The 72,089-nt window shown below is 40.1% G+C and overlaps 1 protein-coding gene and 2 pseudogenes across 1 annotated transcript; 2 read left to right on the top strand and 1 right to left on the bottom strand.

The window, feature by feature from the left end:
• Positions 1-4,832: 4,832 nt before the first annotated feature.
• On the top strand, positions 4,833-7,764 carry LOC149811895 (putative arabinosyltransferase ARAD1). Its single transcript, XM_089992943.1, has 2 exons — positions 4,833-5,801; positions 6,975-7,764. The coding sequence occupies exons 1-2, from the start codon at positions 4,833-4,835 to the stop codon at positions 7,500-7,502; spliced, it is 1,497 nt and encodes a 498-aa protein (XP_089849069.1). The 3' UTR covers positions 7,503-7,764.
• A 26,132-nt stretch (positions 7,765-33,896) lies between these two features.
• LOC149811896 (thioredoxin-like 1-1, chloroplastic) lies at positions 33,897-59,640 on the bottom strand (annotated as a pseudogene).
• On the top strand, positions 57,894-58,185 carry LOC149811897 (NADH dehydrogenase [ubiquinone] 1 beta subcomplex subunit 7 pseudogene; annotated as a pseudogene).
• Positions 59,641-72,089: the final 12,449 nt, after the last annotated feature.

The following is a 72,089-nucleotide window of genomic DNA, read 5'->3' on the forward strand; positions in this document are numbered from 1 at the left end:
ACACACATTCTCAATTCCGCAACCACCTTATTTATCACGAGGCATTAAACAAGACATCGTTTGCGAACACTCCCCGCTCTATGCAAAGACGGCCACACCCACAATGGGGGTGAAACAATACTACAAAAATTAATGGTTTTCACCATTCACTACGTATACATATCTACGCATGCACCCCTATATCCTTGTAACTTGCATTGAACAACGACCACTCACACACGCCGCACAAGTTATGATTAATCCATGTACTTGTGGACTCGTTGGGATATTGGATCATGTACCGACACGCTTGCAGCCCCTTTGGCTGCAGCTCAGAGGTTTTGCTAACAAGGCTAGAAGCTCGGCGATGAAGGTGGAAAAATACATACAATATTTCTTCGGCCAACAAGCACAATACATTGAGTCACAATGAGTCAAAACTATAACGTTGTTGGGGTATTGGACCCTGTGCTGCCTAAGCACCTGCAGTCGCGTAGGCTGCAGCCCAAAGGCCCACTCTCAACTCTCTAGGGCTCGACAAAAGGAACATAAATATGTATATATATGGATATACATATATACACTAGCTGCCAACGCCAAAAGGGGATTGCAGCGAACCTGACAGCGAGGCGGCTGCATTCCGCAGATAGGCTGGAGTCTGTCCAAAACAGACCCACGCCAAGGTCTAACATATATATGTCGTGGGGCATCTCGCACGCACAACAGCAGCCCCGAAATGGACAACACTGCTGGAAGGGTAAAACAAAAGAAAACAGCATGTCATGTTGTCACACAATGCAGGAACCGACCGTATAAATGGACAACGACTATGTTGTCCTGGGGTGTGCTAAGCTTGAGCACAGTCTGGACTACGAGCCCAGACCCAGCTGGCTTCAGCCAGCACCAACGAGGTGGGGTGCAGGCCTACTGCCTGCACCCAGCTGCAGCCTAACAACTGCAAGGCTGCAACAAGAGTTGAAACTAAACTTGAAGCACAAAAAAGGCCTAACGCCCAACTAGATTGGGCCCAACCATGGCCTTTGACAAGTCTGGACCAGATTCAGTCCACACCATGTATGGCCCAGCAAAATCCCTCAAACCGGTTGCGCCACAAACTGGAAAAGAAGGTGAAGAAGACGCCTCAACCGAACAAGCTATGGACACAACTTTGACAGGTCTGGACCACATTCGGTCCAGACCGTGTCAAGGCAATCTGGGGTGTCCGACAACCACGAACCTAACTAGGGTTCGGCTATTAATGTGGTTTAATCACAATTTCCATTCTACTTAAATTTTTTTAATCAATTAAATTTGTAATTTGGATTTGAATTCTTTCAAAATTAGGTTTTAAGTTTAAGTGAAATGACTCTAAATGAAGCTTAAATTAGGCTCAAATGTAGGTGAATGTCTCTACTAAATTTTTTGGCTATATTTATTATTATTTTATATCTTTCTTTTTTTCTAACTGAATTTGGATTCTTCGTAAATAAATTTTAAAAAGAAAGGAATTTCACTAGGGTCGATGGAACCCTTGGGCGTGTAAGTGTATTTGTTATTTTTTTTAAGTATTTTGTAATACATAGTATAATACTAAGTACATAATAACATTATTAATTTATCTAAATTATTTAATTTTTTTTCTAAAAATATCATTTTCTTAAAAAATAAACTTCAAAAGCGATTTCCACAAGGGTCGACAAGAATCATTTTTATTTTGAGTATTTTATTTTATTTTTTGTAGATTAGATTTCAAACTCATGAAACTAAATTCAAATTTATTTAATTTACATTACATACGTAATAAATTATCATAAATACATCTGAAATCCTATTCAATTTTATTTTGATAAAATTTACCAGTTATTTTATTAAATTCTATCTTTTTTCTAAATTTGATTCTAAATGCGAATTTCGCTAAAATCAACTCAAATCAACTTTAATTTTTTATAAGATGTTTTTTATAATTCATCTTAGGCTAATTTATATTTTTATACTTCTTTCTTGTAAAATTCATCATTAATATTATTTTATTCATTAAAAATATCCTAAAAAAAATTATGGGTATTACCTTTAAATTCAATTTAAGATTCCAAATTCAATTTCAACAAAAATTTAAATTATTATACAATTCAAACTTGAATTGACATTCAATCAATTTTTAATTTAGATTCGAATCAAACTCAAATCTAATTATAATATTTGACACATATTTATTAAATTCGGGTTTAAATCCAAATCCGATCCAAATTCCAATTCCCAAATCGAATATCTAAATTGATAAAACTTCATAAATTGAAATCAAAATTTAATAAGACTTCAAATTGAATTGCGCACTTAATTCGAATATGGACTAATATTGAAATTCAAATTAAATTTTATTTAATTCAGCTTAAATCTTATTAAAAAATCAAAACCTTGATTCAGAATAAATTGTAACTTAAAATTTATTTTGAATCCTGATTAATGCTCGAATTATAATTTAATTTTTATCTTAATTTTAAATAATATTTTAACCTTAAATTCACTGTTATTTCTCATAAAATATCAAAAATTCGTGGGTTTTACATATTTCCCTCTTTAAAAAAAAAGTGTCCTTAAAATTTAACTAGAATTATTTATCGATATGATTCTGGATGTTTCGTTTTTATCATTTATATGTTTAATAACTGAAGAAAATTTAAAGGTATTATAGTCGAATTTTCAATCTTTAAAAAACCTACTTACATGTTAGAAAAGCATGAACCAAGGGTTGACCTTACTAGACCATGCTTACAAATCACATCTAGAGAGTCTGATCTGAAAAATTATATAAAAAAAGAAAAGTGTTTTTCAATTTTGGGTTTGTAACCCACAAATGTAGCCAATATCTTCCGTTTTAGATGGCTTGTATGTCCAAGTCTTTAAAATCAACACGATTTATTTAAAGCTAATCCACACGTTTAAGAAAGCCATGTCCTCTTACCCAGTCCTTCAGCTATGCTCAGGACACATTATTACCAGGAAAGTAACGTGGGTCCAGATCAATTGGGGAAATGATCGGGTTGATCCCTTTACATCTGGATCCCAGCAACCAAAATTGTGAGGCAACCAGACCCAAATCTGGGTCCATATCCGACCAACCATTCTGAGACTTGACTGGTTGAAATGGTCCAATAACTGCATTTTCAAGATTCCTATTGTATAGGAAATTTCTGTTGGACTTGTACCCAACCAGGTGATGAGGGATGAAGATGCATGTCGGTTTCATATTGATCTTGCTTATAAGCATTGTCTGCACCCTGATAGGCCTCGGGTTGGATCTAAGGCAGTCAGCAGTTCAAGAAAATATTAGCCTAAGCCCAAACCATGTAATTTTAAGGGGTGTTCAATTTACTATTTTTTACTCAAAATTACATATAAAATGCTTGTGTAAGGACCAGGTCTGGCATCTGAGGAAAAAAATCATGCCGCAAACCCAAGCAAGCGAATATTTTTAGGCGAACCTGAACCCGAACTGCATAATATTTTCTGGTCGATTTTTTTATGACCATATTCACAAATTCGGATTCAGATCTACGTCAGATACCCAACATGATTTGACCCATTGTAAGCCTCGGATGGGATGTCCAACTCCTTGATAGCACTGGGTCCAACCCGGCGTGAATCTTCTATGGACCATATTGATTAAATCCCCTTCTCTTTTTTTTTTTTGTAAGCATGCATGTAAAATAAGCAGGGAAAGATCTCATGCCATAGCTTAGCTCACTGAGCTCCAAACTGGATCCTGATTCAAGTGAGCGTCTGATCCAACCCGACCAACTTAAAAAGCATGTCCAACGCAGCCGAGTTTGGATTAGATGGGGGATCCGCTCCGTTAGCCGAACTCGTGCGCGGCGTGGATCACGCGAGAAAAATGCAGCCTTCAGTGCATAAGCCTTAATTACCCGTATTCCTGTCAACCCCTCCAATTTATTTTTCCAATAAAACTTAATGAACAAGCAAAAATATATACATAAAGAAAATAGCTAATAAAAATAAGGAAATTAAAAAAAACTCAAGGACAGAGGAGATATCTCGCCAACTATAACCAACTAATAAGAATGCCAAAGAGGAAATAGCAGGAAAATCGTGTCGCTTTATTATAATTTTTTTTTTGTAAGAAATAAATATGGGAACGCAAGTAAAACAGTAATGGAGAGTTCAGGCAACGATTTATTCAATAATGAAACAGAAAAAATACAAGATACCCAATGTAAAGGAGGAAATGATATAAGTGCACATCATGGGATCTCCATATTCCTGTTGATCCTCTAATTGCTCAGGTACCCTTTTGATCTCCCACTCTGTTTTTGCACCTTCTCTGTGAAGAGCCTTCTCAAATTCTCTAATTGGGTTTTAAACTTATCATTGCATGCTTTTTAATCGCACCGGCTGTGTTCAATCAAATTCATTCGAAAATGAATTAAATGCGGGCAACAATTACTGGTTTTGCTGCGTGCAGGCTTCCTTGTTACCTCTTTCTTTGTTGGGGTTTGGATCTTGGATTTTGGTTTAATTTCGTACGTTCCTTCTTTTGGAGGGGCAAAAAAATGATGGGTTGTTGATGTTAGTGATGAGAACGATGATTATTAGACATTTTGTTATGATGGGTAGTCATCAAAATTGATGCTTGTGGGACGTCGGTTATGGAAATGCTTGAAAATAAAGGGATATTATGACCTATTGAATGAATTTCCTTTTGTCACTCGGGACCAATGGAGTTTGAGTCATATGGATTGAGAATTCAATGGTCCTTTTCTGTTTTTCTTTTTTCTTATTTTCTAATTTGGGTATAAGGAATTCATTTTCCGTCATTAATAAAGACAACAGTAAACATGGGATCAGTCTGTGAAACCAGAAAGTTACTGTTCTGCACCTTCACTGTTTCTGTGTTTTTGTTCCTCTCCTGTCTGTTTCTTCTGAAATCCAGTAATTCACGTGTACCCGACTCAGTTTTCATGTTATTTCTGGTCAATAACACACCGGTTTTTACGTCTCAACCCCAACTTCCTCCAACTTTATCTCCAGACAATAACACACCAGTCTTTACATCTCAACCCCCACTTCCTCCAACCCTTTTGGTCAGGCAGAATGCTCCCAGCAGCGGTGAAAAGCAGTTGTCCAGCAGCATCACTCATGCTTCTCATTCTGTTACATGTGGGCCTAACCAGGGATTAACAAAGGTCTTTATGTATGATTTGCCACCTGAGTTTCATTTTGGTTTGCTCGGTTGGAAATCACAACACGGGGAAACATGGCCAGACATCCGTGATAAGATTCCAACATATCCGGGTGGGCTGAATCTTCAGCACAGTGTGGAATATTGGCTTACATTGGATCTGTTGTCTTCAAGTAGTCGAAGCAGTGCATCTAGTCCTTGTACAGCAATTAGAGTCGATAATTCAAGCGATGCAGATGTGATTTTTGTGCCATTCTTCTCGTCGCTTAGTTACAACCGGCACTCAAAGATACACAAGAAAGAAAGAGTTAGTAAGAACAGGATGTTGCAGGACAAATTGGTGGAATTTTTGATGGGCAGGCAGGAGTGGAAGAGGCTAGGTGGGAGGGATCATCTGATCATCGTGCATCATCCGAATAGCATGTTGGAAGCCAGGAAAAAGCTTGGAGCAGCCATATTTGTTGTTGCTGATTTTGGGAGGTTTCCTGTCCATATCGCAAACCTTGACAAGGACATTGTGGCACCTTATAGGCATGTTGTCAGGACTGTTGCTCCTGGTGATTCTCTCCCATTCAAAAAGCGAAGCACGCTGTTGTTTTTTCAGGGTGCAATTTACAGGAAGGATGTGAGTGGTTTTCTCTATTTGCTTTGCTTAATCATTCTATTGATCAACTTCATTGATCAGTTTGTCTGTTTGCTATTCTTTTGACGTTGATTAGTCAACTCTGTATTTCCCAGTTGAAATTTGAATGATTAATTGAATTTCTCTTTCTCGTGCTACTTTTTGAAGAAATTTGGTTTGTGAAAATGTATGCTAGGAAATTGAATCTCAGCTAATCCCTTTGGTTCTGTCTCAGAATGAAAGACCAAATCTCTGAAGTGAAATCAAACTGAGTCCTCAGATGCCCATAAATTAATGACGGGCACATTTGTTTTGGTAGGTGAGGAGCAATCACAACTGCAAATCCAAAAGCTATATTTGTTGGTCACAAGGTTCGTCTTGTGACCAACTTTCACATGATTCAAGGGAGAATCATTCTCAAGGAAGAATCACAATCACAACTTGCACTTTCTCATATTTCACTAAACATGCGAAAGTTTTGTGATTGTGATTTGCGATCACAGGAAGCTGAGAAAATTCAAGAATCATAGGGTGCTACAAACATGAAATCTTGAGTTCAATCTCCAATCACAATAGCAACTTGCTAATACAGTTCAATGACTGGGCCAGTGCCGAATCACTTTCAAACACAATTGTATGGGTTGGAATGAGTCAAAGCGTGCAGAAAGGGTTTTGTTGACTTGAGTAGCTGAGGCCGTATTAGAACTTATTAATCTGTGTGGACCAGCATATTCTACCTTCTTTAGTTGTTGAGACTGGCACCAGGTTTTCAGAATAAATTAGCACATGATAAATTTTGGTGGGATGTTCTGATAAACAGAGATGATAAAAGTCAATCAATATGACACTATGATTCTCTAAGAATTTTGTTTGTTGGTGAGGTTCTCTGATGAGAATGTCGATCCTTCTAGAATATATAAAGAAAATGGATATTCTCATGATCATGATACTATTACGTACGGCTGTTGTTTTGGCTTTAAGTATCAACATTATTCTGCAATAGTGAGAATAGTATTTCATCAAATGGCCACTCGTCATTGTTCTTTCATCCATCTCATGCCTGGCATCTGATTCCCTTAATCTCTTTGAGATTAGCTAGCATTCTGTGCTTTTATTACTTAGAAGTTTCTGTTTCCATGATCATACTAAACAAAATCTGACTGCTTTCTGTTTCAGGGAGGAATAATCCGTCAAGAACTCTACCATCTACTCCAAAGTGAGAAGGATGTCCACTTTACTTCTGGAAGTGCTCAAGGGAATGGAATCAAGAAAGCTGGTCAGGGAATGACCTCTTCCAAATTTTGCTTGAATATCGCAGGTGATACCCCTTCATCCAACCGCCTTTTCGATGCAATTGTGAGTCACTGTATCCCGGTGATCATTAGTGATGATATTGAACTCCCGTTCGAGGACATCCTTGATTACTCTGAATTCTGTATATTTATACAAGCATCAGATGCTGTCAAGCCAGGGTTTATACTGAATCTACTCAGGGGAATTGGACCAGAAGAGTGGACCAAAATGTGGAAAAGGTTAAAGGAAGTCACACGTCACTTTGAGTATCAGTCCCCATCACAACCTGGAGATGCTGTTCAAACGATCTGGGGTGAAGTTGGTAGGAAAATCTCAACAGTTGGTAGGAAAATCTCAGCAGTCCGTTTGAAATATCACAGGAGTAAAAGATTCTCTAGGCATCATGAATAAAGGGCATATGGTGGTCAAAAGGGCAGCAATCCCCTGAAGATTGTAGAGCATATACACTTTTTTTTATTACATGGAGAAACCCTGTTCCTGGTGGCAGGTAGATCATAGATCTACCATGCAGGGGGTAAAATTCCAAGTCTAAGACCTCTCCCTGGGCCTATGCATAATTTACTTGTCTAATGTATTGTCATGGGAAAACGATTGTAGTTATTATGGCCATTGACCGATATAATATGTAACCATTACAGATTACCTGGCTTCATTACACATCCTTTGGTGTTATAATCCAAATAATGGCTCAAAATTTAGCAAATCATTGACCATGAACTGCTGTCTGTGCTAAAGGAACTCTAGACTTTTGAATTCTGTTTTCTGTGAACATCAGAATTGCATAGAGAATGTCCAATCACGAAGATCAACTTGCTTGATCTCATCTCCTTGGAAATTTCTGATTCCTGCGATTGTAACACTGATCTAAGGTCAACTTAACATATGTTTGTTGGGCTGAGAGAGGCAGAAGGATGCTACAAGAGGATAAAGAACTCCATATGTACAATGATTTGATCTGGTCCCTAAGATTGTTGGAATTTGAAGGAAACTTTCAGAAGGAAAAAGCAAAAAAACAAATCCAAACAGTATGGGAAGGTTTACAAGGAAAATGAGAAAAAATCAAGGGGGATTGCGCATTTGAATATCCATGGCCTTTTCTGTAAATGAAATCTCCATGAATGCCTAATATATATATATATATATATATATATATATATATATATATATATATATATATATATATATATATATATATATATATATATATATATATATGAAACAGAGTAGACTATGAGAAATCACTTCTGTTAATTGAACTGTATTTCATAAGAGAAAAGCTGCTTCAAGCAGTTATTACTGAAACTAGCTGAAGAAGAATCTACCCTCATTATGCACAAACAAAAGAATAATTGATGTAAACACTCGAGCAATGCCAAAGAATTTCACTAGGACAAACAAGACTTAACTTGCCAATGCAATCTAGCATTTTTCGTTACATTGAGAAACACACATGAACTTGGTAAACTGTGGGTGGAGGCAACAATCATCACCGAGTCTCTTTCATTTGTTTCCTTGGATCTGACAGCAGTGCGAGACACTAGCAATTTAAACGTTATCTTATAACATCCCTGTACATATATCTCTATAAGAAGTCTGTAAAATAATTAAATTTAGAAAAGGTAGCCAACCCAACAGAAGACCTGCAGGACTTCTATCATCTGACTGAGAGACCACTAAGCTTCTGTAGGTCTCTGTGGTGCTTGAAGATAACTTCTTTGCTTTGTTGATTTTTGCTTGCTGTGTGGTAAATTACCAAAAAGATCAGCACCTATTGTGAATGGGATCAGACCCTCTTCGAACTCTTCTTTTGCTTGATTGGTTAGGATCAAATGCCAAAGGAGCAGGACCTGTTCTCTTTGTGTTGAGCATATTATTGTGATCAACCTTTTCAGCTTGCAAGATCCTCGCAGTTGTAACTAATACTTCATTCAGCCGGAGGGCAAGGTTTCTGCTTGTCAAACCATATGCATTTCCTAGTTGAAGGCCAAAGAATCCGAGGCAGATAAAGAGGATGAGCAGGCCGTTGGTAAAGGAAACCATGGTTTCTGATGAGAGCACAGGATGCATTAACCAATTGTGGATAGCTTATTCTCAATGAGGCTCATCCTATAGATTTAAGCTTGCTATCTCTACTACATTGATTCAAAAGCGTACAGCTCAAGGCCCAAAAAAGACCCAGAGAATGTTGGATTCGGCCAGCAATCATCAGCCAGCAATTTAAGCAAATTTCTAAGGCCGGGCTCTTTTAGAACGATCTGACACACATGAATAAAGAGATTGGAACACCATCCTAGAGAAGTTAAGAATCTTTACACTGATTCTGTTGTTTGTTTCTTTAATATTCTATATAAACAAAGACCGTCTTCCTCCTCTTGGGGAATGTCCTGGGCCAGCCATGTCACCTCTTTATATATATACATATATATATATATATATATATACATATATATATATATATACATATATATATATATACATATACATATATATATACATATATATATATATATATATATATATATATATATATATATATATGCTTAACTGTATTTTTAAGTGCGAGCTTTTCCATGTTGCTTGTGTAGGTTAGGTTATGCTTACACCATGGTCCAGGGGTTTGCGAATCAGGCTGGTTTGGAGCTTGCTGACAACAGTGCAGCTGGGTTGGCCTCTTCTGTTTTTTTTAGCAGAAAATAAAAGAACGAGCCATTTTAATTAAAAAGAGTGGATGAAGAAAAATAAAGTTGCACTCCATCATCCAAATCTCTTTTAACAATTCACTCATAAATATACAACTAATATCCAGTGATATGGTGATATTTCTAATATCTTATTTTCTGGAAAAATAAACTAAGAAAAGACGTTCAGTTTTGATTTTTTTTTTCCCTTATCGCTATCATATCTTACCTGCAATCTATTTTTTTTTTGATAGGCAAGCTGGGGTTAGGCAAACCCCCACCAGTTACACAGCATACTATTGGGTTTTGAACTTGCAACTTCCCAACACATGGTGACGTGCACTAACGGCTCCTACCAAACAAGCGGAGCTCCCGTTGGTTTACCAGCTACTTGAAAACAGGTAGTTGGGTACTTTGAATAGTCGTAATTTGAAAGAAAGTACAATTTCTATTTTATTAAAAGAATGAAAAAGCAAAAAAAAAAAAAGGCTAAGCATTGTTGTCTCACAATAGAAGAAAACCAATAAAAGATTCCTAAATTTGGTGGAGGACCAACCAAATTTCCTGCTTTTTCCTAGTGAGGGTTATTTTTGTCATTTTGAAAAGGTTAAGGGAGAGACCATCTTTATTTGATTAATATATATATATATATATATATATATATATATATATATATATATATATATATATATATATATATATATATATATATATATGTTTTTTTTTCTGGTAGGGTACTTGACCCACTGTTGTGGTGGTGTTGAATGAGCCATCCACAGGCCATAATGGGGCATTGGGTTTTGATTGCTTCCTACTATTGCAAGGAACCCAGAGAGTGCTGTGCAGGGGAACCAAGGCACACGCTTTATACCAAATTTGATGATCTCTCTTACTTTAGAATTCTCTGCTTTGATCCTAGTAGCTCTTGAATCAATGCACACAAAAAACATCAATCCTTAGTTTTTTGTGCTGAATGCGTTCTCTTTATGCTTTTCTTTATTTGCTCATGCTTGTATTCACTTTCTTTTTGTTCCTCTCTCTCATTGGTGTTTTTTTCTCGGTCTAATTCTATGCCGTTCAAACAAAACCTCCTACAAGCTTCTCCACATCACCATTCAAAATCCTCTTCACCCTTTTTCTCGTTTATCTAGACCTCTCCTTTGTTTCCTTTAAATCCTTTCTTTCCGTTCTTTCGTTTTTTTTGTCACAAAGAATCATGAAAAGATCTTTTAAAGCATAAATCACGAGTCTGGATCAAGTGCAATCACATGGCACAAAATTTGGGCATTAAGCACTTGATTGCCCTCCATCAGGCCTTGGCCCCACAACTGACAGGCCCTGTCCCCAAATGGAGGGTGATCAGGTGCTTAATGCACAAATATCTGTGCAATCATATTGCACCTGATCTTTTCACATAAATCACTACCAAGATTTAGTATATCAATATTCTCTCTCTCTCTCTGCCTCTTTGGCAATTGTTCATGAACTATGAAATCTCGCAGTCTTTGGAAGACAATATAACTTTAAAATTCCTAGCATTATCCCACGCCACATCTCGTTGGTTAGGATTATGCTACAAGACATGCCTGTGACTGCTCAATATATTCATGGAGAGAGAGAGAGATTTGCTTAAGAAAAAAAGCAACATGATTCTAAGAGTTACCAATTCATCTCTTTATTATACCATGAAATCTTGATTACAAATTTATTGTAGCATGGAAGTGTTCAAATTGAGACGGCAAGAATCATGTGCGGTATCCTTTTTTATGTTTGAGTGCCTTCCATGCTACCCATTCACCCTTTGATTTTATACACCTGTGTCACGTGCAAAAATTCAAACTTACCACGATTTTGGATCTTGATTCTATGGATCCATTATGAAACATTCTTGTGGAAATTGACAAGGATGAAGGTCAAAAAAAGTTCTGTGGCTAGAGCAAAATAGCTTGAATCTATTAAAGAGAGTTGGTTATGAGATTTAAATCTTATAACAGAAGGCAGTGAGAATCTGTTGTAACCCTATTAGGGCAAGTTTAGGATGTCAAAGGAAAATCTCAGATCCCTGAATTTCAAAATTTCAACTATTGGCAGTAATGAACAGGCCTGGGGTGGTTGGATTTTCCACAAACAATCATGGACATGCTCTATTGCCTCCAACAATCTAACAATTGAGGGTCAAAATAAAAATAAAAAAGTTATTGACAAGCAACTTTGTTAATCATTCTAACGGTCTATCATAATGCTTCAAACAACTGTTAAAATTTTCTTCACAATAGGTTGGAACTAAAATCTTAGAGGCGTGCAACAATGACACTTTCTTAAAAGCAACAATTGTCTTACCAGGGTTGAATTCGAATGCAGTAGAGTTGGAAACAACCTCGCTTTTAAGATACAACCAAGCATATACATAACGTGCAATACCAGCTACTTCTAGCACTGAGTAGACTAACCACCACGACACGGCTACCCTTAACAACTTTGAAGAGAAAGCAAAGAAATGAAGAAAGTGAAAAGAGAGATAACATGAAGAAGAAGAGTAGGAAATCATAGACTTGTAGATGCCATGATATGAGGCATATGTATATATAGGCCTTAGCAAAACGATCCTTCAGACCATTTGCATGGACTCATAAAGACCAAACAGGTAGCATGCACTCATTAATGCTCAAGCAGATAGTATTCACCCATTTAAGGCCTTAAACGGCCACTCAAATGAGCTTCATCCACACACTATCATCTCAACATATCCAAGAATATTTAATGCTAGACATTAAGGTTAGGTGTCACTTCCTAGATAGGTCAAAAACAACCTTTGATTGCCCTAGTCAACTACCAAACCATTTGAAAAAAAAATAAAAGCTTTTTAAAAGGTTTTATGAGGTACAAAATTATCCAAAATAAGTGATAAAAAGATTGATCAAAGTCACACTAAAGACCAAAACCGAATCGAGCGAGCCAAATACAAATCCTAGTCCAAGGTTCAAAGTTTAAAGTTTAATTGACAATCCCCTTGAAAGTGTTGCCCTCTAAGTCAACTCTACACATTTTAAACAAATGTGTTTCTCAAAAATGTTCAATGTGAGACTAAACATTTTCCATAAACTAGACTTTCCTTCCAAAAACTATTTCCCAAAAAATAAGCAAAGACAAAGTTATTTGGCCAAAGTGCCTGGTTCAAAAAAGCTATAATTTTGAACCAACCAACAATAATCTTTAAGGTTGGTCAAAATTATAAAAAGCAGAACATGAAGTTCATGAAAGTCATATGCATAAATGGAGGTACTTTTTGGGTTTGAACCTTCACTTAGTGTGAACAAGATTTAAATAGTTTAAAAAACTAAGTAGCTAAGCTTTGAACTTAGTCTCATTATAGACTTTTGAGGCTCATTCACACAAGCATTTCTTTCAAGTAACCATATATGTTACCAATATATAGAGGTTGTACATATTAAGGGTTCTATGCTGGATCTCACTTCGTGAGTGCTCTAGAGATAACCTCATGAAAAAAGACCCAGCCTTTTACATTCATAGGTGAGTGTTAAAAATGAAAACATGTTTAAACTATTTGAACCAACTTGGCCTATAAATCTCATTAAGAGTCATGAGACGCATCCTCATATCATAGGTTTTTCAGCACTTACATCAAAATGAGACACAAAGATACTTTCTGTCTTCGTATATTTTTTAGTATTCACTTAATTGCTCCAATTACTCGTTCTTCTCATTGAAGTTGACCCGAGTCACTTGGTTGGGAATCTACCAAAATTTGACAAAGATTTAACATATTTCACTGGAATTACTCTTTACTTAAGTAAATTATTCACCGTTCAAGGTTAAATTGACAAGTCTCCCTTGCCCTCTAAATCAACTCTATACATTTTAAACCCAATATGTTTATAAAAAATGTTCAATGTGGGACTAAATATATTTCATAAAGTAGACTTTCTCTTCAAAATCTATTTCTAAAAAAGCTAGACAAAAAAAGAGTTATTTGGCCAAAGAGCTTTATTAAAAGCAATAAATCAGTCTTGTCTTTAATGGTTATATATGTACTTAATGTCTCATTCAATAAGTGGATATCAAATATTATGAAACTTCCAGGGGTTTATCAGACTTTACAGTTCCTATAAAATAAAACATTTGTTGGGGATACTACATATAATTTGGTGGTGATTAATAGCACTAGAATTAGTATTTTTTTTAAATTTAAAACCGCCCAATTATGCAAACAATTTTAATGCATAGGAGCAACCATAGGCAGAACCAGAAAGAACAAATGCAATGCAACAAAGAGACTCGCATCCCTATCTTGCCAGCTCCATTTTTTTCCTTTTTGTTTATTTTACTCTTATATACACATGACATGGTCTTTTTAGATAAAGTACATGATTTGGATTTGTTTCATAACACTCAAAACCCATATAAGCAGATAGACTATTAGGTAGAGTTGTTGATTGTTAAATGAGCCCAACGTGCCTAGCTTGGGTTGTTCAGGGTGCACCCTTGATGAGGCTCGACTCATGAGCTTGAGTTGAACCCAAGCTCATTACAAGTGGAGCTTTACAAGCCAATCATGAGTTAGCTCATTTCCTAAAAGCATTTTTTTTATGTTTTTAAAATTTTGATAATATACAATATATATATAATATATTATAATACAAGTACAAATCATACACAACACACACACACACACACACACACACATATATATATATATATATATATATATATATATATATATATAAACGCCCCCAAAATTTTAACCTTAATTATTGTTCAAATATTAAAATTTCGAGACCAAATTTTTTTGACAAGTATAAGTAAATCAGATCTTATAATAAGGAAACAATTTTCAATAGCGGTTAAAACTTTGGACCGGGTTACACTAAAGATAACAATCAAATCAAAATATACACGATATACATATTTTAAACTACATACAATATAAGACTAAAATATGAAGAGTTTTAATTTTATTTCAAATCAGAGTATAAAAATAATAGTTTAGTCTCTACATGATCAAGTACTTAAAATGAAAAGATAATATCTACCAAGTTTGCAAGGTAAGAGCGGACCCTCGAGGATGCAGCTCGACCAGTCCTTCACTCCAACTACTCATTATACTTTACCTGCATTACCTGTTCTCCATAAAACGAGGTCAGACTTGATAAAGTCTAGTAAAACAACCAAAACTCAAACTTAAAGAAAACATATCAAGCATTTAAAGGTCTTATGAGTCATCCATTTTAATCATTCGAATATAAAGCATATCAAACAACCCCCATGATATATTATTCATCAATCGTCAAGTGAGAGACAAGAGAACAATGTCTTATGAGTCATCCATTTTAAGCATTCGAATATAAAACATTTAAAAGCATTTCATCACTTATATTCTATTCAATCGTAACTCACATAATAAAGCATAATCTATATGCATTCAAGTCATACAAGTCATCATATATATATATATATATATATATATATATATATATATATATATATATATATATATATATATATATATATATATATATATATATATATATATATATATATATACATCTAAAACATTCAGATCATTGCATCATTTTCATATGCATTCATAATTGTTATAAATAATAAGTCAAATCATATTTGATCATTTCAATGTGAAACATACACACATATCTTCTAAGTAATTTAGTTAGATATTCATGATACACATCAATCATGATACATAAGTGTGATATATTTATTCAAACAATCATAATGCAATCATTTGCAATGAAACTATATAGGCGTGATGTATCATTCACCTAATAAGTCAAAACTAATCATTTATAGGTGTGATGTGTCATTCACCTATATGCTAATATAAGCGTCACAATTATAACCTCATATCAAGATCTAAAATCAATTAAAATCTGATTCTCATATATGAGTTCAATATATAATCATGCTATAATAGAAAAACCAAATCTATAAATTCATAACTGGCTATCTCAATCAACTCAAAAGATCATTACAATTCATCATAACATTTTATTTAATCATATAAATATTCATAAGATCCACGCCAGATCGCATGATCTGGGAAATGTACAACCTCACAAGGAGTTACCGCCCTAGACAGATGGTTTGCCTGATATTGAACAATGCACTTCTTTATAGGAATATACCGTCTTTGCGGGCTACCCGCTCTTGGACAATACACTTTCTCACAGAGACTTACCACTTTAGTTGTATTACTTGAGCTGGTCATGCACACCCTCACAGGGAATCCTTTGGGAACAATTCCTCAATGAGTATCATATCCAGTGAAAACTATTGTGATACATGCATCAATACAATTGACCACTCTCAAGGTCGATAACCATCAACACGGGCACAAACATGTATACAATCAGTATGCATCACATCATACATCACTTCATATAGTACTTAAATCATAAAATCACATATTTAACCAATAAGGTTTTATGAACCATAGTTCACTATTTAACTTAAACATTCATCGTATGCATTCATAATTTCATATCATGTGTCATTTAAGTCATATCATACAGAAGCAAATTATCTTACGCATCATATCATCGCCACAAGAAACATTGCATTTCGTAAATTGAACCTCAAAGCATGCGTAAACAAAATATGAGTTCTATGCATGCATACGTCATGCATATTTCATAATATGAAGCAATTAAACCTCAACATTCGTAACTCTTATGTAGTTTGAGTTATGTACATAGTTTTCAAGTCATATATCATTGTTTCACCACATGAATCAATATGCAAAGCAAACATTTCATGCATAATGTGTCACACACACACACACACACACACACATATATATATATATAGCATTCACATAAATCATGGTTTGTTCATGAGAGCACGAGACGTATCAGTCCATGCATAACGATATTTGCATAATCCTATCATGAACATGATTCTATCGATCATGCTTTCATGCATGATTACACAATTGTTATTTCATACTAGCATTTAATATGGTCATGTCAAATACATCAATTTATGCAACAATTCATTCACACAAATACATGCTCAAACATGTACTTGCAACAAGCACACTTCATATTCCACTATCTAAAATCATGACGAGCATGATCTCTGAACTATGATAAGAAAATCACTTCTATTCTCATACATTTAAATCATACTTAGCATGATCTTCGAACTATAATCACAACAGTCCTAGATATCTACAACTAAGTGGTGTGTGTGAGTAGGAAAGTGTTGTATATAATAAAAATAAATTTATTGAGTGATGCATTTGCACCACGTACTTACTACGAGCATTTACTCGATTTGCATTTCGCATTGCATTACATTCAATACACATTAGCTTATAGTTGTTTTGATAATTAGCATAAGTATCATATTTTTAATATATCATGCACTCAAATTGGTTAAACATATAGTAAACCATAGCACCCCTAGATATCCACAACTATGTGCGCTGTTGCGTATAACTTGTACTTGCAATTCAGCGAAGTATTTAGTACAACATTATGCTTACACAATTAGTGCCTAAACATGCTCTCTACAAGTTCAGTTAAGAAAACTTACTTTAATAATGTGAAGAACAACAAATCGAAACTAAAAGATCGAGGGGTTTCGAAATCTGCAAAGACCACTCAAGCAACGATGCACCGAACACTTAGTGCATGATCAAAATTGCCAAAAGCTCTAAAAATATAAAATTCTCAAGAATCCAGAAAGATAGGGTGGACCACCAATAAATATTAACTGCTGAGCAGAAAACACTATAAACACCAACATCTCCATCTCATTAAATTTGGTTACTGTAAAACATAGATTAAATATTTTAAATAGTACTTTTGATTAAAATGATCAGAATGCCCCTTTGGTTAAAAATTAAGATTTTTAACTTGCTAAATTCATCTAGTAAATTTCAAAATTCAATGATATCACACCAATATTTTACAAAACTCTTAAAAATATGTTTTTGATCAGAAGTAATATAATTGATTGTTAAATATCTGAAATAGTTTTAAAAATACCAATTTTACCCTTGTTCGGTATAAATGAGTAATTGAGCATGTAAACACCAATAAATGATATTTAAACAATAGAAACACATTTCTAACTCGAAGATAAAAATAAATTATTTATTTATTAATAATATCCAAAAATTACAAGTTTTACATTCTACCCCCCTTAAAAATAATTTTGTTCTCAAAATTTATATAATCATTCAAATAGGGGAGAGTATTCATTAGGTCATTGACCCTTCATACTCAAACCATCTGGCAAAGAAAAAATCACACAATAAATATGAGTCTTAGGCATATTTCTAAGTTCACATCAATAATATTTCAAATATCATATCAAACAGGTTTTTTACATTTAATATTGACACATTTCATATATGTGCATCAACAAGATTAACAAACGGATATCATACCTGCGAAGGTCATCTTACTCGCATCTCGTGGTCACTATTACCAAACTGCTTTGATACCATTTATAACGCCCTCAAAATTTTAACCTTAATTATTGTTTAAACCATTTTTTTTTATAAGTATGAGTAAATCAAATAAAAAATGGTTAAAACTTTGGGTAGGGTTACACTAAAGATAACAATCAAATCAAAATATACAGGATATACACATTTCAAACCACGTATAATATAAGACTGAAATATGAAGAGTTTTAATTTCATTTTAAATCAGAATATAAAATAATAATTCAGTCTTTACATGATCAAGTACTTAAAATGAAAAGATAATGTCTACCAAGATCTTGAGTGGACCTTGAAGGATGCAGCTCGACCAGTCCTTCACTCCAACTACTCATCATACTTTACCTGCATTACCTATCCCCCATAAAATGAGGCTAGACTCACTAAAGTCTGATAAAGCAACCCAAACTCAAACTTAAAGAAAATATATCAAGCATTTAAAGGTAAAGACATGATATATTATTCATCAATCGTTAAGTGATAGACAAAGAAACAACGTCCTATGAGTCATTTATTTTTAACATTCGGACATAAAGCATTTAAAAACATTTCATCACTTAATATTCTATTCAATCTTAGCTCACATAATAAAGCATAATTTATATGAATTCAAGTCATATAAGTCATCACATAAATATATATATATATATATATATATATATATATATATATATATATATATATATATATATATATATATATATATATATATATATATATATATACATCTAAGACATTCAGATCATTGCATATTTTTCATATGCATTCATAATTATTATAAATAATAAGTCAAATCACATTTGACCATTCCAGCGTGAAACACACACACATACCTTCTAAGTAATTTAGTTAGATATTCATGATATACATCAATCGTGATACATAAGTGTGATATATTCACTCAAATAATTATAATGCAATCATTTGCAATGAAACTATGTAGGTGTGATGTATCATTCACCTAATAAGTCAAAATTAGATATTTATAGGCGTGATGTGTCATTCACCTATACGCTAACATAAGCGTCACAATCATAACCTCATATCAAGATCTAAAATCAATAAGAATTTGATTCTCACATCTGAGTTCAGTATATAATCATGCTACAACAGAAGAGTTAAATCTATATATTCATAACTGGCTATCTCAATCAATTTAGAAGATCATCACAATTCATCATAACATTTCATTTAATCATATAAATATTCACAAGATCCATGTCAGATCACCTAGTCTGAAAAATGTACAACCTCATAAGGAGTTATCACCTTAGATGGATGGTCTGCCTGGTCTTGGACAATGCACTTATAGAAATATACAATCTTCGCGGGCTACCCACTATTGGAAAAAATCAATAACTTTTAGAAACAAAATATAGAAAGCCACAGAAAACATCTTCATCTTTGTATCATGAAATGAAATTACAACAAAACAAGGAGGCATGTAATTATGAAGAGGATAAATGCCAATACCTGGAAGATCCCAAGGCACAAACTTGTAGATGTCAAGCTCTGAAATAACATCAGATTTAATCAGCTTCTGATAGATCTTTCTTTTCAAGTAAAAACAAACCAACTCTATATCTATTGGATGAAATCAAAACCCTAGAAGAAATGATAATTTTGCCATAATTATATCAGCCCTCTCTGCTCACTCAATCAAGTGAAAGTGTATGTACACCTACAACCCTAAACCATCCAAAATCTTCTTGCACAAGAATAATTATAATGATTATAAATCCCTACAAATAAACTTTGTAATTGCCAATCTTTTATTATTAAACAATAAAATCCAATTTATTTATGCTTTTATGTATCATAAAATTATGAAAAATGGTCACACAACTCCTTTTTCTTCAAGACATCTAATTAACTCCTATTGACAAGACAAGAAATCCACTTATACTCGTCACTGAGACTTATAGACATTGACAAACAAGACTTCCTATTCACGAGAAATAAAAAGAACTTTATATCACATAAATAAAGCAATAAATTTGGCGACAATCAAACAAAGCACTAAAAAATCAACCCCATTCAAGCTAATGATGGAAAATGTGATTACTTCTAAAAAGACTCAAAAGGGTTTGATTTAGCGAATAGCTACACACTTTCAGTGAATGAACAAAGATCAGCCATGAACCTTAAAAGTGTACAAGCAAAACATAGTTGCACAAAAAAGACAAGAAAAAGGCCTGCTTAAAAGGTCATAACTCACAAGTAACACAACAACAAACACTTACTACTTCAAAATATGATATCTTTAAACAAAACTCTCTTAAACAACAAATACTCACTACTTAAGAGTGTGATTTATTAAAATAACACTTCCATCACCAATAAAATTTAGATTTTCACGATTTTGCATCGGTGCCAATGAAAATGTCAAAACAATAGAAGAAAAAAAAACCAAATAAGTGCTTCGAGAAGGCACACTTGAAAACTAATATGGTGAATTTAGTAACTGACGCATTTTTAAACCACAAACAGAGAAGAAAAAGGGGAAAAATTGAATCATTTTACTAGCCCTAATCTCAATGAAACATGAGTAAAAGAAAGCCAATGTTCATGCTCAAATAAAAAAAAGAGGAGATACATCAACTTGTTGAATTCAAATAGAAGAAAGTCGTGACTGAAACTAAAAATCAACAAACACAAATAAAAAAAGAAACAAGAGGTAGAGAACGTAAAATCGAGACTGCAGACATTGACCTCGAGATGAAACTCAAGACTCTGATCGAAAATGCAACTTAGACCAATCGCGTAAATGGTTCCAATTCACATAAAGCAAACGTTTTGATCAAAAAACCAAAATCGACAACAAAAAGGGATGATCTTAGCACTCTTAATCACATCAGACTCATCAATAGAAGGGGTAAAGAAACAAACACTCACAAGCTAACAAAGCAAGGCAAAAAACACAAACCCATGAAATGCCCCAAAAACATAAAAATAAAAAAATCGATATGCAAACCCTAAAATGATGGTTATCTAGAGAGAAGCACAAACAAAAGCAAATATTGCAAAAGTGATGAAAATAAAAAGTTAGGGTTTAGCTCTCTATACAAATGCACACTCGCTCTCTCTCTTACCTAAAGAGGACTCCAAAGAAGCAACATGAGCAAGACTCTATAATGTTAAACCCTCTCTCTTTTGCTCTTTTTTATACTTAGACAAGAGAGAGAGAGAGAGAGAGAATATAAAAAGGGCCCGTTGAGCCCTTTTTATAGATGTCACTTTATATAAGTGACATAATTGTCACCGTTATAGAGTAAAATCCTATAATAGCGGGAGCCAAATCTCTCCATTATTGATCTATAATGATGAGGTTCTCTGGCAGCTAGATATTGCCGCTAAAGATCAATAATGGCGAGATAGAAACCTCATATGAAGGTGATGAGCGCTTTTTGCGCAGACCCCTTGAGATTGGGAGATGATGTGAAAGGATACTATGCATAAGGTTAACCATGAATTTAACAATGATCTTGTAAAGAACATTACATAATGAGATATGGAGCATATGTGTAAGCTCAATTGCACTCTCTTGCATTGTAATAAAGATAATATTCATTTCATTAATATGTTTAACAATCTCCCCTTTCATGAAAAAATCTTGAACTTTAGTATATTCATACTTACAATATCTCGAATTTATAAGAAAAAAATTACCAAAAAATCATCTTGCTCAAGGGCTTTGTCACCTCCTATTTGAAATACTACCATGCGAACCTCCTCTGCGCTGAAACTGCTAATGCTAAATTCTTATCTTCATCCTTGCTCAAAATATCATAGCACAAGTCATCTCTAGTGAAAACACAATGGTTTCTCAATCTCGAGGTCATAATCGAAGCCATGAAGATTTTGGAATTGTAATCACCCTCTTTTAACCAAATCGTACGTGACTTTTGTCTCCAAAGACTCTCCTCTCTAAGAAGAACAAAGTTAAGTTGGTGCTTCATATTGATCTCTTTAGTGATAGTTGCTGAACAGGAATCAACCATTTGATTATACTTCTTTGACAAAGAGTATGATTTAAAAAAATTGAGACATCGATTTTGAAACCTTATAAAAACATGTCATAATTGGATTATTCAAAAGATTATTCCGATTAAACAAACCATGTTGATCACATTTATAAGGTCAGTTTTCAAAACAAATATTGAAATATCTAGAGTGGTTGGTTTCTCCTAATAGTAGGAGGGTGCGGACAATCTAAATTTTCTATTTTTGATAGTTTTTTGGAATTTAACCTTATAGATGTAATGGTTTGTTTAGTAGGAACAACTTTTGAATCATCTGAACCGTGCCTGTGGTCAAGTAAATGTATTTAGAAAAAAATTTATTGCCTACAATGATACTTGAACTGTTGACCTCCTTTAACAAAAACAACTCTGACCATTACACCATAAAGTTTACTTACTATTAGTTAATTTTTTTTTTAAATTATATATTTAGATTATGATAAGCCAATTAACCAAACAATTACTGGACCCACTATAATGCAATGAGTCTGTTTGGTTCCTTAATAGTTAAACCGATAAATATTTGAACACAAACTAAATACATTTTCATTTGACCCAATAGCCGATGTGGTTACAAATAGTTGACAAAAGTTTTACTAATTCAAGAATCAAGATTAATTAACTAATGCCACGATAGTAACTATGCATGTTTTATGGTTTTCATTTAGATCTAACAACTTAATCCACTTAATTTTGAGCCTATATAGAGTTGGGAAAAGTGGTAGTTGCCTACCACTTTTTGAGTGTATCGCGAACCTATCACCATTAAATAGGGGTTTCAAGTTCTTCATTTTAAATCTAACGTTGCATGTGTTCAGCATGGTTGATTTGCTAAAAAAAAATGACACTTGGATTATGTTTTTTGATAAAAAGTATGATTTTTAAAGCATTGATTATTTCTTAAATTATAGACCGCTGTTTTTAAATCTTATAAAAACCTAACAAACAATCTGTCATAATCAAAAGATTCAAAAGTTTATTCATATAAAAATTAAGCATTTAGATCATACTTGTAAATTGTTGGGTTGATTGACTTATCACAATCTAAATATATAAATTAATTTAAAAAACAACCCACCACAAAAAACCTTTATGGTACAGTGGTTAGAATCATTTTTGTTAGAATTGTTGTTTTTGTTAAAGAGATCAACTGTAAGTATCATTGTAAACAACAACAACAACAACACCTTCATCCCAAACAATTGAGGTCGGCGATATGAACCAAAAAGAAAATCATTTTGGGTCCTCCACATGAATCCTTCTCCTCCACTCATTTCTATCCAATGTCATGTCCTCAGTGAGGTTCAAAGCATTCATATCCTTTCTTATCATCTCCATCCAAGTCTTCTTAGGCATACCCCAACCTCTTTTAGCTAATAGATTTTCCCATTTCTCCATCCTTCTAACCGGAGCATCATTAGGCCTTCGCCGAATATGCCCAAACCGATTCTCACTCATCTTATTTTCAATGGATGCAACACCTACCTTATTACGTATTTCCTCATTCCGAATCTTATCTTTTAGTGTCTTTCCACACATCCATCGAAGCATACACATCTCAGTTACACTCATTTTTTGAAAATGATGTCTCTTGGCAACCCAACATTCCGTACCATATAGTAAATCGGGTCTAATTGTCGTCCTATAAAACTTTCCCTTCAATCGCAATGGCATTCTACGATCGCACAACACTCCAGTTGCACTTTTTCATTTCATCCACCCAACCTTAATCCTATGATTTACATCTCCATCAATTTCTCCATTTTTTTGAATGATAGATCCCAAATATTTGAAATAGTCATCCACCGCTATTTCTTGCTCACCAAGCTTCACTACACTCTCATCACTACTTCGTTGCTTACTAAACCGACATTCCATATATTCTGTCTTACTCTTACTCAACGTAAAATATCTTGCTTCCAAAGTCTGTCTCCATAATTCTAACTTAGCATTAACCTCAGCTCTAGACTCATCAATCAAAACAATATCATCAGCAAACAACATACACCATGACACATTTTCTTGAATTGATCTCGTAAGTTCATCTATCACTATAGCAAAAAGGAAAGGGCTTAATGCAGATCCTTGATGTAACCCAACTGCTATAGGAAAATTGCTTGTCACCCCTCCATAAGTGCGGACATTGATTACTACTCCTTCGTATATATCTTTAATTATACTAATGTACTTGAGAGAGATACCTTTCTTCATCATTATCCATCAGAGAACATCCCTAGGTACTCTATCGTATGCCTTCTCTAAATCAATAAAAACCATATGCAAATTTTTGTTCCCCTCTCTATATTTCTCAATAAGTTGTCTAAGAAGATGTATAGCTTCCATAGTTGATCTTCCAAGCGTAAAACCAAATTGATTCTCTGATATCATGGCAACCTTCCTCAACCTATACTCAATCACCCTCTCCCAAAGTTTCATAGTATGACTCATGAGTTTTATACCATGATAATTTTTGCAATCTTGTATATCACCATTATTCTTATAGAGAGGCACCAAAGTACTCTTCCTCCACTCATTAGGCATCTTATTTGTCCGCCAAATCTTGTTAAAAAGATTTGCCAACCATACTAAACCTTTCTCACCCAAGCATTTTCAAGCCTCGATAGGTATACCATCCGGGCCAACTACCTTTCTGGATTGCATTTTCTTCAAAGCCTCTGCAATTTCTTTCTTTTGAATCTTGTGCATGAAGTCACGATTTATCTCATGAAAAGGAATGGAGAAGTCTCCAAGATCCTGGGCATGCCTTCCATTAAATAGCTTGTCAAAATAATCTTTCTATCTCTCCTTAATCTCCTAATCTTTAACTAAAACCCTTTGCGTTGCATCTTTGATACATCTAACCATACCCAGATCCCTCGATTTCATATCTCTCATCTTTGCAAGCCTATAAATATCTTTTTCACCCTCCTTGGTATCCAACTTGTCATAGACCTCCTTATATACCTTATCCCTCGCGTTTCGAACTACTTTTTTAGCTTCCTTCTTTGCTACCATATACTTCTCCAAATTCTCATTATCACGACTCTTACTTAGATTTCTATAACACTCTCTTTTAACCTTAATAGCTAATTTGACATCTTCGTTCCACCATGATGTATCCTTACCTAGCGGTGCACTGCCTTTAGACTCACCCAAAACCTCCTTCGCCACATTTCGCATGCAACCAGCTATCTTATTCCACATTGATTCTACATCCTCCTCGAGACACCAATTAGCTTCCTTAGCTACCTGTTCTACAAACATTCCTTGTTTAGCTCCTTTCAGTGCCCACCACTTAATTCTAGGATCTATCCTATGTCTATCCCTTTTGTGACATTTTCTAATTTTAAGATCTAAAATTAAGACTCTATGTTGTGTAGCTACACTTTCTCCCGGTATAACTGTAACGCCCCGGATTTTCAAAACAAAGCTAAGTTAAAATTTTCATGGATTTCTTTTTTTTTTCTTTGCAGCGGAACTTAGAAAAGCTTTTAGCAGCGGAATAAGACGATAATGAGTCGTCGGTTTTAGAAAACTCCGAGCACGTTGCAGGTATGTGGCCAAGCAACTCATTGACCACTAAAGTGTTCCATTTTATCGAAAGCACATGTTTATTACAACATTACTGCTTAGAAAAGCAGTGAAGGTTCAATAAAAAGGAAGCAGTACAACTCTGTCTAGAGAAACCCTGGAACTTGATGCCGCCTTGCTCCGCATATGGCCACGCAGGTTCAACACCTGAAATCCCCATTAAACGGGGTCAGAACCACTGATGGTCTGGTAAGTAGGCAAACACCTATCTATTCAACTCAAGTAAATGCATAGACCACTCAGGGTCGCAGTTCGTAATACGACGCTCAAGCCTCCATGACTTAGCGTATATCGCACAAGCCTCATCAGGGCTATGAGTTGAACATCCACGCAAGTCGTCATGACTTCGCATAAGCCTCTTCAGGGCTGTGAGTTAGAATAACCTCTCAAGTCTCTACGACTTAGCCTTGACTTCCTTAGAGTCACGAATGGATGTCTAGCTCAAGCCTTTATGCTTGGCACATCCGTATCCTACGAATCTAAGGACAGCTCTCCGAGCTTCACTTAGTCGTACGGATATCAATGGGATTCTTTCCCAATCGGTTCAGTAGTATACCGACCATGACACCTTCACAAAGGTTATGCAGGACTGACTCAACAACGTCATCCACTCATCCATTCAAAGTAGCGCTGTACCTAAGCTAATGCTTTGTTTCGATAATTGCACCTCCCCCTGGGCTTAGGGGACTCATATCTGGGCGACAACGCGACGATCTGGGGGTTGATTATTCTATTATTTTAGATACCCCAGAGGCCTGTTGACCCCATCCCCCTAGTAGGACGGTACAACATACCGGAAGAGATCCTTACTAGGTATCCGAATGCATTCTGCTACTGCAGTAGTGGGGTTCAATCCTTAGATATTTAAGGATAACCACGACCTTCATACCTCTGAGTGACGAAGGCCATCAATGAACTCTATCAGGTTCGGGTGAAATATATGTCACTCAAGGCTGCGCCATCACCGTCTTCCTCGGTGAGAAATTCTGAAAGGGGCCTGCCGGTCTTACAATTTCTTGACGAACATTGCATGCCTATAGGGCAGCCTTTGAGAAGTATGTACCCGACCCCAATCAACCACACGGTTTTCACCGTGGAACAAAGGTTTTATTCATATGCATGCTTAACTCTGCTCTCGGCACTTCGGCCTTGACGAGCACTTCACCTCTTTCGGTGGAAACAACACACTCCGGCTCAGCGGCCCTTACGAGTCTGGTTGTCTGATAATTCTCAATGAGCATGCACATGACTCGATCTCTACAGATCGGCTACTCGGCGTATTTTTACGCAACGAGCTCAGGACCTCGTCAAGGCGCTACCACTACTTTGGCGCAACGGCTCTTACAAGTATGATGCCCTTGCAGGTGTCAGGGAGACGAGTCATTCTGACATCGTTCCAACAAAGGACATCATTGTGCCACTTAACTGGTTTTGGCAGCTCTTCTGCCAACCATTCTGTCAACACCTTCTCTGCTCTACCGGCAGTGGTGCGACGAACCTTTCTACATTGTAGAAGGCGTTCCATAACTGGGTAGCACTTCTGCTACGTTCTTTCTGAGCCATTCTTAGCTCCTTCAGGAATTTTAGCAGCACTTCCTCTCTTTTACGGAGAAAGCGTGCGTTTCTTTTATCCGTTTCAGCGGCATCTCCCCTCTTTGGTGGGAAATCGCTACGCTTAACTCGGGAAATGGATGCGCACCGTTGTGCGTACTTTGCATCCATCAAGGTTGCAGGAACCTTGGGCCATAGCCAGGCCATACGTAATTGATTTAGTCTTTACGTAAAGAGCATTTTGCCAAAAGGCGAAGCCTTTCCAATAGGGGCTTCATTCGTCAAGCAGAATCTTGTACGAGGAGCGGTAAGGGAATCGCATGGGCGATTTTGGAGTTGATCTCCGTTTGAACGCTCACTTACGCGCCATATATGTAATATAAGCAGAAGCTTGTGCTTTATACAGCGGCGGCGTAAAGGAAATGCATATACTATTGTTCAGGGTGTGTAACTGAACGAAATATTCTACATATATAACAAAACAGGAGCCTTGGCATCGTTCGACGCGACGGCGTAAGTAAATACATTGCAGAAAGCAGGAGCCTTGGCATCGTTCGACGCGACGGCGTAAGTAAATGCATAATCGGAAGTGCAGTAATCGGAAGTACAGAAAGCAGGGAGCCTTGGCATCATACGACGTGACGGCAAAGGTAAATTACATGGCCTGTGCGATATAAGACGCGTCGGCAGTATCAGCAGATATACACCTAGATCTGTATCCAACGATAGTTACGAGGCGAGCGAGTGAACACCGAAGTGTCCTAGAGGGCTCAACCAAGAACTAGGGTGAGATACTATTTTGAAGAACGCATATACTGCGTATTCGAACATATATATCCGACGATAGTTACGAGGCGAGCGCGTGAACACCGAAGTGTCCTAGAGGGCTCAACCAAGAACTAAAGCAAGATACTACTTCAGAAAGTATATGCTATATACAAACAATCAAATACTTGAGAGAGATGGTTTAATGAAGCGAACTTACTTCAATTTGAGGAAGAAACGACTCCGATTGCTTCAAACGCTTCGAACAAGGCTCGACTTCGAAAAAGGATCAACTTCGAACTTCGGACGAAAAAGGACTTGGACTTTGACTTTGAACCAAACCAGGTTCAAGTCAAGTCAACTGGGTTCAGACTTAGGTCAAGTAGGTTCAGACCTAGGTCAGGTGGGTTAGGACCAGGTCAGGCAGGCTCAGACCAGGTCAAGCAGGCTCAGGCTAAGTCAGGCTGGCTCAGACCAGGTCAGGTGGGCTCAGGTGGGCTAGGCTAGGTAGGGGAGGTTTGGAAAAGGAGGAGAGAGAGAGGGGTTGGCGATTTTCTAAAGGAGGGGGGGGGTCCTCTATTTATAGGTTCTGAAACTTGGGCCCCAAGTTTCAGAATCCCCTCTTTACCCTTGGGCTTTTCTGAGAATCCCTTCCATGGAAGGTGCTGGAAGGAGCTGGAAGGCTCTGGAAGGTGCTGGAATATTCTAGAATCTTCTAGAATATTTTCTGAGAAATATTTTTGTGGGTCCCACCCATATTTCTGTGGGTCCCGCAAGAATTTCGGGTTTTCGGCGATTTTTTTCCGAAAAATTCTGAGTACGCCATTATCTTCGTATTGATGCCACTAAGAAAGTTGGCTCGCAGGAATCCTTTGATTTTGTTCAGATAGGAAGTTATGGCTTCCAGAGTGTTTGAGCATATATTCGCGATTTGACGAATATCCTAAGTGTAACTGGCTCGCAGGAATTGATTCGTTTCGCATTCTGAGACAAATGCCATTTTTACCGGTAAATGCCTCATGAATTTTATTCAGATATTTTCTGAAAAATTGCGGGTCATACATCATTACCCCCTTAAAGAAATTTCGTCCGCGAAATTCAGCTAAGAGTACAAGGTGAAGAGTTCAGGATATTTATCCCGCATATCCGATTCGGGCTCCCAAGTGCAATCATCGACTCCGTAATGTTGCCATCTTACTTTGACAAGTGGAATGACCTTTGTCCTTAGCACTTGCTCCCGTCGGTCCATGATCTCTACTGGCCTTTCTTCCACCGTCATATCCTCCTGGATGTCAATATCTTCATGTTGGATGACGTGGGAAGGGTCGTGAACGTATTTTCTAAGCATTGACACATGAAATACATTGTGTATCTGTGTATACTGCAGTGGCAATGCTACTCTGTAGGCGGTCTCTCCTATCCGGCTCAAAACCTCGAAGGGACCAACGAATCTGGGGCTGAGCTTCCCCTTCTTTCCGAAACGAAACACACTCTTGGTTGGGGAGACCTTGATAAAAACCTTATCTCCAACCGCAAAAGTGAGTTCCCTACGCCGCTGATCAGCGTAGCTCTTCTATCGACTCTGAGCAGTCAGTAGCTTCTTCCTGATCATGTGGACCTGCTCAGTATAATGCTGCAACACTATGGGCGAGTCCAAGGTTCGCTCACCCACTTCACCCCAATGGATTGGTGATCTACAGGGTCGCCCGTACAAGGCTTCATACGGTGCCATCCCAATGCTAGCGTGGTGGCTATTATTATAAGCAAATTCAGCCAACGCTAGGTGGGAATCCCAATCACCTTTCCATTCTAGCATACAGGCTCTTAGCATATCTTCGAGAGTCTGTATGGTTCGTTCTGATTGCCCATCTGTTTGGGGATGGAATGCTGTACTGAACTTGAGTTTCGTCCCCAGGGCTCTTTGAAGCTGCTCCCAAAAGTGAGAGGTAAATTTCGGGTCACGATCGGATATGATCGAAATCGGCACTCCATGGAGTCTAACGATTTCCCGAATGTAGATCTCCGCCAATCGTTCAGTTGAGTATCGAGTGTTGATTGGCAGGAAGTGAGCAGACTTGGTGAGTCTGTCTACGATCACCCATATTGAGTCATGTTGTCTCTTGGACCGAGGCAATCCAACGATGAAATCCATCGTAATGCCCTCCCATTTCCATTCTGGAATCTCGATCCGTTGCATTTTTCCACCAGGTCGTTGATGCTCAATTTTTACTTGCTGGCAGATTAAACACCTTGAGACAAATGTAGCCACATCCCGTTTCATACCCCTCCACCAGTACTTTCTCTGTAAGTCCCGAAACATTTTCGTACCTCCAGGGTGAATGGTGTATTTGCTGTTATGAGCCTCCTGGAGTACTTCCTGTCTTAGCTCAGGGTTATTTGGGACCCAAATCCTTTCTTCCATCCATATTCCTCCATCTTCTTTTAAATGGAAGAAAGTGTCATCTCTTTCGGCACGAGCTTTTAATTCCAAGTACTGGGGGTCCTTGAACTGTTCGGCTACAATGCGATCGAGGATCTCGATATGGATTGTCAGGCATGACAATCGAATCTTTCCTGGGTCAGCCAGGAATGGCTTCCAACTGACAAAATCCTCCATCAGCTTCCATTGTCCGGTGAGGCTGGCCAGAGTGCCAACACTCTTGCGACTAAGGGCATCTGCTACAACATTCGCCTTTCCAGGGTGATAGGAAAGCGTGAATTCATAGTCTTTGAGGGATTCCAGCCATCGTCGTTGCCGCATATTGAGTTCTTTTTGAGAAAAGAGGTATTTTAGGCTTTTATGGTCCGACATGACCTCAAATTTCTCTCCATACAGGTAGTGTCGCCAGATTTTAAGCGCGAACACTACCGCGGCAAGCTCCAGATCGTGGGTTGGATAGTTTTTCTCATGAATTCTTAACTGACGGGATGCATAGACGATTACTTTGCCATGCTGCATCAATACACAACCCAGACCCGTTCCCGAGGCATCAGTATAAGCAATGAAGCCTCCCTGATCAGAAGGTAAGGTAAGGACAGGGGCAGTGGTAAGCCTCTGTTTGAGAACCTCAAAGCATTCCTTACACTGGTCAGTCCATTCAAACTTGACTTCCTTTTTCAGTAATTTCGTCATTGGTACGGCGATTCGGGAGAAGTCCTGTATGAACTTCCGATAATATCCGGCAAGTCCAAGGAAGCTGCGGACCTCAGTGATATTTTCTGGCTGCTTCCAGTCTATCACAGCTTCGACTTTCGCAGGATCTACTGCGATTCCATCTTTTGAGATCACATGGCCAAGGAACATTACTTTGTCTAGCCAGAATTCACATTTTGAAAACTTGGCATATAACTGATTATCTTGAAGGGTTTTCAAGACGATTCTCAAGTGCTCCTTGTGTTGTTCCTCATTCTCTGAATACACGAGAATGTCATCAATGAAGACGATGACAAAAGTGTCTAAGTATGGTTTGAACATTCGGTTCATCAGGTCCATAAAGACAGCAGGCGCATTTGTAAGTCCGAAGGGCATTACTACGAACTCATAATGGCCATATCTCGTTCTGAAGGCAGTCTTAGGTATATCCTCCTCCTTAACTCTGAGCTGATGGTATCCAGACCTGAGGTCGATCTTGGAGAACACTCTCGCTGTTCTGAGCTGATCGAATAAGTCCTCAATCCGAGGCAACAGGTACTTATTTTTAATGGTTGCCTGGTTAAGCATCCGATAATCGATGCATAACCGAAGGGATCCATCCTTCTTCTTTACAAATAGTACCGGGGCTCCCCATGGTGACATACTTGGTCGGATGAACCCTTGTTCCATCAGTTCTTCCAACTGACACTTCAACTCACTGAGTTCAGCTGGTGCCATACGATAAGGGGCTTTGGATATCGGCGTTGTTCCAGGTAAGGATTGAATTCCAAATTCAACCTCACGAAGTGGCGGAAGTCCTGGCAATTCCTCAGGAAACAGATCGGGAAACTCCCGCACTACTTCCAAACTCTCAAGGGGTTGGTCGTTGGATTTTTCCACCGAGAGACTCAACAGGAAGGCCACACAACTCTTCCTAAGGTATTTTTGTACCTTAAGTGCTGATATGAGCCTTTTTTGTGGGACTGGTTTGGATAACCGGTATTCCATCTTAGGTAATCCGGGTCGAGATAGAATCACTCTGCCCTCGCGGCACAGAATCTTGGCATTATTCTGAGCCAACCAATTCATTCCCAGAATGACATCGTATTGTATCATATCGATCAGGATGGCATCAGTAGGCAAGTGTTGCCCTGCTATCTCAATATCCAAATTTTTCACACACCGGATACATTTGGTGCGTGAACCCAACGGGTTATATACTTCGATCATTTTATCAATCGGTTGCACCGAGGCGTGGAGTTGTTCGGTGAAATCGTCAGAGATAAACGTATGAGTAGCACCACAATCAAACAAGACGTAAGTTGCATGTCCATTAACAGGTACGGTGCCTTCAATGAGGTCACCGGTTTCGACTTGTTCAGTCGTTACAGCGTATACACGACCTGCAGCAGGCCTTTGTTCTACTCTAGGTGGGGGTCGTTGGACTTGTGTTCGTTGTGGTACTTGTTGAGAGGGTCCGGCAGATCCGGCATTCCTCTTCTGCTCATCAATAAGCTTCTTCCTGCATTGTCTTGCAATGTGGCCCACTTTGCCACAGTAGAAGCATCCACCTGTGTCACGTGGACATGGTCCTCTTGCGTGATTAACATGGCATTTTGGGCAGTTTGGGTTGGACTGCAGGTTGTTTGGAGCCGTGTTCTGCCTTGGCCTTACAACTTGTTGAGTGTTGTTCCCACCTTGGAACCTTTTCTTCTGAAAGGGTTGTCGTGAACCCTGGCCACTTGGAAACATTCTCTTCTTGTTCCCACCATCAACTATGGGCCTTTTTGCTATGATCACTTTTGATCGCTCCCAATCCACTTGTATTTTTGAAGCTGCTGCCACAGCCGTTTGAAACGTTTGGGGCATGCTGGTGATAACCCGTGACCTTAGCCCTTCTCGCAGTCCATTGATGTACTTGTCGGCCCTTTCTTGGTCGGTCTCAAATAACCGGGAGCAGTACCGTTCAAGATTTTGAAATTTGGTGGTATAGTCAATCAGATTCATGCCACCCTGCTCCAATTCCAGAAACTCCATCTTCTTCTTGTTTCTGGAGTGTAATGGAAAGTAATTATCCATGAAAGCTCTCCGGAAGTCAGTCCAAGGAATGACTTCAACTTCCGAGAACTGGATAATCTTAGTGGTATCCCACCACTTCCGTGCGTTGTCTTTCAGCCTGTACGTGCCAAAGTTGGTCTTCTTTTCTTCTGGTACTCCCAACACCAGGAAGGCACGTTCGGTCTCTTCGACCCAACTTTCTGCCAGTTCAGGATCGGCTCTACCAGCGAAGACTGGTGGATCGAGCTTGAGGAATTTTTCATAGGTTATTCCACCAAGGTTTTCGCTTCGAGGTGCGACTGGTTCTGGCCTTGTTTCTCGAATGGCAGTAACCAAATTGTTGAGTGTTTCCAGCAGAAATCCTTGAGTATGGGACTCCTCGCTTGGTATGGTTCTCCTCGTCGTAGGAGCCATTTATCTACCACATACAAACAACGTGTTTTAGTTTCACAATGTATATATCGAAGCAAAGTTTTATTTACTTAATATACATCACATTTACACAAGCATCGCCTTAAACAAAACGTCATGCCGCACTGGCAGACTTTTAGGCGTTGAGAAACTAGGTACATGAGTCTATTGACTCCAAAACACTACCAGTCTCTTCTAGGAACTGGATTTCTTTCTTGACCCAAAGAACCCAAAGTATCGTTTACTTCCACATTGCCTTGGTGCAGGCACAACTAGCTTTGGCTTGGGCGGCACTTCCGCACTCTCGAGCGACTCTTGTGGATAGATCAGTGATGCCGGTCCACTTGCCCATTCAGTGGCATCATGGCTCGGAGAATCCGAGACCATAACGGGATGATATAGGTTGTATCCCTCTTCCTGGCCATTCAGACTCGGCGTTGGTGTACCCGCTCTGTTCCCCCATATAATAGTACTTTGATTCGAGGAATCTGAAATCATAATGGGATTATAGAAGGAGTTGTTGCATCCCTCCTCCCAACTGTGCAAGCTAGGCGTACATGATGCCTGTTGATAGCCTTGCGATTGACCAAATCCCTCAAGGAAGTTCAAGTCAAATCCTACCAGAGATGGTAGTTCATCAGAAGTTGCTGGAGTACGGCTACTCTCTCTACTGGAGTAATGTGGCCCACTAACACGCGAGGTCTCATCCCTAAGACCAAGCGATCCCCGCCGACCCATATCGGCGGTATGCTTTATTTGGCATTCGTTGACGGAATGCCCTTCTTCGCCACAATATTGACAGTCTTGGACTTCATATGGGCATACCCACTCATCGTGCATGATCCCGCAACGATAGCAGTATCCTCGGGAGTCGTGAGTTGCCATCTATACAAAGATGCACCCAGATCAGAACAAGAAGTATAAAAACATATACTTACAGTGCGATATCGGGACCATGACGGATCTTGAACCAGGTTTCTCAGACTCATGCTCTGATACCAATTCTGTAACGCCCCGGATTTTCAAAACAAAGCTAAGTTAAAATTTTCATGGATTTCTTTTTTTTTCTTTGCAGCGGAACTTAGAAAAGCTTTTAGCAGCGGAATAAGACGATAATGAGTCGTCGGTTTTAGAAAACTCCGAGCACGTTGCAGGTATGTGGCCAAACAACTCATTGACCACTAAAGTGTTCCATTTTATCGAAAGCACATGTTTATTACAACATTACTGCTTAGAAAAGCAGTGAAGGTTCAATAAAAAGGAAGCAGTACAACTCTGTCTAGAGAAACCCTGGAACTTGATGCCGCCTTGCTCCGCATATCGCCACGCAGGTTCAACACCTGAAATCCCCATTAAACGGGGTCAGAACCACTGATGGTCTGGTAAGTAGGCAAACACCTATCTATTCAACTCAAGTAAATGCATAGACCACTCAGGGTCGCAGTTCGTAATACGACGCTCAAGCCTCCATGACTTAGCGTATATCGCACAAGCCTCATCAGGGCTATGAGTTGAACATCCACGCAAGTCGTCATGACTTCGCATAAGCCTCTTCAGGGCTGTGAGTTAGAATAACCTCTCAAGTCTCTACGACTTAGCCTTGACTTCCTTAGAGTCACGAATGGATGTCTAGCTCAAGCCTTTATGCTTGGCACATCCGTATCCTACGAATCTAAGGACAGCTCTCCGAGCTTCACTTAGTCGTACGGATATCAATGGGGTTCTTTCCCAATCGGTCCAGTAGTATACCGACCATGACACCTTCACAAAGGTTATGCAGGACTGACTCAACAACGTCATCCACTCATCCATTCAAAGTAGCGCTGTACCTAAGCTAATGCTTTGTTTCGATAATTGCACCTCCCCCTGGGTTTAGAGGACTCATATCTGGGCGACAACGCGACGATCTGGGGGTTGATTATTCTATGTATTTTAGATACCCCAGAGGCCTGTTGACCCCATCCCCCTAGTAGGACGGTACAACATACCGGAAGAGATCCTTACTAGGTATCCGAATGCATTCTGCTACTGCAGTAGTGGGGTTCAATCCTTAGATATTTAAGGATAACCACGACCTCCATACCTCTGAGTGACGAAGGCCATCAATAAACTCTATCAGGTTCGGGTGAAATATATGTCACTCAAGGCTGCGCCATCACCGTCTTCCTCGGTGAGAAATTCTGAAAGGGGCCTGCCGGTCTTACAATTTCTTGACGAACATTGCATGCCTATAGGGCAGCCTTTGAGAAGTATGTACCCGACCCCAATCAACCACACGGTTTTCACCGTGGAACAAAGGTTTTATTCATATGCATGCTTAACTCTGCTCTCGGCACTTCGGCCTTGACGAGCATTTCACCTCTTTCGGTGGAAACAACACACTCCGGCTCAGCGGCCCTTACGAGTCTGGTTGTCTGATAATTCTCAATGAGCATGCACATGACTCGATCTCTACGGATCGGCTACTCGGCGTATTTTTACGCAACGAGCTCAGAACCTCGTCAAGGCGCTACCACTACTTTGGCGCAACGGCTCTTACAAGTATGATGCCCTTGCAGGTGTCAGGGAGACGAGTCATTCTGACATCGTTCCAACAAAGGACATCATTGTGCCACTTAACTGGTTTTGGCAGCTCTTCTGCCAACCATTCTGTCAACACCTTCTCTGCTCTACCGGCAGTGGTGCGACGAACCTTTCTACATTGTAGAAGGCGTTCCATAACTGGGTAGCACTTCTGCTACGTTCTTTCTGAGCCATTCTTAGCTCCTTCAGGAATTTTAGCAGCACTTCCTCTCTTTTACGGAGAAAGCGTGCGTTTCTTTTATCCGTTTCAGCGGCATCTCCCCTCTTTGGTGGGAAATCGCTACGCTTAACTCGGGAAATGGATGCGCACCGTTGTGCGTACTTTGCATCCATCAAGGTTGCAAGAACCTTGGGCCATAGCCAGGCCATACGTAATTGATTTAGTCTTTACGTAAAGAGCATTTTGCCAAAAGGCGAAGCCTTTCCAATAGGGGCTTCATTCGTCAAGCAGAATCTTGTACGAGGAGCGGTAAGGGAATCGCATGGGCGATTTTGGAGTTGATCTCCGTTTGAACGCTCACTTACGCGCCATATATGTAATATAAGCAGAAGCCTGTGCTTTATACAGCGGCGGCGTAAAGGAAATGCATATACTATTGTTCAGGGTGTGTAACTGAACGAAATATTCTACATATATAACAAAACAGGAGCCTTGGCATCGTTCGACGCGACGGCGTAAGTAAATACATTGCAGAAAGCAGGAGCCTTGGCATCGTTCGACGCGACGGCGTAAGTAAATGCATAATCGGAAGTGCAGTAATCGGAAGTACAGAAAGCAGGGAGCCTTGACATCATACGACGCGACGGCAAAGGTAAATTACATGGCCTGTGCGATATAAGACGCGTCGGCAGTATCAGCAGATATACACCTAGATCTGTATCCAACGATAGTTACGAGGCGAGCGAGTGAACACCGAAGTGTCCTAGAGGGCTCAACCAAGAACTAGGGTGAGATACTATTTTGAAGAACGCATATACTGCGTATTCGAACATATATATCCGACGATAGTTACGAGGCAAGCGCGTGAACACCGAAGTGTCCTAGAGGGCTCAACCAAGAACTAAAGCAAGATACTACTTCAGAAAGTATATGCTATATACAAACAATCAAATACTTGAGAGAGATGGTTTAATGAAGCGAACTTACTTCAATTTGAGGAAGAAACGACTCCGATTGCTTCAAACGCTTCGAACAACGACTTCGAAAAAGGATCAACTTCGAACTTCGGACGAAAAAGGACTTGGACTTTGACTTTGAACCAAACCAGGTTCAAGTCAAGTCAACTGGGTTCAGACTTAGGTCAAGTAGGTTCAGACCTAGGTCAGGTGGGTTAGGACCAGGTCAGGCAGGCTCAGACCAGGTCAAGCAGGCTCAGGCTAAGTCAGGCTGGCTCAGACCAGGTCAGGTGGGCTCAGGTGGGCTAGGCTAGGTAGGGGAGGTTTGGAAAAGGAGGAGAGAGAGAGGGGTTGGCGATTTTCTAAAGGAGGGGGGGGTCCTCTATTTATAGGTTCTGAAACTTGGGCCCCAAGTTTCAGAATCCCCTCTTTACCCTTGGGCTTTTCTGAGAATCCCTTCCATGGAAGGTGCTGGAAGGAGCTGGAAGGCTCTGGAAGGTGCTGGAAGGTGCTGGAATATTCTAGAATCTTCTAGAATATTTTCTGAGAAATATTTCTGTGGGTCCCACCCATATTTCTGTGGGTCCCGCAAGAATTTCGGGTTTTCGGCGATTTTTTTCCGAAAAATTCTGAGTACGCCATTATCTTCGTATTGATGCCACTAAGAAAGTTGGCTCGCAGGAATCCTTTGATTTTGTTCAGATAGGAAGTTATGGCTTCCAGAGTGTTTGAGCATATATTCGCGATTTGACGAATATCCTAAGTGTAACTGGCTCGCAGGAATTGATTCGTTTCGCATTCTGAGAAAAATGCCATTTTTACCGGTAAATGCCTCATGAATTTTATTCAGATATTTTCTGAAAAATTGCGGGTCTTACAATAACCTTACAATCGATGCAACAACCACTATCTCTCTTTCTGAGTAGGAAAAAATCTATATGACTCTTATTAACCCTACTTTTAAATGTTACTAAGTGAGACTCCCTCTTCCTAAACCACGTGTTGGCTAAGATCAAACCATAGGACAAACCAAAATCTAAAATCCTTTCTCCACTTTCATTTCTTTCTCCTATACCATAACCTCCATAGATACTCTCAAATCCATCCCTACAAATGCCTACATGTCCATTAAGGTCTTCGCCGATGAAAATCTTTTCTCCATAAGATATCCCTTGTACTACTTTGTCTAAATCTTCCCAAAATTGACGCTTAATGGAATCGTCTAAACCGACTTGAGGTGCATAAACACTAATAAAATTAATAATATATGTACCTACTACTAATTTAATAAGTATAATCCTATCCCCCTTCCTACAGACCTCAACTACATTATCTATAAACTCACGACTAATAACAATCCCAACTCCATTCCTATTCTTATGTATTCCTGAATACCAAATCTTATATCCCCAAGGTTGTATCACTTTTGCTTTCTCACCTACCCATTTGGTCTCTTGTAAACATAAAATATCAATCTTTCTCCTACACATAACATCTACTAACTCTACCAACTTATCAGTTAAAGACCCTATGTTCCAAGTGGCTAACCTAATTGTATGGTCTTGAACTATCTTTTTTACCCTCACCCGTTCAACAAAGTGCGGGAACCCTTGCCTATTTGACCCCACCCCCGGGCACCGGTTAGACGCATCACTTCTGGGCAATGTCCTAGCTACCCTTGCCCACTTATCACTGCCTTTGGGCCTATAGAGTACAGAGTGTCGCTTAGTAGGGACTGCCCCAATGAAATTCACATATTGGTTCATATTCATAGGGTGTGACTGAGTTTTAAAGCTGGCTGTCACTAGTCTACCGCAACCCTCCTCCGTTATCCGAGCTTGGGACATGCAGCGTATAACTAAATAGTTATGCATAGGATAAAAAAACACGGCCTAAAAATGTATAAAAAGCAAGTTTTTTTTTTAAAAGAATCGACATGAAAACGCCACAAAAGGAGAATTTGGCGGAAATACATAAAAAATACCTTGAATCATCGCTCATCGAGGAGGGCTACCTTCATCGCCCGTGTCGGATCTCCCAAGGCGTGAAACCCCCTCCCTGCCGCTGAGAGAGAGAGAGATAGATGTGCGGTAGGAGCTTCATCTACCTCCAGCGACCCAAGTTCCGACGAGCTTCGTGCGCGCACGCGCGCGTGAGAGAGAGAGAGAGAGGACAATTAATCGGGTTTGAGGGTTGGGGGAAGGCACCAACGAGCTTCGTCTGCCTCCGGCGACCCCCCTTGATTTACACCAAAAATTTGAATGAGAATCCCTGAGCCTTTCAGAAATCCACGAAATCCCCAAATCCACTACACCTATGAATGCCTATTCACGAAAATCTCAACCCCTCCTGGTTCCACTCGTGAGAAAGGTAAGGAGGGAGTGTGGAAAGGCTTCACAAGATAGTGGTTGGCTGCTTGAAGTGGGGGTTGGGTTTCCCGATTGCTTACCAGGCCCCTTATTTTCTTCTGATCAATGATGTGGGGTGCCTTTGACGGAGAGGATGGGTCTCCGGATCAGACACAGGGGAATGCGAGCTCGGCTGGGTGGGTGCCGCCTGATCTTAGAATCTACAGCCTTTGGACAGGGTTCCAGCGCAGGGTTCCTACTCCAGATCGGCAAGGAGGTCGGTGCAGGGCTAGAGCTTGATCAGATTTGGGTTTCTTTCGCTGCAGAGGAGGTTTGTACAGGGCTAGAGCAAGATCAAATCTCGTTTTTATCACTGCAAAGGAGGTTGGTGCAGGGCTGGAGCGCGATTAGATCTGTTTTTTTTTTGTTTTGCTCAAGAAGGTCGGTGCAGGGCTCCAGCGCACGATGAAATCTGATTTTTTTTTGTTTTGCTGCAAAGGGGGTCCAGCAGAGATCGAGTTCTACTCTGTTTTTTTTTTTTCGCTGCAGAGAGGGAGGGAGGGATGGAAGAGGTCGAGAGAGAGAGAGGTCGGGCGATGGTTGCTCCAGCGCAGAAAGGGGAGATGGTTGCTCCGGCGCGGAAAAGGGTGTCAATATAGAGGTCTGGCGGGCGATGGTGGCTTCGGCGAGGAACGATGTGGCTCCGGCGAGGAACGATGCGGCCGGTGCGGAACGATCAAGGTGCTAGATGTTTATGAAATCTGAAAAAAAAATACATTCAGTTGACAGCCCTAAACTTACTTTGCTTATCCTTCTAGAGTAAAGGTAAATTAATAATTTTATTTTCTTAATTACAGAGATAAAATATTTGTCTTAATTACATAGGTTAGGCTAACCCAAGAACAATCTAACATTAATTTACAATTGAGGTCATTGATTAACCTAAGTAAAAACTTTGGTGAGCATTTGCAAAGTCTGAAACGTTTGGTGTATAAGTGAATTAGGCCGAAACAGTTGGGGGAGGTATTTGAAAAAATTTCCAATAATAATAATAATAACAACGCAGTTTGCAATGGCATTTTACCAGGGAAAATTAATAACTAACAAATGGTCGACAAGAAGATAGCAACACAATAATCAAGGAGGAAAAGAAAATTTCCATGAAATAGTTAGATAATACAATGTTAGGGATGACCATCATCACCGTTGTAGAGTTTAATAAGAAACGGCTCCCACTGGAGACCAATCAAACACCAACAAGAGACGGAAGCAAGACTTGAGATAAAGTTCCAATCACAGGCTTCATTAAAAAAAAAAAAACCCAAAAAGCCTGTTTATGAAAAAATACAATGCTTCTAGGGATACGCCTTTAAGATATGTACATTTCCTAGAGGAAAGCACAATAAAGATGGAGCAACTTCACTGATTGCTACCGACGAGTGGCTGCACTTGTCTTGTAGGAGCAGCTAATGCACGTCACGGACGCTGCAGGTTCAAAACACAATGGTATAGTTGTATAACTGGTAGGGATCTGCCTAACCAACTTGCCTTTAAAAAAAAAAAATCACCGATTGCTCATCCCTTTGTTAGTGAAGCAGCGAGGTTACTCTAGCATAGTGAGGGCCGTCTTTGTTTTATTGCCCAAAGTTTCAACCTTGCTAGTAATTGAATTGATCGAAGAAGATGCATTGGAGAGATTCGATCCTGTGGCAACGCCCTGATGATGATGTCCTACCCCGGAAATAAAGCTAGAAGGATAAACAAACTTGAGAGCCCTGTTCTTTGCCAAATTCAGTAACTCCGACTCTTCTAGCCCTTTTGCAGGTCCTAGACTGCACGGATCTGTGCCATGCTTGGCCAATGCATCCTTGAATTTATTAATCTGTACAAACACAACCAAAATGTTGGAAGGCTCTCTCATATAAATGCTAGAATATGAACACCGAAAAATTTCCTAATCAAAATTAAAAAGGTAAAAAGGGAACGTCAGAAGAAGAAAAAAAAGGTGTTAAGATTTTTAAGATGGGAACTGGAAGAATGAATGAAACGAACTTGGGTGGTAATGGAGGTTGGTGGCCTGTTTAATTGTCATGTTGAATTGAGAGGAAAAGAAAAGCAGGTATGTATGCATGGACTAGAACATGATGTTAATGCATCCCCATCATGCATTTGAGAAGAAATAAACATATGAATGGCACCAAGAGCGAAAAATCACCAATAAGAAATCGAAAACTAAGTCGGCTTACAACAAGTAGCAAAGTTAACAGATCCAAGGATAGCAATAACAGCTAATAGAGGAAGGAAAAGTAAAATTTGAAAAGAGAAACATGATGTGAAAGGGACGGTAAATTACAGTGGCGTTGGTGCAGCTAAAACTACAGAGGCGGCCTTGTGCTCCCCTGTAGAAGCGAAAGAATGGAAGGACGTACACGTTCAAGCCATAATACATGGCCTTGTGCTCCTCAAAGTTCACTTGAAGGAAGATGACATCCGGGTGCATCCCTGCTATCTGACAAATCTGAATCCCACAAAACAAAAGCCAAAAAGAAATTCAGCTCCTCATCTCACCCTTGAACTGTTTATAAAAATACACAAAACTCAGAGAGAGAGAGAGATAGAGAGAGATGAATAGCCACATAAAGGGTCAACAGAGTTGAACCCACCAAGCAGGAGCCAAACAAACGAAAAAAATGGCTCACACAGGGCCGCAAAACCAATACAGTTCAGAGGGAGTGACAGCCGGAGGAAACGTTAGATCGGGAAGATGAATATGCAGAATCATGTAAACATCCACTAAGATTTTTTGAGCAAGATGATTAACGTCGACCGAAGATTCTCGAAAAAGGGCTTCGCTATGCGCCATCCAAACACACCATCAAGTGGTAAACAACCACGACCTCCAGATTAACCACCACCGCTTACTGCGCCGAAGGCAGACCAAACTCAAGATGAGGTCTAGCGCAAAGGACTCCTCCATAACAAAGACCTTCGGGTGCCTCCATATCCTACGAAAGATCTCCACAAAGGTAGGGCAAGACCAGAAGAGGTGGAACGAAGATTCTTCAGCAGCATGACAAAGCACACACCAGCTCGAAAGCTGGAAGCCCCACCTCTTTAAGGTAGAGTGAGTTTGAACCTTATCTTGCAAAATTAACCAAGCCAAGACCCGAGAACGGGGTGAAGGGCCCTTCGCCCAAAGTGTAGATTCGGGCAACCAGGCCACCCCGTGGGAAGCAACGATCTATAGAATTTGTTGGTCAGAAACTTCCCAGTAGGAGCAATAGCCCAATACACCCAGTTACCAATGTCGGCGGGATCATCAAAATTGTCGCTGAAGAAAGCTAAAGCCGACAACCATGACTTACGCAGATGAGAAAATGCTCCACGTCGCGGGCGAAGGAAAACTGAAAGGAGAGAAGGAGGCTCATACTTAGAGAGAAGAAAAGCAGCGCAATGATTATCCGGTTGATGAACAAGCTAGCATTGCTTAGAGACCATGGCAATACTCCCGAGTCTGAGTGCAGGAACACCTAAATCGGCCATAAAACACGGCAAGACCACCGAACGCCAACCAACTAGGTGGCGCTTACCCTTGAGATGACACCCAGACCAAAGGAAGCCTGCCAGCAGACGTGCCAGCTGCTTCTCCACACCCACAGGCATCAGAAACATGTACATGAAGAATTCTGGAATGGTCAAGAGAACATGCTTCACTAAAGTTAGCCGACCAACATATGAGAGATAAGAAGCTTGCCATGAGAGTAATTTGCGCTTAACTTTAAGAAGCGTCGGAGCCCAGGCCACAAAAGAAAGGCGCTTAACTTGTAACGGCAAACCCAAGTACAACATAGGCAGCTCAGATATAACACAATTAAAAATCTTCATCCCAGCAGCTAACATAGAGGGCTGAACGTGAAACATAGAAAGCGAAAACTTTTGCTCATTGAGAGAAAGGCCAAAAAGAGAGAAAAAAAGTGAAGAATAAGCTTGAACCAAAGCATCTGTTGAACACTAGTGTGATAAAAAATGATCATATCATCAGCATAAATAAGAGCATGAGCATGGAAGTCCTGGACCGATAAGGGATCAATGAAACTGCAGGCAGTGGCCCGCTTAAACAGTACAACAAAACCCTCAATGACCGCATTGAACAATAAAGGCGAAAGAGGGCAACCTTGACCCAGACCCCGCTCCAGCTTAAACTGTTCCCCGAAAGTGTCGTTGATATTCAGCATAGCCTGGGCATTCGAGACTAGTTTCCTAACCCAACCAGAAAACCAACGACCAAACCCAAAGTTCGATAACATTATAAATAAAAAGGGCCATTATACAAAGTCAAAGGCCTTATGAAAATCTAATTTAAGAACGAAAGCAGGTTGACCGCAAAGATGTAAAGAGTGCACAACCTCGGTTGCCATGATAAAAGAATGATGAACCCTCTTATTATGGATGAAGGTGAACTGAGAGTTCGAGAAAATCTGCTGAGCTATCGATTTCAGCCTCTTTGCCAAAACCTTGGCAATCATACGGTAAAGAGCACTTGTCATTGAGATCAGGCAGAATCGAGAGATATCTGAAGCGTCGACGTCTTTAGGAATAAGCGAAATAATGGCTAAATAAAAAGGGTAGGGCAGCCTGGAATTGCGATAAAACTCATCAAAGAGGCTAACCACGTTCGGTTTGACAGAATCCCAGAAAATCCTGAAAAAGTCAACATGGAATCCATCAAAGCCGGGCACTTTCCAACCGGATAGATCCTTGATAGCACGAAGGATCTCAACATCCGAGAATCTTCTTTGTAAAGCATATGCTTGGTCATGAGAGATCACTCGTAGCATGACATACCTAATATTCTCATCTGCAACCACTGAAGAGGCATAAATAGACTTGAAATAGCGCGTGACGACCTGGTTGACAAGCTGATCAGAGAAAGGAACACCCTCAATGGAGATAGAAGGGATGACCTTCCTCTGATGGCGATGAGACGCATAAGAGTGAAAATATTTAGTGTTGCCATCACCGGCTTTGAACCAATTCACCCTGGATCGTTGCTTCCAACAAATTTCATCCCTGACTCTCCAGTTATTCAACAACATAGATAGCTTAATGGACATGACCTAGAAACCCAAAAGTTGAGGTTCAGAAAAAGCGTCAGGGGAAGACATAGACTGGTATAATTCAGAAAGCTCACGCTCCCAGGCATCCAAATGCTGAAATTTCACAACATTGTAATTATGGATCCAGACCCTGATATCCTTAGCAAGACGCAAAAGCTTATTGATAAGCCAAAGAGCAGCCCAATGCTCAGCAGAAGGTTTAGACCAAGAGTCCAAAATAACTGAATTGAAATCTGGCTCCTGAAGCCACCATTGCTAAAAAATAAAGCATCTGGTGAAGGAGAAACCATCCTCCCAAAGAGTGATGAGCTGACCACGGTCAGAGATAGAAGGTGCAAGCAAGACACATTTAATGTCAGGGATGAGGTCCAACAAAGAAGGGGTGACAAATACCTTGTCCAGAACTCGACAGCATGGGCGCGATCGCCTATTCGACCAAGAGAAGTGCTCGCCGGTAAGAGGAAGAGGATAAAGGAGATGTCAGTGAACAAAATCTTGGAAGCCTCGAATAGAGGAATTAGAAAAGATGATGAAATTGAAATCATGAGGAGAAAACAAACAATTAAAATTGCCCATAATAAGGTGGAACTGATCATTAGAAGTAACCACCCTATCAAGGTCATCTCAAAACGCGGGCCTCCTGTTAGGGAGGTTGGGTCCATAAACCACGGACACCACTGCTCTCTGATCAACTGACTGTAAGCTGAAGGCAATAGACAAAGAATAGAGACCCATGTCCAGCTGCGATAAATTTAAAGACTTCTTACCGAAGAGGAGAATACCATCGGCATGCACTACAACAAACCAGCGGATTAGCGATGACATAAATCTGTCGCTAACCTGTTTAGAGACGGAATAGCGACGGATATCTTCCATCGCGAATTTTTCGACGCTAATAAGTGACAGAATATATTTGTCACCCATTTCGTCGCTAGGTAGCGGCAGACTGTATCTGTCGCCCATTTCGTCGCTAAATTTTGACGAAATAACGAATGACAAAATCTGTCGCTAGTATGTCTTCACTAAACGGCGGCTTCGGTTTGGCGACGGATTTATAGCCGTCGCTAATCTATCTCTGAATTCAATGCCCATGCTAATTAGCGACGAATATATCCGTCGCTAATCCGTCACAAAAAAAGGGAAAAAAAAATATATTTGAAAATTAAATATCGAGAAAAAATTTCTCGTGATACAATTTATATCTCCTGTATAATTTATATTTCCTATGAATAAAAAATGAAGTACACAGCAAAATACATATAAAAGAAAACTAAAACAATTAATCGATCCACTTTAAAATTCACAAGTTCTAATTATTTACAATTCAACATTTACATTTTTGAAACAAAAAGAAGGTAAAACAAATTCAACATATAAATCAAATCATCGTCAAGATTTTGTGCGTCCTCTTGTTCAGTGTCTCGATCTGTCCCTTCAACTCCACTACGCTGATTATCGCCATCAACCTACACGAGAAAAGAAATGTCAGTATTGATAAACAAAATATACTGAAATATAGCCTACTCTATATGTGATTCTATCATGCACATATGTGTTCTAAGGCAGTAAAAAAACTTTATACATGATTCTATCATGCTCATATGTGTTATAAAGCAGTAAAAAAACTTCATATGTGATTCTATCATGCTCATATGTGTTCTAAGTCAATAAAAAAACTGTATATGTGATTCTATCATGCTCATATGTGCACTAAGGCAGTCAAAAAGCTGTATATGTGATTCTACCATGCTCATATGTGTTCTAAGGCAAGCAAAAAACTATATATGTGATTTTATCATGCTCATGTGTACTCTAAGGCAGTAAAAAAACTTTATATGTGATTCTACTATGCTCATATGTGCTTTAAGGCAGTAAAAACATTATATATGTAATTCTACCATGCTCATATGTATTCTAAGGTAGGCAAAAAACTTTATGTGATTTTATCATGCTCATATGTACTCTAAGGCAGTAAAAAAACTGTATATGTGAGTCTACTATGCTCATATGTGTTCTAAGGCAGTAGAAAAACTGTATATGTGATTCTACCATGCTCATATGTGTTCTAAGGCAGGCAAAAAACCGTATATGTGATTTTATCATGCTCATATGTACTCTAAGGCAGTAAAAAAACTGTATGTGTGATTCTACTATGCTCATATGTTCTCTAAGGCAGTAAAAAAACTGTATATGTGATTCTATCATGGTTATATATGTTATAAGGTAGTACAAAAACTTTATATGTGATTCTTGAAATGCTCATATGTGCTCTAAGGCAGTAAAATAACTTTATACATGATTCTATCATGCTCATATGTACTCTAAGGTAGTAAAAAAACTTTATATATGATTCTATCATGCTCATATGTGCTCTAAGGCAGTAAAATAACTTTATACATGATTCTATCATGCTCATATGTACTCTAAGGTAGTAAAAAAACTTTATATGTGATTCTATCATGCTCATATGTGCTTTAAGGCAGTAAAAAAACTGTATATGTGATTCTATCATGCTTATATGTGTTGTAAGGTAGTAAAAATACTTTATATGTGATTTTATCATGCTCATATGTGCTCTAAGGCAGTAAAAGAACTGTATATGTGATTTTATCATGCTAATATGTGTTCTAAGGCAGTAAAATAACTTTATACATGATTCTATCATGCTCACATGTGTTATAAAGTAGTAAAAAAACTTCATATGTGATTCTATCATGCTCATATGTGTTCTAAGGCAGTAAAAAAACTGTATACCTGTCGGGCACTTGAGCTCATGTTGAATGCAGACGAAGTTTCTCTGTCCTGAAAAAAGTTGCACAACTCATTATGGACAATGTTGCGAATGACTTCATCTAAAAAGTACTGCATTTTGTCCTCAAGACGCTGAAAGACACCATCCCAAGACATAGCAGGGTCATTTGGACGTTGAGAGTTGATGCTGGCGGAAGAACTCTGTGGGCCCGGGTTGCAGAAGGCAATGACTGGTGTGGTGTTCATGTGACTCCCAAACTTGAACACATGACCCTTTTTGGGTTCACCGGTTGCAGTCACCCATGCTGCAGGATCAAAAGGCGGATGGTGAGTGGAGTCATCGTCATATCGTTGTACCATTTGTTGTTCGTATGACTCCTACAATGTAATGCTTAGAATATGAATTAAGAAATAAGAATTAAGAATTACAATATTTGTGATAACGTAATTCATAGTAACTTGTCTATTACAATGTTTATTAATAAAATAAATACATACCATTGTCGCTCTCGCCTTCTCTGATACGAACTCTCCCGTGGTCTTACGTTTATGTGTTTCAACAAACACATCCTTGTCTGGCACAATGCTACCTTTTTTTGCTTCCTGCAAAGTGAAATGATAAAAGATTTAGTTAACAGGTTTGCAACAATACTTATAAAACTGACAATATATATATATATATATATATATATATATATATTGATGAGTTATCATTTTTTTCTAGTGGCTCCCAAAAGTCCTAGATAGGCTTCGGGCATTTTTGCTCGATTTTATACAGCCTTCGCTGAGCGGTTTTGAAATGCATCCCTCGCCCACTTGTCGCACATTCCCTCCCAATAATCTCTCCTGATAGTAATAGGGTCATGGCCCTTCCACTGTAATGGATCATCTATTCTGCCAGATGCTTTTTTGGCTGCAGTCTTCATATTGTGCAGCATGTCTGCAAATCGATTGGCAGCCACCTTCTGCCACACCTTCCTTGCATCATGTTCCTCAACCGTAGCCGCGAAGCGATTCGAAACCTATATATTTTCAGAAAGTTAGTAGACATGACTATAACAAAAAATTAAATATGAAACACATTAACTATGACAAACAACTACATACCATGAATGAGGACCGCAATCTGTCTATCACCTCTTTTGGATAATCTTTCCATTGAGCGACCGGTCCTGATAGATGTTGAAGTGGTGAATTCCTAATATCGCGTACTACTTCTTGTGGCTCAAACCTCGTGCTGCATATGAATTGGTACACAATAAATATCAATATACAATATTTATAAGATATGTAATAAGTGAAAATGAAATACTTACGGTCGATTATCGATATACACTATTCGAATGAGTCTTCTTGTGTCAGACTGAGAAGACCCTACATCCTGTGTTGGCTCTTGACTTGTATGATCAACTGGTGTAGGTGGGTCATGTACAGGCGCAACATCATTTGTAAAAAAATATGTTAGAAATTCTCAGAATGCACATTTCAACTAATCAAGTATTCAATTAGTTAAATGATATACCTATCAAAGGAGCCCGTGAAGATGAAGGCTGAGACTGGCTACCACTGAGTGATCGACCATTGTAACCTCCATGAACCATATTCTAACAAATAAAAAATGTTAAAATATACATTCAAATTGTTTCAAATCAATCACATCAAGTATTTCAATACATTCAAATAATTCAAATCAAGTATTGCAATACATTCAAATCATTCAAATTATTCACATCAAGTATTACAATAATACATGCAAAACATTCAAATCATTCACATCATGTATTGCAATAATACATTCACAACATTCAAATCTAGTAGTGCAATAATACATTCAAACACAGGTTTGTATTACAAGATTTTGCTCACTAGCTCGATAATTCTTTCTTATCACTTGTTTGACTTTCATATTCTTCTTCTTCTTCATCTTCTTCATGATCTTCTTCTTCTTCTTCTTCTTCTTCTTCATCTTCTTCTTCATTGTTTGCCCATCCACTTGGTATATCATTTGGATCACATTCTTCTATGAATGTTTCATCGACCAATGGTGATATGACATGCATATCATGCGCAACATCGTGACCATAAGAGAAGTCATAGATATCATCTGATTGATAGTAATCACTCTCTTCATTTAACTTGTCTTTTTGTAACTGATCATACTCAGGGTATAGTTTGGACTTCACCTTGCAAACTGCCCACCATTCATTTCTATCTGACTTTTTTGTACTCGAATATGAAGTATAATAAACTTGTTGAGCTTGCGAGGCTAATATGAATGGTTCATATGTTCCAAACCTTGATTTGTGATTTACTTCTACAATGCCTGAGGCTTTGTCGACTCTTGTTGCAGTTGGATCAAACCAATGACACTTGAATAAAGTTATCCTATTATTTATGCCTAAGTAAGTCAACTTCATTATTTCCTTTATAACACCGTAGTAATCATGTTCATTTTCACCGTAGTTGCTACCCTTGACACACACGCCACTATGCATCGTTGATTTGCTTATACCATAGTCTTTTGTATGGAATCGATAACCATTTACAATGTACCCATTGTAACATTGCACAACTTTGGTTGGACTATTTTGTAAATCACATATTCCTTGATCTTTAACATCACCATGGCGGACCTACACACAAACATAAACAATGATTGTGATCACGACCTATTAAGTAACTTATTATTGTTTACAAGTACACAATTTATGTGAGCGTCCTTACCAACTCTTTCAACCACTCCACAAACTTAGTTTCACATTCTTTTTGTACTTCTGCAACAGTGAGATGTGAAACTTCTCTTCGCAACTCCATATCAAATCGTCTGCAAAACACAAATACTTATATTACCAAACCATGTATACATGTATAGCACATAAAAGGATTTAGATGTGTGTTGCATCTACATATACTTACTCGATGTATGGGTCGATCACTGAGCAATTAAAAAGGATATAGACATGTGCTGCGTCTTGCTCTTGATCTGTCAAGAGTCTTGATAGGCAACTACCAAACGCATGCCCAAGTGGTTGAAATATCGACAGATTATCAGCTACAGTTACTTGTTCTCCATCATCGTTACGAGGCGGGCATATGTAACGTGTTGGAATGTGAGGTTCAAAGTACATAGATGAGAAATTTGAAATCTCTTCTAAAGTGTACGCCTCACAAATAGAACCTTCTACTTTTGCTTTATTACGAACCTTTTTTTTGAGGTCAAACATGCATCTGTAAAAAATATACATTTCAAATTTGAAATATTTGTCATTGAAGAGACAAATATAAGAAAACATATACCTTTCAAATGGGTACATCCATCGATATTGCACAGGACCACCAACCCTTAGTTCATATGGCAAATGTATGATCAAATGTTCCATAACATCGAAAAATGCTAGCGAAAAAATCTTTTCTAGCAGACAAACAATAGTGATGACAGAGTCCTCAAGATTCTTTATATCAGATACTATGACTTTCGATGCACATAATGTTCTAAAAAATCCGCTCAACTCAGACAATACCCCCCATATAGGTTTGTCTAACATATCATGAAATGCTAAGGTTATCAATCGTTGCATAAAGACATGACAATCATGGCTCTTTAACCCATATAATTGTCCATCGTCAATCTTCATAGCACTAGCAATGTTAGAGACATATCCATCTGGAAATCTCAACTACCTCAACCATTGACATACCTGCTTTATTTGATCAGGTCCAAGCACGTACCTTGCCTTTGGTTTCAGTACTTTGCCATTATACTCTTTGAGTTCCAATTCTGGTCTTTTACATATTACTTTTAAATCCATACGGGCCTTCAGATTATCCTTTGTTTTCTCTTTAACATTCATTATTGTATTGAACACATTATCAAACACATTTTTCTTCACATGTATCACATCCAAATTATGTCGTATCAATAGGGTCGACCAATATGATAGTTTTCAAAAAATAGATTTCTTTGTCCAATTGTGATCCTTCCCAAATCCAAGGACAGGCGTCGGACTACGGGCATCTGTTAATACATCTGGAAAGTATCACAATCTTCTTAAAATCTCTATGCCAGACAATCTTGTGGCTGGACCTTCCATTTCAGTTGTGCCTGCTTGAAACACATTTCTTTATCGTCGTAACGGATGGTCACTGGGTAGAAATCGACGATGACACTCAAACCAGCAAGGCTTTCTTCTATGTGTCAATCTAAAAGTTTGTGTATCCTCCATGCAGTACGAACATGCCAACCTCCCATGTGTGCTCCAACCAGATAACATATCATATGCAGGGAAGTCACTGATTGTCCATAGAACATCGGCCTTCATATTAAAAATTTTTTTTGTGGGAATCATACGTGGTAACACCGTCATCCCACAGTACTTTTAATTCATCAATCAATAACCTTAAATATACATCAAGATTTTGGCTAGGTGAGGTCGGACCAGGGATCAATAGAGACAAGAAAAGATTTGGACGCTTCATACACAAGCTTGGTGAAAGGTTGTATGGAGTTACAAATACTGGCCAACATGAGTATGGAGTTGATCTACCCCCAAATGGATTAAATCCACCTGTACATAGACCGAGTCTAACATTTCTCACCTTCATTGCGAAGTTCTAATGAGTACGATCAAAGTACTTCTAAGCTTCAATGTCAACAGGATGCATGATCTTGTCTTCATCATGTCGAACTTTATTTGCATGTCATATCATGTGTTTAGCTGTCCTTAAAGATATATACAATCGTTGCAATCTAGGAGTGATAGGAAAGTAGCAGAGCGACTTGTATGCAACTTCTTTTGATCTCGTGCTACCATTGCCTCTTGTCTTTGGCTTGAACCGAGGATGCCCATATGACGGGTATGATATGTTTTTTTTCCTGATTCTTGAAATACAACATGCAATGATTTGGACAAACATCTATCTTTTTATATCCCATACCTAGAGCGTTGACCATAACTTTCGCACGATAGAAATTTTGTGGCAATTTCTCATCTTTGGGCAACATACTCTTCACAATCATGCACAAACGGTCAAAACATGATTGACTCAAATTATACTCGGACTTCAAATTCATTAGTTGAAGAACTGCAAACAAGATAGTGTGACTCTTGCAACCATTCTAAAGTGGTTCATCAACATCTCTAAGTAAATCATAAAATCTACTAGCTGCATCGTTTGGTGATTCTTCATCTACTGCACTTCTTACATCACTAGGACCCATAGCAGAACCGAGTTTTGTTCCTGCGACATCAAATATCAAATCCATATATGAATTATCGTGCACCACATTCACCCGTGCATCAAAATTGTTTCTAAATTCTTCTCCATGAAACATTCAATTCTGATAATCACTCACAAAACCCTTCCTGTATAGGTGATGTCTAACGCCATGAGGTTCTACAAATTGATTATTCTTACAAATCTTGCCAGGACACCTAATCTGACCTGTGGGATCCACTCTACTGACACTTGCAGTTGCAAATTCAATAAAACTTTCAACACCATCCATATATTCATGCGATAACTCATTGTCAACTACCCTATGGTACATCCATTCACGGTTTGCAGTTATTTTGTCGTATGATGTTATGAAATGTATCCTAACCAATTAAAAGAGAACCATCAGAATGCTATGATGAAAAAAATATCAAATTTATCATGCAATATATGATGTCATACAATCACAAGAATTATGATGCATGCATTGATAACTTAATATTTTCATGTGCAAAACTATTCATAACACGATGCATTGATTTGAAGCATACTTTCATTATACAATTTCACATGGAAATCATAATTAAATTGAAATTAACTACATGCAACCATGGATATAATCACATCAAATATTGCAATACATGGAAATCATGCATATAAAAAAAATGTCAAACATGTACCTGCAGCAAACACACTTTAATATCTCGCTAACTACTACCATGCCTAGCATGGAATCCGTACTCAAAAAATAAGAACACTTCTATTCTCGTACATTAAAATCATGCTCAGCATGATCTCCAAACTCCAACAAAGCAGTTTTAGACATCAACAACTAAGCGAGTGTGTGAACAGTAAAATATTGCATCCAATAAATTAAATAACATGTGAAGCGCTTGCATCACTTACTCACCACGAGTATTTACCCGATTTGCATTGTTTTTGTCAATTACTTACCACAGGTGGCGGAGCACAAGCGGGATACGTTGAGAAATCTGCAAGAGATACTATGTTAAAATGAAATCACACTTTGTTAAAATGAAGACACTCCAGAGGTAGTGATCGTCTCCCGAAGCGATAAGCACAACGTGATGACATGGTTTAGGAACCCGATGAGCGTCGGGTTTTTGAACCACGACCTGTCGCCCCCTGCCGAAAAAAAAAACAGAGGCTGGAGGGGCGACCACCTGCTGCAAAAAAAAAGAGGCAGGGTCGCCCCCCTCCCCCCTACCAGAGGATCACGGGAGCGACCCCCTGCACGAATAAAAAATGAGGCAGAGGGTGACCTCCTGGCGGAGAAAACAAACGAGGCAGGGGTCACCCCACTACCGAAAAAAAGAGGCACAGGGGCGACCCCTTGCCCGAAAAAAAAATGAGGCTGGGAGCAACCCCTTGCCCGAATAAAAAAATGAAGCAGGGGCGACCCCCTGCCGGAAAAAAAAAGAGGCAGGGGGTCGCCCCCCAGCCGAAAAAAGGGGCAGGGGGCGACCTCCTGCCAGAGAAAAAAAGGCAGGGGGTCGCCCCACATACCAGAAAAAAGGGGTAGGGGCCGACCCCCTGCCAGAAAAAAAAATAATAAATGACAAAAAAGGGGCAGGGGGGCGACCCCCTGCTAGAATTAAACAACGAGGCAATGGGGTCGCCCACCTGCCAGAAAACAGAAAATGCGGCAAGGGGTCGCCCCCTGCCTCTGTTATTTTTTTCGGCAGGGGGCACCCCCCCTACCGGAAAACAAAAAATGCGGCAGGGGGGCAACCCCTTTGTCGGAAAACAAAAAATGCGGCAGGGGGGTCACCCCCCTACCGGAAAACACAACACGCGACAGAGGGTCGGCCCCCTGCCAGAAAATACTAACGAGGCAGGGGGGCCGACCCCCTGCCAGAAAACAAAAAACGCGGCAGGGGGGTCGCCCCCTACCGGAATACACAACACGCGGCAGGGGGCCGGCCTCCCTGCCGGAAAACACAACATGCGACAGGGGGTCGGGCCCCCTGCCGGAAAATACTAATGAGGCAGGGGAAGCGACCCCTTACCGGAAAAACTAAAAGAGGAATCCACCCATTTTATCAGATAAAAAATGTCTTTTATCGGAAAAACCTGGGAGACGCCGGTCGGGGGCGGCGGACCGGGGGCAACGGGCACGGCGGCAGGCCGGGGAGACGCCGACGGGAGAGATATGGGGCAGCAGAAGAGAGAGGGCGGCCGACGGGAACAGCGGAACAGAAAAGAGAAAGAGGGCTCTGATTAGGGATTTACGTGACATTTAGCGATGGCCTAAATCCGTCGCAAAGCCATCGTAAATTAATATAACTACATAGTGACATAACTATTCCGTCGCTAAATTCGTCGCTATATAGCGATGACAGACTTTCCCTCGCCCAATTCGTCACTAAAATACGCGATTATTATGACCAAACATTCCGACGCTACGCCATTGCTACGTTGTGACGGATTGTGCGACAAAATCTATTCCATCAATATTTTCGTCAATATTCCGGTTCTTAGCGATGGATTTGTTTCTCTCGTTAATCCATCGATAATTCGCGACAGATTTTTTTTGTCGCTAATACCTGTCGCTAATCCCCTATTTTCTTGTAGTGATGGTTGACCGCTGGCTTAAAGAAAAAATTTGCACCCCACCAAATAGAAGAAGCGATCACAAGCAAGATGTCCTCCATTTTAGTTTCACAAATGGCAAATAGGTCAGGATTAGCGTGTCTAATCCAACTCGCCAAAAACAAGCACTTGGAGGCAAAATTGAGGCCCCTAATATTCCAACAAACAAGATTTGTGGCACAAAATCTTAAAAGACTCGTGGCTGCCGCAACCTGGGCGATCTACGAGGAGACCAACCAGAAGAAACCGAATCTGGAAAGACAACCCTCCTCCATCTACGGTTACAAATAGGGGAACGCTGAACATTCCTGGTGGGAGAGTCATCCTGCAAAGAACTGAACGAAACAGAAGGGGGGGGGGGCAAAGGATATCCTCGAAAACAAGATGGAGACCAAAAATAGTTGAATCCATGACAACCGATAGAGCTAATAACTGAGATGCAGAGAGAGAGAGATATCCAGCAGCCAAGCAGTGTCGCCGATCTCAAAACCCAGAAGGTACGAACTAGGATGCAAATGGAGCTAAGAGGAAGGAGAGTGAGTCGACACACACCCCGACAGACCGTCGCCGGGGCCAATGATAGGAGAAAAACACCAGACTCGGGAAATATGAGATAACCTCCGGGGCACGAGGGGAAACAGAGCGAGGATGAGAAACCAAGAAGCCAATCACCATGCAGCAGCTAGCCTGGTTGGAGATAGCGTGAATCACCATAATATGGATAATAGGGTAATAAGAATTTGGAATGAAAAGAGAATAAAGGAAGAGATTGAACTAAGGCCACCATCAGCAAGACTATTCACCCGCGCCACCGAGCAACAGCTGGAGAGGGATAAGGTCGAAGAAAACGCTGGGTCCCAAGGATGTGAAGAAATGATCGACTGACCTGCAGAATGGAAATGAGAGCAGCCCTTGGCATGGGACTGTGAGCCCAATTCTAGCAGCACGAGCTGCAAAGGAGAAGGCAGAGGCACGACAAGCCCACCTCGGGCAAGCAAACCTGAAGGCGTCACCAATGAGACTTGGGAAGGTGCACAAGAATAAGGAGGCTAAGGGCTCGCTCTGCCCAGAAGGAGAAAAAACCGCCAGGTCCCGAGAAGAGAAATCATTAAAAGGGACAGACTACATGGAGCCATCACCATGCAGAACAGTCGACGTCTTGGAGATGGATGAAAAAGGTGCTAGATCCCAAGGAGACAAATTGACCATATGAGCTGCATCAGAGAAATCAATGCAGGCCCATAAACATGCGAGCTCATACTAGACAACACGAGGAACAACATTGAATGATGAAGGTTTGATTCCCCACTGCATTCAAGCATACCTGAAGGAGCCACCATAGAGACTCAAGAAAGAGCGCCAGAAAAACCAGACCCCCACGAAACAGTCAATGACTGGGAGACACGTGCATCGAGAAGCCAAGCTAGAACGAGGATATTCTTCACTAGAGAAGAGGTAGGGAAAGCCGAAGACAAGGACTGAGAAACCTTAGCAATGGGCGACGGTCGAATCAGGACCCAGATAGACCCAATCTTGATCGCGAGGAAGGAATCCGTCGACAGCTGAAGATCACTGATTTGCACCAACGATAAGAAAGATAAATATCTGATTGGTCGAGGATTACTCCGACGAGCATGAAAATGCCCTAACCCAGCAGGGGCTTGGAAAGGAAGAGACGACCCCATCGAGAGTGAAGGAGAGAAGGCAGAATGCCTGCGCATCCCAACCGGATGACGCCGAGATAAAAAAGAGGAATCACACTTGTGGCAGTGAAGGCGCTTATAAAAATTCAGGGAGAAGCAAGCATCACACCACCAATCTCCCGGTCTGGCAAGGCTTAATTGAGATCTAGAGCGAAGGGCGTGGAAGGAACACTGCCAGGAAGAGCTGCCATTACTTATCCGCCGCCTAAACCGATGGCACACGGAAGAAGAATGGTGAAACCAGCGTTGCCTGAACAGAGCACGTGCCGAGAGGCTCCAACCTTACCCCACGCAGGAAATGCTGAACGTCCGAGATGAGAAGCGAGCACATGACAGGGCAGGAGCGCAACGACGCCGAAAGCAAAGAGAAAAATCTATATTTAAGCATGAAAGGGAGAACGACGTCGATACCCCACCGGCGGAGAGCAAAGGCAGCCCCCCAGTCATTGATAGCAGCCTGGATAAAATGAAGGGCTCGCTGGTTTGAGCCCAACGAGTGATCTGGAGCGAGGCCCCATAAATGAGCTGTCTAGAGGCATATATATATATATATATATATATATATATATATATATATATATATAGAGAGAGAGAGAGAGAGAGAGAGAGAGAGAGAGAGAGAGAGAGGTGAGTTGCAGAATGGAGGTGGAGGGATCGTTGAAGAAGATGATCGCGACTCAGGAAGAGATGGGGAGGCCAGGGTCCCTATACCCTATAGAGACCAATGAGCCCACCTCCTCATCCCCGTCAACAAGTGCAGGGTCAAAGAGATCTACCTACCTTGGATGTGCGAGAGTGAGAGGCACCGCTACAAGAAGTGCGAGCATGAGCTTATGATGAAGAGGGTCATCCAGACGATGAGAAGAAGAAGCTCATGGAGCAGCAAAAGCAACCCATTCTATTGATCCCCAAAACCGCCAACACGAGATGATCAGGGTCCCGTTGTCCCTCCAACTTGCCAAGACCGTTGTCCCTCCAACTTTCCAAGAGAAAGGTAAAGCAATAGGGGTGTGCAACAACAAGCAGAAGGTGGGCCGATTGAATGCCAAAGAGATGGCACCGACGAGCAGCGGGTGGGCAATAGGGTACACCAGAGAGAAGGGGGGCAAGCTAGTTGAACGTCGATGAGGTGGTGCAGGCGAGCGGTGGGTGGGGCAGCAGGGCAAGGTGGCACTGGTGAGCTGTGGGTGGGGCAGTAGAGCACACCAGCGAGACAAGAGGCGGAGCAGTAAGGCACACCAGCGAGCAGCGGCGGGCCAATTGAACGCAAACAAGGTGGTGTCGACGAGCGGTGGGTGGGGCAGCAGAGCACACCAGAGAGAGAGAGAAGACCCAAAGGAGGGGGGAGAGGAGGAGAAATGGGCAGGAGGAAGTACAGTATGTTTCCACAATGGCTCCACTCAAATAAAGTTGCGCCAGTTAATGAGAGAGGTCGAATGATGCCAAAGAGTGGACGCAGGATGCCAGATGGAGGTTAAGGCACGCAGCGGATAATGGTTAGGGTTGAGCGGAAAAGATGGGAAGAGTGGCCAAGAAGCCCTCTTCTCTTTTGTGTTGGCCGATCGAACGATGCCAGAGAGAGAGAAGGGAGTAGTCCTCTTCGGCCTTAATTTTCAATGACCACAAAGAAGAGAGAGAGAGAGGAAGAACCAAAAGTTGAGAAAGAAGATGGTGGTGATGAGTTTTGGGGCCATTTTTGGGAGATGGAATGGAGAGAAAGAAGAAGACAAAGGTTATGGCAAGAGAGAGAGAGAGGACGCGGATGGAGGTTAGGGCACGCAGCGGATGGAGGTTAGGGTTGAGAGGAAAAGGGAGGGACGAGATAGAGACAATGCCAGAGAGAGAGAGAGATGGAGAGAGAGAGAGGGAAGGAGAGAGAGACCTTAGGATGTAGGGCCCTGCATCCACCGCAACCAGGGGAATAAAAATCTACGATCACAAGCTTATCTTCGGCATTGCTTGTCTTCGACATTCAAGAGTGAATCAACGAGGTGTTGAGCATAGGTTATCTGTTGAATGTTGGGCTGAAGGGTCTTCTCCCACCACCTCAACATCCTCCCCGCCCTCACCAAAGTTTCATTTTCCTGCAAAAGGCAAAAGAAAATTCGAACAAAACCCATGAGAGAGAGATCCAAATCATCCCCTCACTCGATGAAGAAACAAAGGGAGAGAGGAAACAAACCACAAAGGAAACGCTCTGAGGGTGTTGGGAGACCATCGCCTCGACCCTCAATGATGGGAAGCTTGAAGACTTCAACAATGACGGTGTAAGAAAGAAGCCAGCCGGAGAAGTCCTTTCGGCAGCAAGAGTTTTCTTAGACGATGAAGACTCCTCCAGAGCGAAGGATACAGCAAGAAAGGAACCTCTTGTGATGGCTTCTGCCATAGTCCACCAACCCCCTTTCTCTGAACCAACGAAAAAACCCCCAAACCTCTCTGCTCCTCCTCAGGTACCACCACACATTCACTCCAAAAAAGGAAATAATAACAAAAAATGAAGAAAAAAATGGGTATCATCTCATGAAGGAGGATGAGATCTCTCAATTTGAAGATATGGGAAAATTGTGATTTGGCTGTTAGGAACTTGGAAAGGGCTGGGGAGCGTGAAACTGCAAACTTGACATTGAAAACAGCACGAGAGAGGGGATGAATCCAACAGATATATCTTTATAGTTTTTTTTTTCGGAGCAGGTTATATGTTACCCCCCCGAACAGGGCCGGTAGCTACATCTCATGTTCAGGGGGTCCCAATGAGCGCCACGTATAAGATACAGACCGGCTAGTATCCCCATGTGTGTCCGCATCACATAGCATCGTAATTTTGTGCCATCACAAAGACTTAAGTACCCTTTACCGCCATTCTCTTCCTCTTCCCGGAACGGACATAAATGCCCTCTATCTAGAAAACGAAAATGTCGGTTCGTGAAAAGGACAAAACTGCCCTCTATCGTGATCGTGCCAAAATTTTCAGCAAAGTTTGCGTATATAGCAAGCTTTATGTTGTAGGATTTCAATAGTTCAAAACAATCCATTTTCTCCCTAAGCAGAGAAGTCTACCAGAGCATACTTTGCCTTCATCTGTTGTCGGTGGATCATCTGTTGCCTTCTTTTTTTGCCACTGGAGCATCCTTTCCTTTGCTCTGCTACCGCCAGAGCATCCATTTCCATCTTATACGCAGTCGCAGCATCGTTGCCACCATCTGTTGCGTATACGTTCTGACTGTTTCTTACTCTATAGTTGAACTACCCAAAATCCTATCATTTCAGTGAGTTTCATGTAAGGTTTCGTTATGCAATCTGAAGGTTGCGATTTATACAACAATTTGTAAGTTTGAATCAACGACGATTTATACATTCAAAGCAATAGCGATGTGTGTTTATTAAGATACCTCGATTTGTACATAAGTTTGCTAAATCTTACAACGATGTGTACTTATGAAGCCAAATATTGTGCCGATTTATAATCATGATAATCGTTTAATGTGTTGTGCAGGTTAGCAATGTCTGCGGCTCATCAAAGAAGAAATACCCCGTCGTTCTATGGGTTGTGTATTAGAAAAGTGATTCGCGAGTCCCATCTATCTTAGTTTTTTGAAACGTACCAAAATATACTTAAGATTGAGAATGATAAAGACAAGGAAAAAGCATTGGAATTGTATTATGTGGAGGATTATCCATCAGATATCGAGATTGCGGACCAAAGGAAGAATGCTGAAGAACTAAAGATGCAGAAGAAGGATGACCAAGAGAAGGCAAAGCAAAGAAATAAGGAGGAGAATGAAAAGAAAATGAAAAGGAAGAATGCATAGGAGAGGGAAAGGCTAAAAAAGAATAAGGAGAAGAGGGAAAAGCAATTGAATAATCTAAAGGAGGATGCTAATACGGAAATGCGGAAGCTGTTGTTGGAGCATATAGCATTGCGAAACAGGGTAAAGCTACTGAAGGAGGCAGAGGAGAGGCGAAGGCAATTGAATAAGGAGGAGGAAGAGAAGGAACGAAATAAGCTTCACGATGAGGAAGAAAAGAAAAGGCGAAGGAGAGAGAAGGAGTTTGAGGAAGAGAAGGAAAGGCAAAGAAAGAAGGAGTTTAAGGAAGGAAAGAAAAGGCAAAGAAAGGAGAAGAAGGATGAGGAAAAGAAGGAAAGAGAAATGAAGGAGAAGGAGGAGGAGGAAGAAAAAGAAAGAGAAAGGAAGAAACGAGAGGAGGAAGTGGAGGAAAGAAGGAAACAACATGAGGAAGAGAAAGAAAGGCGGCAGAAGGAGAAGGAGGACGAGGAAAAGAAGGAAAGAGAAAGGAAGGAGAAGGTGGAGGAGAAAGACAAGGAAAGGGAAAGGAAGGAACAAATTGAAAATCAGACGACACCGGTGATGGAGCTAGGGACGATAGAAGTGGAAAAGCAGTGGGAGGCAGTGGACCAACCAGAAAGACCTAGGTTGGAGGGATTGGTTGAACAAGAGAAAAGTGCGACCAAGGTAAATAATTTTGTCATGTCTGTGAAGATTTAATACTATGTTTAGCGATTACTGTGTTAGGTATTAATATGTATAGTGATTATTGTGATAGTGTGTGTGCAACCAATATTATTTATAGCGATTAGTAGAATATTATTTATAAGTACAAATGGTACTAATTTACAATTGGTAGGAATAATATGTTATTGTGTGATAAAATGCAGGAAAATATTAGATTTCTCCACGAATCTACTATAATATTTTGAGAATGAATCGAATCTCCCATGGGGGAGATCTTGAGACAACAAATCTGCTACGAGGAGATCTGGAATTTTCACAGGGTTAAAAACCCAGTTTGGTTTATGTTTTTTCTAATGGGGTTGCAGACATCAAATTTATTTGAATTTTTTGCAGGAGACCACAAACAAATAATCACAACTATCATAAAATTTCCAAGATTTGTGAACGAAAAATTTCACATGAAATCATAACTGGATTTTACACATAAATAAAAATCTATAGATTTTAGACAAAACTAAAAACCCTATACTATATGTATCAAATAATTATTCAACTACTAAAATGAATCTAAATGCAATGTTTGAATGCAAAAAACTACATGAAATAGAAAAAAAAAATTGGGAGGTATGATATTCATTTTGATGTGACTCTCAAAATGAGAGATCCAATCCATCGAATGGACGAATCTCTCCATTTGTTTAGCCCACAGACATAAAATGTATGTTTTTTTTATTTTTCTATCTTTCAAAACCATGAAGGAGATCCTTGTATCACTATGGATCTAATTTTGAACTAGCTGCATGTCACCTTTATGAGAATAAGACTTGGGGATGGCATATCAAGGTGCGGCAATGATAAATAAAAAAAAATGACATCTCATGAAGAAGAGCATGGACTTACCTTGGTTTGCCTAGATCGATTGAAGGTAGGTTGTTTCAAGGTTCAAGGCTGAAGGTAGGTGTTGTAGGGGTGGCCACCACAGCTGGAAGTGACTGAAGGTGTATTGCCTTGATTAGGAGGAAGAGGTGGCATCGGTAGCAAGGTTGAAGGTGTTGGACCTGTTGCTCCAGTGCAACAATGAAAGGAGCTGCAGAAGGTCCGATTATGAAATATGCACTTCGGTGGCCTTTTGGACCAACAATATTTTGAAACTTGCTGGAAGACGATGACCCACCTGGTAAATAAGTGGAATGATAAGACGAATACATTCGAGTTTGATTCTTTTGAGATCACCATGACCCTAGAAGATGTGGCGCGGATAACTGACCTTAATTGCGTTGACAGTGCTATCCTATTACGGGATTCAAACTATAACACAAGGGAAAAATGCACGGCCCTTCTAAGAATATCCATGGACGAATGGAGGCAATGTATTTCTGGTGAAATCAATTCCACATCAATGAAGGTCTCATCTTTTCGTAATAAATGAGAAGGCCGCTCCGCTACTTGTGCATCTGAAATAGCTGACCAAGAGTTGCGTGGCTTTCTTCTTTATTTTTTTGGTCTTACTTTATTTTTTGATTGTTTTGGTTCGAGAATAAGTTACATGTGGCTGCAGTACCTGGAAGACTTAGACGAAGTCAACAACTATGCATGGGGTGCCGCTATGCTTGCACACTTGTACAATCAACTCTATTGTGCGAGTAAGGGTACGAAAACAGTCGGAGGATTTTGGCCATTTGTTTAGGTATTTGTTTATTACATACTTAGTACTTGTAGACTAAACTCATTAAAGGTTGTAGTGTTACTAATATATTGTTTTTGTTAGGCTTGGGCATGGAAACATATTATCCCATTGCGTCCATATTGTAGCCCTGCGATTTGTGGTTTTCTAAAGATCGGTTGCTGGGCTAGAATAAACGTCACAGTTCATAATGCTAAGTCTATTTTAGATGGGCTGCAACTAAATGAGGTAAACGTTCTAAAATTGTTTACAATCGATTCAACATTTATCATTCAGTATTATAAATCGTTGAAATGTTTAGCATTCTTAAGTAATCATCGCTGCAGGATTTTTTCCTTAGTACATATCATTGTCGTCATATCATTCTTAAGTAAATTGTAATATATTTGTCACTCGTTATTAAAAAGAATTATTAATGTACAAGTTTTGTGGAGACCGTATGGAGATGGGGAGGACGATGACCAAGACATTGTTGTCGATGCTGCTAGATTGTCTGACCATGATTTGTGGCTGCTTTACAATTATGAAGCCGAGTTGCAGCATGACAGTCGAGTTCTCCTATAATTTGACTTGGGGCAGTCTATCATAAATAAGCCTTTGAAAGTGAGAAGGAAGATGAATAGTGGTGGGGACAGGAACGTGAATTGGCACGAACGCTATAGGGACAAATTATTAATTTGGAACACAGGTGGTGTTTGTGTCGTAGTGTATGATTATAAAGGACGACAATTTGATCCCTTCTATTCCAAAGGTATTGGGAACCTATGCGGTGAAATCTGGAGATTGAGAAAATTTGGGAACTCGTGCCTCCCAACTGCCTCCTTTCATGTTGCATCCCAACAGCTACAATCCGTCAGTTGTCCCCCTCCGGCTAAAACAACAATTCCCTCAGTAACAAATCGCGATGAAGAGCGAACACATGTTACAAAAGAAAACATTGTCTCTGCCGCAAGGTTCGAACTGATGGAGAGGGAGAATAAAAAATTAAGGACGGATGTAAGCAATATGGGGAGACAATTGAACTCAGTGGTAGAGATGATGACCCATTTTTGTAATAAGATGGACGCAACCAAGAGGCCACCGAGGATAGACAATCCACCAAAAAAAAGAAAGAGACGAGTTCTCTATCATATTTCATCTGATTCGTCAAGTGCCACAGAATAAACCCTAGTTATTCTTTTTATCACGATAGTTATTTGTTGTAATTCTATAAGTAATTGTCATAACGTGACATTCTTTTATTGTTTAATTCTTTTTTATTACATCTAACAGACATGTTTCGTCTATGAATCTCGTAAATAAATAAAATTTAATAAAAAATAGATGTCTGTTGTTCAGAAATCATGGCATTGCCTAACCTCCTTGATTGAATGAAAATCGCAATATAACTCACAATATAACTCGTCGCTTTTGAATGAAAATCGCAATGGATGTCTGATTGGCACAAGTAATATTGTTCATAAATCGCAATATAACTCATCGTTTTTGAATGAAAATCACAAAACACATGCGATTTATGTGGTCAACAAGGCCCCGTAATCGACATTAGGAAATGATTGATGTAAGACCCGCAATTTTTCAGATAACTCTGAATAAATTCCTGAGGCATTCTTCAGTGAAAAATAGCATTTTTACCGTAAAGCGAATCGAATTGATTCCTGCGACCCAGATATACTTAAGATATTCGTATCTTCACAAATATATGCTCAAACACTCTTGAAGCCATAACTTCCTATCTGAACGAAATCAAAGGATTCCTATGAGCCAACTTTCTTAGTGGCATCAATACGAAGATAATGGCCTACTCGGGATTTTTCGGAAAAAAATGCCGAAAACTCAACTTTTTTGCGAGACCCGCGAAAATATTGGTGGGACCCACAGAAATATTCCTCAGAAAATATTCTAGAATATTCTAGAATATTCCAGAACCTTCCAGGGAATATTCCATGGAATATTCCTTCTGGATAAGATCAAACAGTCAGATGGATAAGATCAAAGGGAATTTCTGAAAAAGCTATGGACTAAAATGGAAATTCTGAAACTTGGGGCTCAAGTTTCAGAATCTATAAATAGAGGAGCCCCCCTCCTTTGAAAAATCGTCTAGCCCTCTCTCTCTCTCCTCCTTTTCCAAACCTCCCCTACCTAGCCTAGCCCACCTGAGCCCACCTAACCTGGTCTGAGCCTGCCTGACTTAGCCTGAGCCTGCCTGAGCCTGCCTGAGCCTGCCTGACCTGGTCCTAACCCACCTGACCTAGGTCTGAACCCACCTGACCTAGCTCAAACCCAGTTGACTTGACTTGAAGCTAGTTGGGTTGGAAGTCAAAGTCCTTTTTGGTCTAACTTTTGGTTTGGATTTCTGAACCCAGACTTAGCCTACTTGAGCTGAGTTCGAACCTGCTGAACCCAGTTGACTTGGACCGAACCCTGTTTGGTTCAAACCACTTAGGTTGAGTAGCTTGACCTACTCTACCACTTTCTCAACTAAGTCAGCTTCATCTGACTTAGTCTGACCTCTCGAAGTAAGGCTCGAAGCCAAAGAAGCAACCCAGAGTCGTTTCTTCCACGATTTGAAGTAAGTTCGCTTCATTAAACCATCTCTCTCAAGTATTTGATTGTTTGTATATAGCATATACTTTCTGAAGTAGTATCTTGCTTTAGTTCTTAGTTGAGCCCTCTAGGATGCTTCGGTGTTCACGCGCTCGCCTCGTAACTATCGTCGGATATATATGTTCGAATACGCAGTATATGCGTTCTTCAAAATAGTATCTCACCCTAGTTTTTGGTTGAGCCCTCTAGGACACTTTGGTGTTCACTCGCTCACCTCGTAACTATCGTTGGATACAGATCTAGGTGTATATCTGCTGATACTGCCGACGCGTCTTATATCGCACAGGCCATGTAATTTACCTTTGCCGCCGCGTCGTATGATGCCAAGGCTATTGCTTTCTGCAATTTACGATTACTGCACTTCCGATTTTGCATTTACTTACGCCGTCGCGTCGAACGATGCCAAGGCTCCTGCTTTCTGCAATGTATTTACTTACGCCGTCGCGTCGAACGATGCCAAGGCTCCTGTTTTGTTATATATGTAGAATATTTTGTTCAGTTACACACCCTGAACAATAGTATATGCATCTCCTTTACGCCGCCGCTGTATAAAGCACAGGCTTCTGCTTATATTACATATATGGCGCGTAAGTGAGCGTTCAAATGGAGATCAAACTCCAAATCGCCAATGCGATTCCCTTACCGCTCCTCGTGCAAGATTCTGCTTGACGAATGAAGCCCCTATTGGAAAGGCTTCGCCTTTTGGCAAAATGCTCTTTACGTAAAGACTAAATCAATTACGTATGGCCTGGCTATGGCCCAAGGTTCCTGCAACCTTGATGGATGCAAAGTACGCACAACGGTGCACATCCATTTCCCGAGTTAAGCGTAGCGATTTCCCACCAAAGAGGGGAGATGCCGCTGAAATGAATAAAAGAAAACGCACGCTTTCTCCGTTAAAGAGAGGAAGTGCTGCTGAAATTCCTGAAGGAGCTAAAGAATGGCTCAGAAAGAACGTAGCAGAAGTGCTACCCAGTTATGGAACGCCTTCTACGATGTAGAAAGGTTCGTCGCACCACTGCCGGTAGAGCAGAGAAGGTGTTGACAGAATGGTTGGCAGAAGAGCTGCCAGAACCAGTTAAGTGGCACAATGATGTCCTTTGTTGGAACGATGTTAGAATGACTCGTCTCCCTGGCACCTGCAAGGGCACCATACTTGTAAGGGCCGTTGCGCCAAAGTAGTGGTAGCACCTTGACGAGGTCCTGAGCTCGTTGCGTAAAAATACGCCGAGTAGCCGATCCGTAGAGATCGAGTCATGTGCATGCTCATTGAGAATTATCAGACAACCAGACTCGTAAGGGCCGCTGAGCCGGAGTGTGTTGTTTCCACCGAAAGAGGTGAAGTGCTCGTCAAGGCCGAAGTGCCGAGAGCAGAGTTAAGCATGCATATGAATAAAACCTTTGTTCCACGGTAAAAACCGTGTGGTTGATTAGGGTCGGGTACATACTTCTCAAAGGCTGCCCTATAGGCATGCAATGTTCGTCAAGTAATTGTAAGACCGTCAGGCCCCTTTCAGAATTTCTCACCGAGGAAGACGGTGATGGCGCAGCCTTGAGTGACATATATTTCACCCGAACCTGATAGAGTTCATTGATGGCCTTCGTCACTCAGAGGTATGGAGGTCGTGGTTATCCTTAAATATCTAAGGATTGAACCCAACTACTGCAGTAGCAGAATGCATTCGGATACCTAGTGAGGATCTCTTCCGGTATGTTGTACCGTCCTACTAGGGGGATGGGGTCAACAGGCCTCTGGGGTATCTAAAATACATAGAATAATCAACCCCCAGATCGTCGCGTTGTCGCCCAGATATGAGTCCCCTAAGCCCAGGGGGAGGTGCAATTATCGAAACAAAGCATTAGCTTAGGTACAACGCTACTTTGAATGTATGAGTGGATGACGTTGTTGAGTCAGTCCTGCATAACCTTTGTGAAGGTGTCATGGTCGGTATACTACTGTACGATTGGGAAAGAACCCCATTGATATCCGTACGACTAAGTGAAGCTCGGAGAGCTGTCCTTAGATTCGTAGGATATGGATGTGCCAAGCATAAAGGCTTGAGCTAGACATCCATTCGTGACTCTGAGGAGGTCAAGGCTAAGTCGTAGAGACTTAAGCGGTTATTCTAAACTCACAGCCCTGAAGAGGCTTATGCGAAGTCATGAAGACTTGCGTGGATGTTCAACTCATAGCCCTGATGAGGCTTTTGCGATATACGCTAAGTCATGGAGGCTTGAGCGTCGTATTACGAACTGCGACCCTGAGTGGTCAATGCATTTACTTGAGTTGAATAGATAGGTGTTTGCCTACTTACCAGACCATCAGTGGTTCTGACCCCGTTTAATGGGGATTTCAGGTGTTGAACCTACGTGGCGATATGCGGAGCAAGGCGGCATCGAGTTCCAGGGTTTCTCTAGACAGAGTTGTACTGCTTCCTTTTATTGAACCTTCACTGCTTTTCTAAGCAGTAGTGTTGTAATAAACATGTGCTTTCGATAAAATGGAACACTTTGGTGGTCAACGAGTTGCTTAGCCACATACCTGCAACGTGCTCGGAGTTTTCTAAAACCGATGACTCGTTATCGTCTTATTCCGCTGCTAAAAGCTTTTCTAAGTTCTGCTGCAAAGAAAAAAAAAAGAAATTCATGAAAATTTTAACTTAGCTTTGTTTTGGAAATCCGGGGCGTTACAGAATTGGTATCAGAGCATGTGTCTGAGAAACCTGGTTCAAGATCCGTCGTGTTTGCGGTATCGCACTGTAAGTATAAATCTTATATTTTCTCTAATTTGGGTGTATTTGCATGAATAGATAAATGACTCCTAAGGCGAGGAGAACCATGTCGAGCGAGGAGTCCCATACACAGGGCTTCCTGCTGGAGACGCTCAACAGGCTTGTGTCTGCCATTCGTGAATCAAGGCAAGCACCAACCCCGCCTCGCAATGAGCACTTTGGAGGAATAACTTATGAAAAGTTCCTCAAACTAGACCCACCAGTCTTCGTTGGCAGAGCCGATCCAGAGCTCGCAGAAAGCTGGATCGAGGAAACAGAGCGTGCATTCCTAGTATTGGGAGTACCAGAGGATAGAAAGACTAACTTCGGCACATACAGGCTGAAGGATAATGCACGAAAGTTGTGGGATACCACTAGGATTATCCATTTCTCACATCACGAAGTCATCCCTTGGAATGATTTTCGGAGAGCATTTTTGGATAACTACTTCCCGTTGCACTCCAGAAATAAGAAAAAGATGGAGTTTCTGGAACTAGAGCAGGGTGGTCTGAGTCTTATCGACTATACCACTAAATTTCAAAACCTTGAACGATATTGCTCCACGTTATTCGATACTGACCAAGAAAGGGCCGATAAATATATAAATGGATTGCAAGGAGGGTTGCGATCTCGTGTGATAACAAGCATGCCCTCGACTTTTCAAGCTGCTGTGGCAGCATCTTCAAAGATTAGCGAGGATTGGGCGCGATCTAAGGTGATCATAGCAAAGAGGCCCATAGTTGATGGTGGGAATAATAAGAGGACGTTCCCCGGTGGCCAGAAATCACGACCAGCTTTTTATAAGAGGGATTTTCGGGAGAACAACTTTATTCCACTGGCCGAGCGGCCATTACAGATGGTAGAAGCTAATCAGCCTTACCAACCGTCTAATTTTCGATGCCCGAGGTGTAGCTCAGATCATCCAGGAGGGGTTTGTCCTCGCGATACAGGAGGTTGCCTGTATTGCGGCAAACCAGGGCATCGTGTGAGAGAATGTCGCAAGAAGGCCTCAGATCTTTAACAGAGAAATATGGGATCTGGAGGACCCTCTCAACAAATACAACAACAACGACTGCCACTACCCAGGATAGAGCAGAAACCTGTGGCAGGTCGTGTTTATGCGGTGACAGCCGAACAACTCACGGATAATGATCGTATCAAGGAATCTGAATACCTTGATAGATAGAGTTGTAATGGGTAAAAAGTTATCGAAAGACAAGATCCAATGAATACTTGAGACAAGTGGCTTATGACCTTGTGTACGGTCATCTGGATCGATATGTATCATTGCTCTCTAAAGTAATATTGGATTTGTTAAAATTAAATCTTAAGTGCTTATGCCCAAAATTTATGGCTATAGACCACATGATTGAGAAATTAAGTTTGCGTAATTAGAACGTTAAAAGTTACTTAATAAAATAAACCATCGAGGAATTGTTCCCAAGAAGAGAGTCTTGTGAGGTTTTACATATTCAAGATCAGATCGTCTAGCCAGAGTGAGCCTGTGAGGGTATACAGCTCCGTGCGAGTGTATATGTTCCAAAACCAGTAGCTTGGCTAGTATGATTCTGTGAGGGTGTACTGATCTAATATCAGGTAAGTCTGACGAAGGCGAACCTGTGAGGAGGTACATTTCCAATACCAGGTAGTCTGACAGGGGACTTATTCCAATATGGTTAATCTCTAGAAGAATGATCTGTGTGTACAAAATAGTTACACAGGATGGCTATGATAATAGCCGGTTGGAAGAACATTGATTCAACAAACTATCGTGGTTGTAGCATAATTTGAACTCAGATATGAGAAACATACCTCATTGATCAGGAATCATGATATGAGGTAATGATTGAAATAAATACGATGTTGAACTAAGTGAACAACATTATGAATCTAACATATGGGAGAAATATCCCAAGTTACGCACTTAGTACTCTTAACTGAATTTCGCGGACGAAATTCCTTTAAGGGGGTAATGATGTAAGACCCGCAATTTTTTAGATAACTCTGAATAAATTTCTGAGGCATTCTTCAGTGAAAAATAACATTTTTACCGTAAAGCGAATCGAACTGATTCCTGCGACCCAGATATACTTAAGATATTCGTATCTTCACGAATATATGCTCAAATACTCTTGAAGCCATAACTTCCTATCTGAACGAAATCAAAGGAGTCCTGCGAGCCAACTTTCTTAGTGGCATCAATACGAAGATAATGGCCTACTCGGGATTTTTCAGAAAAAAATGCCGAAAACTCAACTTTTTTGCGAGACCCGCGAAAATATTGGTGGGACCCACAGAAATATTCCTCAGAAAATATTCTAGAATATTCTAGAATATTCCAGAACCTTCCAGGGAATATTCCATGGAATATTCCTTCTGGATAAGATCAAACAGTCAGATGGATAAGATCAAAGAGAATTTCTGAAAAAGCTATGGACTAAAATGGAAATTCTGAAACTTGGGGCTCAAGTTTCAGAATCTATAAATAGAGGAGCCCCCCTCCTTTGAAAAATCGTCTAGCCCTCTCTCTCTCTCCTCCTTTTCCAAACCTCCCCTACCTAGCCTAGCCCACCTGAGCCCACCTAACCTGGTCTGAGCCTGCCTGACTTAGCCTGAGCCTGCCTGACCTGGTCCTAACCCACCTGACCTAGGTCTGAACCCACCTGACCTAGCTCAAACCCAGTTGACTTGACTTGAACCTAGTTGGGTTGGAAGTCAAAGTCCTTTTTGGTCTAACTTTTGGTTTGGATTTCTGAACCCAGACTTAGCCTACTTGAGCTGAGTTCGAACCTGCTGAACCCAGTTGACTTGGACCGAACCCTAATTGGTTCAAACCACTTAGGTTGAGTAGCTTGACCTACTCTACCACTTTCTCAACTAAGTCAGCTTCATCTGACTTAGTCTGACCTCTCGAAGTAAGGCTTGAAGCCAAAGAAGCAACCCAGAGCCGTTTCTTCCACGATTTGAAGTAAGTTCGCTTCATTAAACCATCTCTCTCAAGTATTTGATTGTTTGTATATAGCATATACTTTCTGAAGTAGTATCTTGCTTTAGTTCTTGGTTGAGCCCTCTAGGATGCTTCGGTGTTCACGCGCTCGCCTCGTAACTATCGTCGGATATATATGTTCGAATACGCAGTATATGCGTTCTTCAAAATAGTATCTCACCCTAGTTTTTGGTTGAGCCCTCTAGGACACTTTGGTGTTCACTCGCTCGCCTCGTAACTATCGTTGGATAAAGATCTAGGTGTATATCTGCTGATACTGCCGACGCGTCTTATATCGCACAGGTCATGTAATTT

The sequence above is a fragment of the Nuphar pumila genome, chromosome 17 (genome assembly GCF_984573655.1).
Source record: "Nuphar pumila chromosome 17, dmNupPumi1.hap1.1, whole genome shotgun sequence".
Lineage (NCBI taxonomy): Eukaryota > Viridiplantae > Streptophyta > Magnoliopsida > Nymphaeales > Nymphaeaceae > Nuphar > Nuphar pumila.

Coding starts and splice junctions, on each gene's coding strand:
- LOC149811895 (XM_089992943.1), top strand. CDS start 4,833: ATGGGATCAGTCTGTGAAACCAGAAAGTTACTGTTCTGCACCTTCACT. Junction 5,802..6,974: donor GTGCAATTTACAGGAAGGAT/GTGAGTGGTTTT, acceptor TTTCTGTTTCAG/GGAGGAATAATCCGTCAAGA.